At 38.2% G+C, this 72,089-nt stretch overlaps 1 pseudogene; it reads left to right on the forward strand.

Annotated features, from left to right (window-relative positions):
- The first annotated feature begins 17,284 nt into the window (after positions 1 to 17,284).
- On the forward strand, positions 17,285 to 34,385 carry LOC138986069 (AP-2 complex subunit mu pseudogene; annotated as a pseudogene).
- Positions 34,386 to 72,089: the final 37,704 nt, after the last annotated feature.

The following is a 72,089-nucleotide window of genomic DNA, read 5'->3' on the forward strand; positions in this document are numbered from 1 at the left end:
GCTACAGGACTGGAAAAGGTCAGTTTTCATTCCAGTCCCAAAGAAAGGCAATGCCAAAGAATGTTTTAACTACTGCACAATTGCACTTATCTTACATGCTAGCAAAGTAATGGCCAGGCTTCTACATTATGTGAACCGTGAACTTCCAGATGTTCAGCTTGGATTTAGAAATGGTACAGGAACCAGAGATCAAATTCCCAACACCCGTCGGATCATCAAAAAAGCAGCAGAGTTCCAGAAAAACATCTACTTCTGCTTTATTGACTATGAAAAAGCCTGTGACTGTGTGAATAACAACAAACTGTGGAACATTCTTAAAGAGATGTAGATACCAGACCACCTTATCTGCCTCCTGAGAAATCTGTATGAAGGTTAAGAAGCAACAGTTAGAACTGGACAGGGAAAAACAGACTGGTTTCAAATTAGGAAAGGAGTAGGTCAAGGCTGTATATTGTCACCCTGCTTACTTAACTTATATGCAGAGTACATTATTCAAAATGTTGGGCTGGATAAAGCACAAGCTGGAATCAAGACTGCCAGGAGAAATATTAGTAATCTCAGATACGCAGATGACACCACCCTTATGGCAAAAAGAGAAGAAGAACCAAAGAGCCTCTTGATGAAAGTGAGAGGATCTGTTTCACATGTGATAATATACATGTTTCAATGTTATTAGTTTCGATGCATGAGACAAGGTGCTCAGGGATGGTGCACTGGGGTGACCCTGAGGGATGGGATGGAGAGGGAGCTGGGAGGGGGGTTCAGGATGGAGAACACATGTACACCCATGGCTGATTCATATCAGTGTATGGCAAAACCCACTACAATATTGTAATTAGCCTCCAATTAAAATAAATAAATTTAAAAAAAGGAAGTGAAAGAGGAGAATGAAAAAGTCAGCTTAAAACTCAACATTCAGAAAACTAAGATCATGGCATCTGTTCCCATCATTTCATGGCAGAGATGGGGAAACAATGGAAACAGTGACAGACTTATTTTGGGGGCTCCAAAATCACTGCAGATGTTGACTGAAGCCATGAACATAAAAGACACTTGTTCCTTGGAAGAAAAGCTGTGACCATCTAGATAGCATCTTAAAAAGCAGTGACATTACTTTGCCAACAGAGGTCCGTCTAGTCAAAGCTATGGCTTTTCCAGTAGTCATGATGGATGTGAGAGCTGGATTATAAAAGCTGAGTGCCCAAGAATTGATGTTTTTGAACGGTGATGTTGGAGAGGACTCTTGAGAGTCCCTTGGACTGCATGGAGATACAACAAGTCCATCCTAAAGGAAATCAGTCTTGGGTGTTCATTGGAAGGACTGATGCTGAAGCTGAAACTCCAATACTTTGACCACCTGATGTGAAGAACTGATTCACTGGAAAAGACTCTGATGCTGGGAAAGACTGAAGGAGGGAGGAGAAGGGGATGACAGAGGATGAGATGGTTGAATGGCATCACCAACTTGATGGACATGAGTTTGAGCATGCTCCAAGAGTTAGTGATGGACAGGGAAGGCTGGCGTGCTGCAGTCCATGGGGTTGCAAAGAGTCAGACATGACTGGGAGACTGAACTGAACTGAAAGGTTATATTAGGGCAAAAATTACTATGACTATGGATAATTTAGCCAAGGCAATAATTAAAATGAGGCATAGCTGTCTTTTTCATCTCATTATGTTTAGTTCTTTCCATAAGATTATAGGGGATATCATGTTTAAATTTATTAGAATCCTCATGTATCATTATAATTTAAAGCCCAGTATTAAGTATATGAAGCTTTGTCATTGGTACTTTATAGCAAATGTTTACCTTAATTTAAAATCTATGTTGTGGAGGTACAAAAACCAGTCAATATCCTGATATATTTTTTATTATTTATATTTTTATTAGTAAATTGGAGATTTTCAGTTGAATCAATAGTCTTTGTTTTAATTATATATGTACCTGTGTGTTTGTCTTGTTGTTTCTTGCCCATGCATCCTGTTTTTTCCTCTTTATTTTTAAACTCCACATTTTCTCCCCCATTTGAACTTCTGGCAGCCTAAAACCTCTGTTTTTAGTTTCTATATCTATTCAGTAAGTCATGTATGGACCTTCTCTGTGGTTACAGGAAATGGGAGAGAAGTGGTAGGTTCCCTGCTTCATCGGCAGCCATCTATTGTTCCAAGCCTTCTTAGTTTACCTCCCAGGGATTAGGGTTTACGGATAGGGAGCTGTCACTGCCTCTCTTTAGGACAGTACAAAAGCCCCCTTGTCCAAACTATCACTCAATTCAAATGTTGGTAAGCAGTGGCTCAAGTAGGTTGGCTTGTTATTTTTTCATTACTTAAGACATTGGGTAACTTGGTAGGTGTATCTGGAATATGGGAATGAGATAATCATTCCTTTATTCAAGAGTCCCCTCTTGTTTTAACTATCTGGCTACTGTGGGTTTCCAAGAGTGAAACTCACAATATACTTGGGGATCTTGGGAGCATGAAGTTGCTTGGCAGTAGCAGCAAAGGATGTAGTAGCACACCTCTGGAGGTGCCATTTCTTCACTGTAAGGAAGTTCAATCAACACTTTCTTCTATAAGGGTCATCTGAAACACAGGACAAACCCAAATTCTGCTCGAAATAGTAATAATCATAAACAATGATGCTGAAGAAGTGACAACCCCCTGATATAAGCCCTGCCAAACACAGATCATGACCAGAAGCACACCAGAAAGCTGACTCCAGAGGGTACAGCTCAAGTGACTCATTGTTTCTTATGCTCTTAGGGAGGCCCACACCTGGGCTGGAATCTAGGCCTCCTTCTCCTAGACTTAAGGAAATATTTTGAATATTCGAACACCGAGGAAATTTGGGTAAAGAGAGACATGGGAGCCACTAACAGACACAGTAAGTTTTGTAAGATTTAAAATTTCTTTGACAGTGGGACACAGCACAGACACTGGGATAGATGAGAAGCAGAACTGTTTGTAACCTGGGTTTTCAAATGAGAGAAGGCTGCCAGCAGGGTCACATAGTGGTTGGACATGAAGGCAACAGAGCTGTAGGGAGGACCTTCTATATTGCAAGATGGGTAGGCCTTCCTGTGGATTAGCTTATTTGAATAATTTCCCAGGTTCTGGGACAAGAAAGTTGCCCCTAGTTATCTGATTACTGGCCCTGACCTATTATTGTGTGCTTAGTCACTCAGTTGTGTCCACCTCTTTGTCATCCCACTGGATGTAGCCCATGAGGCTCCTCTGTCCATGGAATTTCCCAGGCAAGAATACTGGAGTGGGTTACTATTTCCTCCTCCAGGGGATCTTCCCAACCCAGTGATTAAACCCACATCTGCACTGAAGTCAGAATCTTTACCACTTAGCCACCAGGATTTCAAGTATATAATAAAAAAAGAATGTGAAAGTTCAGTAATGGAAGTGGCTGGAATGTAGGTTTAGTTAGCTGCTCAAGACAGGGAGCTGACAGGTCTCCAGGTAAGACTTCAAAACTAGGTTAAGACAGCCTAAAAAAAAAAAAAAAAAAAAAGCCGTACTATAGGACTTATACAGGCCTATTGAATCAGAATCCACATTTTAATATCTCCAAAACATGACAACACACATTCAAGCTTGAGAAGCACTGCTTTAAGCAGTACTTTTTCAGGAACAGTTGAAACATTAAGTTAAGTCATTCGCTCAGTCGTGTCCGACTCTTTGCGACCCGTGGACTGTAGCCCACCAGGCTCCTCTGTCCATGGGATTCTCCAGGCAAGAATACTTAAGTGGGTTGCCATTTCCTTCTCCAGGGGATCTTCCGACCAAGGGATCGAAGAGGCTTTAACCTCTGAGCCACCAGGGAAGCCCTTCATTCAAGTTTGAGAAGCATTGCTTTAAGCAGTACCTTTTCAGGAACAGTTGAAGCATTGGAAATACTTAATTTGGAAAAGAAGAAATTTTGAGATAACTATTGGAGGTCAGTCATGCTATGCTATGTTAAGTCACTTCAGTCATGTCCGACTCTGTGCGACTCCATAGACGGCAACCCACCAGGCTCCCCCGTCCCTGGGATTCTCCAGGCAACAACACTGGAGTGGGCTGCCATTTCCTTCTCCAATGCATGAAAGTGAAAAGTGAAAGTGAAGTCGCTCAGTCGTGTCCGACTCTTAGCGGGTCATGGATTGCAGCCTAACAGGCTCCTCCGTCCATGGGATTTTCCAAGCAAGAGTACTGGAGGTGAGTCATAATACATTTTAAAAATCTAAATATAAGAGGGCTCTCATGATATAATTGGCCTCATAGGAAAGAATAAGAAATATTAATTAAAAGTTTAAGAATCTAGATTTTATTGAATAAGATCTTGGTCAGCCTACTGTATTATCAGGCGACCCTCTCAATGGAATTATATATCTTCATTCTGTTTAACAGGCATGGGCATATAACTTTTTCTGGCCAATGAAATGTGAAAGAAAAAAGACATTTGTTATCTCAAGTGGAAATTTTAAGACCTAGTGAAAATTTCATCATTTTTCATTTCCTTGTTTTTGAGATCACAGAAATGTAGGTCAAGATAGAGCTTCCAGCAGTCTATGCACCTCAGGCACTATATAATAAGTAGTGTCTCACTATCCTGCAATGGACATATAGTATAAACAAGAAATGTTTTTGCTTTAAGAATCTTTTTTTAATGTTCATTTGTTTCCTTCTTTTGGACCTCTGAAATCTGAAGGCTGTCTTTGCAACCAGTGTAGCGTAACTTAGGGTGACCTGGCTGTGACAATTAAGAACTTTCTGAAATAAGAAGCATGTAAAAAGACAATACACTGTCTTCTGAGGAATGGAAAAAAACTTTTCAATCAATTAAACATTGACTTAAACCCCAGCTCCATTGTTCCCAGATAATTGAATATACATGGTTTGGCACCTCATGGACGTTTGGTAAGTCCTTTCTTTCCACTAAAGCAGCAGTTTTCAAATAAGGCTGTGAAGCTCCCTGTTTCCATAGGGGTGCCTCAGGGATCATGATATACCTCTGAGAGGTTGTTAAATTTCCAGAGTTCCAGGTGTGCAGTCTCCTATTCAATCAGTGTGACCCTACTTGATTTTTTTTTTTTTACATATTATAGTGGCATTTAAATTTAGCTGACTAAAATCTCCAAAGGGTCATAGGGTATAAAAGCTAATGTACCTGAGAATTCCTTGTGAATAGAAATGTGCTAAATGTTTTAATTAACTATAGTTGAGCAAAGTTAGGGTGGCAAAATATGCTAGTTTTTACAGATCTGATGGCTTAATTAGTAATTGTTCCCTGTTTTATTCTCAAAATTTGCCAGTTTAGGTGATGAATTATGTGGTCACCCTAATAAAAACTTGAGTATAATGGTGTTATGAATAAAGGATGATGATGATGACAAATAGTTGACATTTGCATAAATGCTCACAATGTACTGAACAGATTTCTTTCCTTTTATTAAAAAAGTGTTTATTTTTATCTGATGAATAATGGGACTAGATATACCCTAAAATACATTTCAACTTTGAAATTCTACCATAAAATAAACAATAGAATAGAGTAATTCCATCTCTTTAGAGGATGGAGAAATTATCATTGCTAAAAATAAAATAAATAGAAACCATAAAAAATAGAAAATTTTCAACTGGACAGCATTTCATATTTGAAAGCATTATGTGGTTCTAAGAGATAAGCTATATCTTATGACCATGCAGGATTCCATGATGTTCAAAAATCTTTAGAGTTGCAGGGGAAAGTCAGCTGTATAACTTAAAAGCAACAGAAACAATATCCAACCAAGACCCAGAGCCATTGGGCACTGGTTATATATTTTAATCTGAGTTCAAATATAGTTTTTGAATCTAAAGGATGTGTTCAGAATCTCCACTTTCACTTTTTGTAATAGAGTCACTGACAAAAATAGAGTTCACATGTATCCTCAGTGTTATAGTCAAGGGTTCAGAAGCATCTTAGTCATAGTTCCAGTTCTTAAGGACTCAAAATTGAAAGGGCAGCTCCTAACATGTTGGTTTAGGAATGTAGCTTTTCAGGTTTTGTAGGTTTATGTGATTGTGGTGTGAATGATAAGCATTTTTCAGTTCATAAAGGAGACTTCCTTGGCAGTCCAGTGGTTAAGATGCCACCTTCCAATGCAGGGACTGCAAATTTGATCCCTAGTCAGGGAGCTAAGGTTCCACATGCTTTGTAGCCAAAAAATCAAAACATAAAAGAGAAGCTATATTATAACAAATTCAATAAAGACTTAACAAAAACAAAACTTTTAAAGGTTTAGAATCACTTATAAAAAATAAAATTGACTTTATATTATTTAATATTAAGAAATCTAAGCATAAATATTTGTATTTTAGCTCTTTAAGACAATATGTGTGTGCAAGCATGAGTGCTAAGTCACTTCAGTCCTATCTGACTTTTTGCAAATCTATGGACTGTATGTAGCCTGCCAGACTCTTGTTCATGGGATTCTCCAGGCAAGATGATTTCAATATGTAGCTCCAGCTTCAAATGTATAGTTGTAAATTTACATTTTAAGTTGAAATTCTCCTAAATTTAAAAACAGTATTGCACTGAATGCTTGGGGCTAGTGCACTGGGATGACCCAGAGGGATGGTATGGGGAGGGAGGAGGGAGGAGGGTTCAGGATGGGAAACACATGTATACCTGTGGCAGATTCATTTTGATATTTGGCAAAACTAATACAATTTGTAAAGTTTAAAAATAAAATAAAATTTAAAAAAACAACAGTATTGCAGTGTTTAAGATACCTGAGAATCACTCTATTCAATTTTTGGTGTGTGACAGTTTTAAAAATCACATACATGCTTGCAAAAGTTTATCAACAAAATAGCAGAGGAAGTTAAAAACTAAATCATGTAATTCAGAGTATCTGATTAGTGGATGGACTATTGTAGAATCAAGCATCATTTGAATACCTCACATTGTCATTTAAATTGTGTTGGCCAATATAACCCAAATTTAGAAAATTCATTTATAAGCATCTCTGTGGGGGAACAAACAATCAACATAAGTAGTCATTGCATATATAAATATGCATTTTCCTAAATAACCACATATCAATCCTGTTTCCTAATAACTTCCAGCCTTGCTTTTCAGGTATGAAAATAATGACAAGTGGCTGCAATGAAGTTTAAGTATTTAAATGTAATCATAAATTTGACAGAATACTAGCCTCTTATGAGCAATGGGATTTGGGACTAAATCTAATCTTCTCCGTGCAGAACATTATTTCTATATTTTATTAATGAAAATAGACAATTTTCAAGGATTTTCAAACCATAAATGCCACCCAGTATGAAAACTCTAAAGCTCAGACCTTGAGTTCTTAACTGATAATAAGCTTAATCATCAAATCAATATTTTGTGAACAGAAATTCTAGCAAGTTTTGTGTGCCTGAGGACTATATTTTATGGGTCAATGATGCTATATAGTAAGCAAAAATCATTGCAGCATGCCTGAGAAGGAAATAAAGTTATTGAAACAAAATATTCAGCTGTTTTTACAAAATATTGGACAGCACAAATTATTTTGTGTAACTACTGAGTTTTTTTCTTTTTTGAGCTTGCTGATTCCTATATAATGACTCTTCAGGGTACTGTAACTTGTAGTTGTATATGCTTTGTATTCCCTTGTATTTATTGATAAATAATTCCATATTTTAAGTCACTGTACATCAGTATTGCATGAGGTTAAACAAAGCTTTTAGAATAAAAAGAGATTTGGGATGGAGAAAATTGGAGCACATCCTTTTCTTTTTTTTTTATCCCCTTTTTTTCAAAGAGAGGAAAGAGGCTGAAAGAAGTAGCTCCATGTACAGTCATATAGCGGAGAAGGCAATGGCACCCCACTCCAGTACTCTTGCCTGGAAAATCCCATGGACGGAGGAGCCTGGTGGGCTGCTGTCCGTGGGGTCGCTAAGAGTCGGATAGGACTGAGCGACTTCACTTTCACTTTTCACTTTCATGCATTGGAGACGGAAATGCCAACCCACTCCAGTGTTCTTGCCTAGAGAATCCCAGGGACGGGGGAGCCTGGTGGGCTGCCGTCTGGGGTCGCACAGAGTCGGACACGACTGAAGTGACTTAGCAGCAGCAGCAGCACAGTCATATAGGCATTCACAGAGCGCTGGGACAGGAGTATTTACATATAACCTTTTCCATAACTTTTCATGACGTTTCTGTAATTCAACATAACCAGAGCCTCCCCACCTGCCAGTAAGCCCCGCAGCAATGTCATTTTGGTCATGACCAATGTTGCATGGCGATTTCCCTGATTCTAGAAAACACAGCAGGACAAACAGCAAGAAGATATTTTCTTTGCCTTTGTATGGGTGGAAGTAATGGGGTTAACAAAATGAAAGAATAATATATATATGTGTGTGTGTGTGTGTGTGTGTGTGTGTGTGAATATAAGGGAAATTCAGTCCAGACAAAATGCCACTTCCTCAGGGGAAAGATAAAAAAATTAAAGAATTGGTTGCATCTTTCCAAGTGTTATAGATAAACAATTACGTTAACCTGGTATCAGTGAAATACACTGGTGATTCTCCCATCTTTTCATTTTCAGGTTTCTTTCTTTTCTCATTATCCACACTACTCCAATTCTATGAATTCAGGGATCCAGGCTTCCCTAGTGAGTAAGAAAGACACATACATGCTATAACTCACCAAAAGTAGGATCTGTTTCAAGTCTCTCAGCAAATTGTCTGTCATTATCTCATTGAATCTGGGGCTCAGTTCACTTCTTTTCAAACTCAGCTAGTTAATCTAAGTGTGATAGACACAGCATGTGCCACCAAGAACCTCCTCAAGAAAGGACTGCCCTGCTATTGGAGTGTGGTGAGCAAAGAACTTCCAATAGTCAGTTCTATTATGATCTGTTTCAGCTGCAGAGAACAGCTTCATTAGAGGTTGAAACTCCCTGGGAAGTTCATACTAGAAACATAAGAAGGCTGGGGTATAAGTGCACAGTCATTTTAGCTCAAAATAAGACAACTATGACAGATAACAGTTGCTGTGTACCTCCTCTTGCAGGTTTACCATGTCTCTGTAGGACCTACATCAGACTTAAACTTCCTTCCTCTGCTCAACTCTGATTTTCAACTTTTCCTTTTCCCACAAATGGTGATTTCTAATAAATGCTTTGTACCCAGGACTTCATTGTAATGTATGCTAAGCATTCCAATGTTTAAAGTCACCATACTCCTATTAAAGTGTTGCTAGAAAATAACAGCTTAATGTACTATGCTCTGGGTGCATTGTGGCTGAAGAAAAGACCCTTTAAAACAAAGCCCTCACCTCCAAATGGTCAGTTTGTCATGCTAGAATTCTCTTAACTTGGTAGGGCAGAAGTTTTGCAGCTCTTCCAAGGGCAAGGATATCTTTTAGGATCATTTTAAGGGACCTCTTTAGGAGGTAACTCAATCTTTATCGACCATTTTACTGATGAAGATAGAACGTGGAAACATCAAATTCTTTATGAAAGATAAATAATTTCACTGTTGATAGTATTTATAATTATTTTAAAAGCAAACAATGTACTCAGATCAGATCAGATCAGATCAGTCGCTCAGTTGTGTCCGACTCTTTGCGACCCCATGAATCGCAGCACGCCAGGCCTCCCTGTCCATCACCAACTCCCAGAGTTCACTCAGACTCACGTCCTTCGAGTCAGTGATGCCATCCAGCCATCTCATCCTCTGTCGTCCCCTTCTCCTCCTGCCCCCAATACCTCCCAGCATCAGAGTCTTTTCCAATGAGTCAACTCTTCGCATGAGGTGGCCAAGGTACTGGAGTTTCAGCTTTAGCATCTTTGCTTCCAAAGAAATCCCAGGGCTGATCTCCTTCAGAATGGACTGGTTGGATCTCCTTGCAGTCCAAGGGACTCTCAAGAGTCTTCTCCAACACCACAGTTCAAAAGCATCAATTCTTCGGTGCTCAGCCTTCTTCACAGTCCAACTCTCATATCCATACATGACCACAGGAAAAACCATAGCCTTGACTAGACGAAACTTTGTTGGCAAAGTGATGTCTCTGCTTCTGAATATGCTATCTAGGTTGGTCATAACTTTCCTTCCAAGGATTAAGAGTCTTTTAATTTCATGGCTGCAATCACCATCTGCAGTGATTTTGGAGCCCCTGAAAATAAAGTCTGACACTGTTTCCACTGTTTCCCCATCTATTTCCCATGAAGTGATGGGACTGGATGCCATGATCTTCGTTTTCTGAATGTTGAGCTTTAAGCCCACTTTTTCACTCTCTACTTTCACTTTCATCAAGAGGCTTTTTTGTTCCTCTTCACTTTCTGCCATAAGGGTGGTGTCATCTGCATATCTGAGGTTATTGATATTTCTCCCGGCAATCTTGATTCCAGCTTGTTTCTTCCAGTCCAGCATTTCTCATGATGTACTCTGCATATAAGTTAAATAAACAGGGTGACAATATACTGCCTTGATGTACTCCTTTTCCTATTTGGAACCAGTCTGTTGTTCCATGTCCAGTTCTAACTGTTGCTTCCTGACCTGCATACAGATTTCTCAAGAGGCAGATCAGGTGGTCTGGTATTCCCATCTCTTTCAGAATTTTCCACAGTTGATTGTGATCCATACAGTCAAAGGCTTTGGCATAGTCAATAAAGCAGAAATAGATGTTTTTCTGGAACTCTCTTGCTTTTTCCATGATCCAGCGGATGTTGGCAATTTGGTCTCTGGTTCCTCTGCCTTTTCTAAAACCAGCTTGAACATCAGGAAGTTCACGGTTCACATGTTCCTGAAGCCTAGCTTGGAGAATTTTGAGCATTATTTTACTAGCTTGTGAGATGAGTGCAATGTATTAGATATTCCATTAAATTATGTACATTCACTATAACTAATCCACTTATGGGACAATCTCTATTTAACTTTATACATAAGAAAACTGAAACTCAGAAAAGATAACTGAGTGAATGAATGAATGGATAGATAGGCAAATAGATAAATAGCGAAACAAAGCAGTATCCCAAAATAAATCTGAACTCTGAAGCCTGTGTTTCTCTCTTCCTGGGAGGAAAAAAAAAGGATGAAATTTGGAAAGAGGAAATAATGCTGATGCTATCACTAATATACCCAGGAGTTGGGAGCAGAGATTCAATAAAAACAAAGATAAAGAAAATGGAGAAGCCTGAATTTCATCACTATTTTTTCCTTTTGGAATTGTCTGAACCAATGTCAAATACTTTGAAAAATTATTTTTGCATGGAGTTTGACATAAAATATTAAGAATGAAGTGTTTAAACTTGAATTCCCTATTTATAAACTAAAACTTTCAAGAATGTATTAAAGATGAATAGGTGTAACCTTCTAAGACCTTTGATAATAACTGACTGAAAATATGAATAGAAGGTCACCATTATTACCTATTTATTGAGTCTCTAGGAAATGCCATATGAAGCACAAAGACACATTACCTTGATTACTTTTATTATTTACATGCAGTCAAGGTTTTCAAGTATCTAATGATAAACTCCTAAAGGCAACCCACATCAGGATGGTTACCTTGGCAACTGAGTCTAACCAACCACAGAAATATTTTGGTATGACAGCCGCACTGTCAGTGATAAACAGAAACAGTTTGACAAAGGAGGAAAATTGGCATATTGAACCTAAACAGGGCAGGAACACATATAAGTTGGATACAAACAAATGCTGCAGTAGGATGTGTTCTAAAATTCTACTTGTGAGAGAAATCTTCACTGCTCAAAAAAGTACACTAGTTGCCAGAGGATGTTTAATATTCCATCGTGCACTGAGTGCTCAGAAGGTTGAAACTTCAGTTGGTCTGCCAGAATCTTTAACAAAATTATTTAGGTCACACTTCATAGGCACACAGATGATATTTTGAAATGGATTTCAGGGCACTAGAAAACTCTTGGTAAAGTGCTCCAATGAATGCCTTTGAAATAAATTGATGCAGAGATGGTGCTGAAAGGTCGAAGCTTAAGTCATTGATTTCCTCAGTTAAGTGAGTGTGGAGAACTAGACAAGTGAGAAGACTGCAGTCTTCCTCACACCTCTTCAAACATATCACAGGTACATTTCCAGCTCCCTTGATTTATGATACTGAGTTTAAGTTGATGGCCTTCTGGGAAAGTTCATTGTAATGTCATTTTTTATAGTCCAGACAAATCCCTACAGATTGGCTTTGGATACACAGAATAAGATAACAGTACACAGATAATATGCTGAACAGTCAAGCGAAAATTCTGTTATTATTTCAGTATGTACAGGCAGCTGGATTGCAAACACCACACTTACATTATCATATTTGCTCAAAAATAGCCCATTTTTTGAAACTGAATAAATATAGGCATAATACAACTAAAAAAATAATATATTGTGTGTTTCTTGTATTGAATCTCTGAGCCCTATTAGAAAGAGTGCTAATTTCAGTGTCACGTCCTCTGGTGTGATTTTCAAGACTGGATTAGGTATCCCATTTTTTGTCCACTTAAAGAACTTTATGAAAATAACTATTGAATTATTTTATAGTCTTTGTGCACTGGCTTGCCTCTTCTTTTTACTGAAAGCTCTTTGAGAACAGTAATCCTCTTTATATAAATGCATATCCCCAGGATGTTATCCAGCATCTGGCTCAGAGTATATGCATAGTAAATTTTTTTGACTGAATCAGTAAAACAGTAGAGACTACATGTGAATTACAATGATTGTAGCTAGTGGAACTCCTGTTGACTTCTAATCTCCTCTGATGCTACTGCCTCAGACAGAAACTTGGTATCTTGGGCTTTCTTGATCTACAAGAAAATAAAGTGGGAGTGAGAGAGGGAAAGTGATTTTTTTTTTCCTTTTGTTTAACTCACATTCACTCAGTATTGTAAATTATCTAGTGTTGTTTTGAAGCAATTGTACCTGTTGGAATTTTCCCTGCCCAGACATAAACCTCAGATCTAAGATCTTAAATTTCCAATTTATCACATGAACTGATAACTCCCTAGACTTCTTTTCTTTTCTTGACTGCTTTGAGAAGCAGCTGAATGAGCCCCACTCAGTCCTTGAATCTGTCTCTGACCTGTGTCAGTCTCTAGATCTGCTTAATACAAATTATTGATGCTAATGTGATGGCTAAGGATTCTGCTTTTTAATTTTTTGCATTTTCTTTATGCCAACAGATGATCAGAAATTATATGAGTGTCATGAAAAGTCAACCATATAAAAATGATATCATATTTGGCTTTCTGTGACAGGCTTTCACTCATCATATTGTCCTCCAGGATCATCCATGTTATCACTAATGAATAAGCTATAGTCAATGTGAGAGTACAGATATCTCTTTGAGATAGTGATTCCATTTCCCTTGGATATATACTCTCCTATTATCTGCCTGTTTGTACCCTCCCAAAATTCCTTTGTTGAAAACCTAACCCTTAAAGTTAATGATATTATTAGGCGGAGCCTTTGGGAGATGGTTAGGTCATGAGAAATGAGCCCTGTGAATGGAATTAGTGCCCTTATGAAAGATACCTCACAGAGATCTCTAGTCCATTTTATTTTATACAAGGATAAAATTCAATGTCTGCAACTCACAAGAAGGACCTCCATACTGCCACTCTGATCTTAGACTTCTAGCTTCCAGAATTGTGAGAAATAAATTGCTGTTTCTAAGCCATCCAGTCTGTGACATTTTGTTTCAAAACCCCAATAGACTGAGATATTCACAGATGTGAAATTTCTGGTTCGTAAGATTGTTCAATTTTTATTTTTTTAAGGAACCTCCATACTGTATTTTTATAATGGCTGTGTAATTGTGCATTTCCACCTACAGTGTTCAAGTTTTCCCATTTTCTGCATTCTCATCAACACTTGCTATCTTTCACCTTTTTGATAATAACCATCCTAACAGGTGTGAAAGTGTTAATCACTCAGTCATGTCTGATTCTTTGTGACCCCATGGACTGTAGCCCGTCAGGTTCCTCTGTTCATGGGATTCTCTGGGCAAGAATACTGGAGTGGGTGACCATTCCTTTCTCCAGGGAATATTCCCAACCCAGAGACTGAACCCAGATCTACTGCATTGCAGGTGGATTCTTCACCATCTGAGCTATCAGGGATGAGGTGATATTTTACATGGGTTTGGGTTTGTATTTCCCTGATGTTGAGTGATTCTGAATCCTTTTTAATATACCTGATGGTCATTTGTATATCTTCTATTAAGAAATGTCTACTCGGATCCTTAGCCCATTCATAGAAGCAGAGAGCAGAATAGTGGTTGACAGGCATTTGAGGGGTGGGAAAAATGAAGAAATATTGGTCACAGGGTACAGAGTTTCAGATACTCAGGATGAATAAGTCCCAGAGATCTAATGCAGATCCTCATGAATATAGATAATGATACTGCATTGTATACTTGAGATTTACAGAATAAAAGAGTAAATTTTTATTGCTCTTGAAAAAAAGTTAACTTTATCAAATGACGATGTGTTATCTTGACTACAATGATCATTTTATAGTAATACTATATCAAAACATATCAAACAGTACATAATGTATACACTTTTTTTTTATTAATACCTTAATAAAGTTGAGACTGTGGAAGAGTCTACTAATCATCTTATGATCCGTTTGAAAAATATATGTTTTTACAGACACACTACTCCTTCTTGATCAATTTTCTTTTGTTTCAGAGAATAATATTCATTTCAAAGGTACCATTTGATCTTTGTATTAACAGTACCATTGCATTCAAGATAAATATTCTATCCATTTTCAGATGAGCAAACTGAGCTTCCAGAAGTTGTAAGTGAACTAGTACTTTATAGAGCCTGGACAAAAAAAAAAAAAAGGTATTTACTTTCTCCTTGCAACTCCTACAGATGACATTCCATATCAGAGAGGAAAAAAAAAATACACCTTTTTAAATTCTGCTTGGGTCATAAGAAAATGCTGTATTATTCATGTTGTTCTTGAAGAGGAGGATGTTATGATGATTTGAGAAGATTTATATTTAGTAGAAAAAACATAGTAGATGCCTTATAGGAAAAAAAGCCTTTTGTGAATAATTTGTCAAGCTATTATGATATAAAAAATGTAGAAAAGACTTTCAAAAATGTTTATTAAAAATTTTGCAAATATAACTTTGTCCTTGCTGTATATGGCATGGTTTGTATGCATAAAAGGTCTCCCACTTGAAGACACCTCATAGTTTATTTTAGATCACTCTTCTATTGGAAGTTTATCTCTATATTTTTATCCATTATATCATTTCTTCCAGAAATCTGGGCAGTAATTTTTCTAGGAAAATAACTTTCAATTTGATGAGTTAGAAAGCCATGTTATAATAGGCTTCTTGATAGACAGGCATAATAAAAACTTATTTAAATTTATGTCATGAAGACAAAACAAATGTCATATTTAAAAAGAAAATACAAGATGACCTTTTGAAGCAAGGTTAACAATCTCATACCAAGATGCAGAAGTGATATAGCTAATGTTACTTCTCATTTGTCATGATGCACAACCATACAAATGATATTTGTATTTGAAAAGGTCAGGGTGGATGATGTGATTGCTTACTAACACATGATATAATTTAAATTAGGCATTTTACAATTACATTATTGAAAAATTTTAATGGCCATGGGGACAATTGATAGTTGCATCTGAAATTTTCCCATTCTAAACTTATCCTGGCCATGTGTTGTCTGTAACTGATAGTGGTAAAAATGTTAGCTCTCAGAATTTTTTTTTTTTTTTCTGAGACCATATTTTGGGCCTGCAGAAAAAAGTTGAACAGACCTTGCATAGCCCACGCTTTCATCATATATCTTAACTTTTAAAAAATCATGACACACTTATCTTCTGGTCAGTTAATTGTTAAAAATAAATGGATTTGCAGTGGGCAAAGTTTTTTTCTGTAAGGCACCAGCTTACTTACTGTACGTTGTGTGTGTTACTCATCTCTACAGTTGTATCATGAAAGCAGCCACAACAAGTAATACAAATAAATGTGTACAGCTGTATTACAATAAAACTTCCAATTTATAAAACTGAAAATGGATGGATGGGCTGTAGCTTGATTCTTGATAGAATAACAACATCTACAGTTCTGATAGATACAAATTATCGTGGCTCTTAATTTACAAGTTATTGAATAATCCGTTGTATTATTATGGGACTTTTCCTTGAAGGAAAGGCAGTTGCTCATTTCACCAGCTTCCTACTTAGCAAGTCTTTCCAGAAAAAAAAAAAATAGTATTTCCATGCAATATTAGGCTATCAGGTAATTTTATGGTTAAAATTTTCCTAGGTTAAAAAATGTAATAGGGAGATGGTTCAAAGATGCAGAGGAATAGGACAGGAAGATCACTTTTCTCTCCCACAAATTCATCAAAAGATCATTTGAATGCTTAGCAATTTCCACAAAACTACTTCTGAATGCTGGCAGAGGACACCAGGCACCCAGAAAGGCAGGCCATTCTCTTCAAAAGGAAGTAGGACAAAATATAAAAGACAAAAAGAGAGACAGAAGAGTTAGGGATGGAGACCTGTCCTAGGGAGGCAGTTGTGAAGGAGGAGAAGTTTCCAAACATTAGAAAACCTTCTCACAGGCAGGTCTGTGGGGAATTTTGGAATCTCAGAGGGCAACATAACTGGGAGAAAACAAAAAACAAAACAAAATAAAAAAAAAAAAAAGAAGAAGACACATCTAACCACAATTGCCAGTGAAGAACCACTAGTGAGCAGGAGCTGGACAGGGAGGCATGGGCTGCATCATCAATCCTTAGGGTAAGGACTGGGTCTGAATGCCCTGAGGACAATCAGGGAGCTAACATGAGACAGCAACCCAAACTGTGGGATTGCCAGAGAGAGAGAGAAAAAAAAGAACTTTCCTGTGAAAGGCTCTAACGTGCAGCCTGGCCCGCTCACAGAATAAAGGATTGAGCAAATACCACAGGAGAGAGAGCCAGCTGCGAACAGGGCCCTCCCACCAGCCAGAGGCAGAGAGGCAGGTATGCAATAATCAGAGCTGGAAGGCAAGGAGCAATCTCAGCCCCAGAGACTGACATCTTCCACCAAACTGTGAGCAGGCTCCCAGTTGCTAACCATGTCTTCCTGGGATCCTGGATGTTTGACATCTGCCAGGAAGGTCGCAGCCTGAGATCATCTCCCCAGAGGAGACACACGGTACACCTGACATGGTGCCCTTGTGATGCAGCTGGGAAACCAAGCGGCCTGGCCTGGGGAGGTGACTAAGATGACAAGCCCACCTGGGACAATGTGCTCACCAAGCATCTGGTTGCCCGAGCTGCTTGGACCTGGGAAAGGCAAAAATGTGCTCCCAACCGAGTCTGTGCCCTTGCAGAGTACCCAAGAACCTGACCCTGAGCAGCTTAGACCTGGGAAGTGCATGAAATGCAGGGCCTACTTTGGGCAGTGCCCCTGCAGAGCATCCTGGAGCCTGCACAGTGTAGACCTGGAAAGCACATGCCACTGTGAGCTGGGGAAAACCCAGTGTGGTCCACACACTGCGAGCACTCCCCACACACACCAGTGATATTTCTTTGCAGTGTGCTTCCTTACCCACAACACAACTGAACAGGTGAGCCTCAATAAGTGACCACCTTCGCCCTCTTGTGTCAGGATGGAAATTAGACATTGAAGAGAGTTGCAAACAGAGGAAGCCAAAATAAACAAAGAAGAGGTGAAGGTGCAGTGATAGGTGTAACAGATTAAACCCCTGTAATTAACTTTGACTAAGCATTGGAGGGGCCTATAGACCTGGAAAACAAGTACAAGCTGGAACAAGGAACTATCTGAAACTGAACTGACCCCACACTGCCCACAACAGCTCCAGAGAAATAGCTAGATACATTTTTACTATTATCACTTTTTAATTTTGTTTTAAATTTAAGTTCTTTATTACTCTTTTATTTTTCATTTTTATGACTTACTATTACCTGACAAAAGACCCAATTTTTAAATGAATTTCATATATATATATTTTATAATTTTTGTGATTGTTTTTGTTTTATATTTTTAATATTATATTTTTGAGAGTCTAACCTCTACTCTAGATTTTTAATATTTGCATTTTGGTATTGTTATCAATTTTGTAACTTCATGAATCTAATCTCAATATCTTTTTTTCACTTAGGGGTGTGATTACTGGCTTGATTGCTCTCTCCCCTTTTGACTCTCCCTTTTCTCCCCCAGGTCACCTATATCTCCTTCTTCCCCCTTCTCTTCCTTATGTAACTCTGTGAATCTCTCTGGGTGTTCCAGACTGTGGAAAAAACTTAGGGAATTGGTTAGCGGCTAGATTGCTCTCTCACCATTTGACCCCTCCTTTTCTCCTCTTGGTCACCTCTATCTATCCTCCCTCTTCTCTTTTCCATGTGACTGCGTGAAACTCTCTTGGTGTCCCTTACTGTGGAGAATTGTTTTACCATTAACCTAGATGTTTTATCATATGTGCTGTATGGATGGAGAAGTCTTGAGGCCACTGTAAGAATAAAAGCCAGAGGCAGGAGGCTTAATTCCAAAACTTGAGAATATCAGAGAACTCGTGATTCCAGAAACATTCATAGACAAGAGCTCACCCAAAAGCCTCCATACCTACACTGAAATCAAGCTCCACCCAAGAATCAACAAGTTTCAGAGCGATATATACCATGCTAATTCTCCATAAAAGCAGGAACATAGCCCTGAGCTTGAAAGACAGTCTGTCCAAAGCCGTGCCAAACCCATAGACACCTAAAACTCACTACTGGACACTTCATTGCACTTCAGAGAGAAGAGATCCAGCTCCATCCACCAGAACACAGATGCAAGCTCCCCTAACCAGGAAACCTTGACAAGCCAGTAGCCCAACCCTACTCAAAGGGAACAGGCTCCAAAAAAGAGGAACCACGAACTTCAAGCCTACAGAAAGGGCACCCAAACACAGTAATCTAAATGAAATGAAATGGAAGAGAATATTCAACAGGTAAAGGAACATGATAAATCTGCATCAAACCAAATAAAAGAGGAGGAGATAAGGAGTCTACCTGAAAAAGAATTCAGAATAATGATAGTAAAGATGACACAAAATCTTGAAAGCAAAATAGAGTTACAGATAAATAAACTAGAGACAAGGATTGAGAAGATGCAAGAAATGTTTACCAAGGACCTAGAAGAAATAAAGAAGAGTCAATCAATAATGAATAATGAAATAACTGAGACCAAAAGCATTCTGGAGGGAACCAACAGTAGAATAATTCAGGAAGAAGATAGGATTAATGAGGTGGAAGATAGAATGGTGGAAATAAATTAAACAGAGAGGAAAAAAGGAAAAAAGAATTAAAAGAAACTGGACAACCTCAGAGAACTCTGCAATAATGTTAAACACCCCAACATCCAAATCACAGGAGCCCAAGAAGAAAACAAAAAGAAAGGGCATGAGAAAATACTTGATGAGATAATAGTTGAAAACTTCCCTAAAATGGGGAAAGAAATAGCCACCCAAGTCCAAGAAACCCAGAGAGTCTCAAACAGGATAAATCCAATATGAAACACCCCAAGACACATATTAATCAAACTAATAAAGATCAAACAAAAAGAGCAAATATTAAAAGCAGCATGGGAAAAGCAACAAATAACTAACAAAGGGATCCCCATAAGGATAACAGCTGATCTTTCAATAGAAAGTCTTCAGGCCAGAAGGGAATGGCAGGACATATTTAAACTAATGAAAGAGAAAAGTCTACAACCTAGATTACTATGCCCAGCAAGGATCACATTCAAATATGAAGGAGAAATGAAAAGCTTTACAGAAAAGCAAAATCTGAGAGAATTCAGCACCACCAAACCAGTTCTTCAACAAATATCAAAGGATTATTTCTAGACAAGAAACACAGAAAACGTTTATAAACTCAAACCCAAAACAACAAAGAAAATGGCAATGGGATCATGAAATTAAAAGTGAAAGCGAAGTCGCTCAATCGTGTCTGACTCTTTGCGACCCCATGAACTGTAGCATACCAGGCTCCTCTGTCCATGGGATTTTCCAGGCAATAGTACTGGAGTGGATTGCCATTTCCTTCTCCAGGGGATCTTCCCAAACCAGGGATTGAACCTGGGTCTCCCGCATTGTAGACAGACACTTTACCATCTGAGCCACCAGGGAATAGGGATCATACTTTCAATAATTACCTTAAATGTAAATGGGTTGAATGCCCAACCAAAAGAGAAGGACTGGCTGAATGGATACATAAACAAGACCCCTATATATGCTGTCTATGAGAGACCCACCTCAAACCAAGGGACACATACAGATTGAAAGTGAAGGGCTGGAGAAAGATATTTCATGCCAATGGAGACCAAAAGAAAGCAGGAGTAGCAATGCTCATATAAGATAAAATAAACTTTGAAATAAAGGCTGTGAAAAGAGACAAAGAAGGACACTACATAATGATCAAAGGATCAATCCAAGAAGAAGTTATGACAAATATAAATATATATGCACCCAACATAGGGGCACCTCAACACGTAAGGCAAATGCTAACAAGAATGAAAGGGCAAATTAACAGTAACACAATAATAGTGGGAAACTTTAATACCCCACTCACACCTATGGATAGATCAACTAAACAGAAAATTAGCAAGGAAACACAAACTTTAAATGATACAATATGCCAGTTAGACCTAATTGATATCTATAGGACATTTCACCCCAAAACAATGAAATTCACCTTCTTCTGTAGTGCACATGAAACATTTTCCAGGATAGATCACATCCTGGGCCATAAATCTTGCCTTGGTAAATTAAAAAAAAAAAAAAAAAAGAAATCTTTTCAAGCTTCTTTTCTGATCACAATGCTGTAAGATTAGATGTCAACTACAAGAAAAATAAAAGAAAGAAAGAAAAACAAATATATGGAGGCTAAACAACATGCTCCTGTATAACCAACAAATCACAGAAGAAATCAAAACATACATAGAAACAAATGAACATGAAAACACGATAACCTAAAACCTATGGAATTCAGTAAAAGCAGTGATAAAGGGAAGGTTCATATCAATACAAACTTACCACCAGAAACAAGAGAAAAATAAAATAAATAACCTAACTTTACACTTAAGCAAGTAGAAAAAAGAACCCGAGGTTAGAAGGAAAGAAATCATAAAAGTTAGATCAGAAATAATTGAAAAATAAAAAAAAGGAGACTAAAACAAAAATCATCAAAACTAAAAGCTGTTTCTTTGAGAAGATAAATAAAATAGACAAACCATTAGCCAGATTAATCAAGAAAAAAAAGGAGCAGAATCAAATCAACAAATTAGAAATGCAAATGGAGAAATCACAACAGAGAACATATAAATAACAAGGATCATAAGTGACTACTATCAACAGCTATATACCAATAAAATGAACAACTTAGGAGAAATGGGTGAATTCTGCAAAAAGTATAATGTTCCAAAACTGATCCAGGAAGACATAGAAAATCTTTACAGACCCATCTCAAGCACAAAAATCAAAACTGTAATCAAAACTCTTCCAACAAACAAAAGCCCAGGACCAGATGGCTTCACAGGTGAATGTTACCAAAAATTTAGAAAGAGCTAAAATGTATCCTATGCAAACTGTTCCAGAAAATTGCAGAGGAAGGTAAACTCTCAAACTCATTCTATGAGGTGACCATCACTCTAATAGTGTGACAATCACTCAAAACCAGAAAAAGATGCCACAGAAAAAGAAAACTGCAGGCCAATATCACTGATTAACATAGATGAAAAAATCCTCAACAAAATTATAGCAAACAGAATCCAACAACATGTTAAAATGATCATACATTATGGCCAAATGGGCTTTATCCCAGGGATGCAAGGATTCTTCAATATTCGCAAATAAATCAATGTGATACACCACATTAACAAATTGAAAGATTAAAAAACCTATGATTATCTCAATACATGTAGAGAAAGCATTTGACAAAATTCAACACCCATTTACGATAAAAATTCTCAGAAAGCAGGCATAGAAAGAACATACCTCAACATAATGAAAGCCATATATAATAAACCCACAGCAAACATTATCCTTAATGGTGAAAGATTGAAAGCATTTCCGCTAAAGTCAGGAACAGGACAAGGGTATCCACTATCACCACTACAGTTCAACATGGTTTTGGAAGTTTTAGCCACAGCAATCAGAGAAGAAAAAGAAATAAATGTAGTCCAAATTGGAAAAGAAGTAAACACACACTGTTTGCTGATGACATGATCCTCTACATAGAAAACCCTAAATACACCACCAGAAAATTACTGCATTTAATCAATGAATACAGAAATCCCTTGTATTCCTATACACTAACAATGAGAAAACATAAAGAGAAATTAAGGAAACAATCCCATTCACCACTGCAATGAAAAGAATAAAATCAGTGAGTTCAGTCGCTCAGTTGTGTCCAAGTCTTTGCGACCCCATGGACTGAAGCATGCCAGGCCTCCCTGTCCATCACCAAATACCGGAGTTCACCCAAACTCATGTTCATCGAGTTGGTAATGCCATCCAGCCATCTCATCCTCTGTCGACCCCTTCTCCTCCTGCCTCCAATCCCTCCCATCATCAGAGTCTTTTCCAGTGAGTCAACTCTTTGCATGAGGTGGCCCAAGTATTGGAGTTTTAGCTTTAGCATCAGTCCTTCCAAAGAACACCCAGGACTGATTTCCTTGAGGATGGACTGGTTGGATCTCCCTGCAGTCCAAGGAACTCTCAAGAGTCTTCTCCAACACCACAGTTCAAAAGCATCAATTTTCGGTGATCAGCTTTCTTCACAGTCCAACTCTCATATCCATACATGACCACTGGAAAAACTATAGCCTTGACTAGATGGACCTTTGTTGACAAAGTAATGTCACTGCTTTTGAATATGCTATATAGGTTGAGTAACTTTCCTTCCAAGGAGTAAGCGTCTTTTAATTTCATGGCTGCAATCACCATCTGCAGTGATTTTGGCACCCCAAAAACAATGAATTCTGTCACTGTTTCCACTGTTTCCCCATCTATTTCCCATGAAGTAAAGGGACCAGATGCCATGATCTTAGTTTTCTGAATGTTGAGCTTTAAGCCAACTGTTTCAGTCTCCTCTTTCATTTTCATCAAGAGGCTCTTTAGTTCCTCTTCACTTTTTGCCATAAGGGTGGTGTCATCTGCATATCTGAGGTTACTGATATTTCTCCTGGTAATCTTGATTCCAGCTTGTGCTTCTTCCAGCCCAGCGTTTCTCATGATGTACTCTGCATATAAGTTAAATAACCAGGGTGACAATATACAGCCTTGACGTATTCCTTTTCCTATTTGGAACCAGTCTGTTGTTCCACGTCCAGTTCTAACTGCTGCTTCCTGACCTGCATATAGGTTTCTCAAGAGGCAGGTCAGGTGGTCTGGTATTTCCATCTCTTTCAGAATTTTCCACAGTTTATTGTGATACACACAGTCAAAAGCTTTGGCATACTCAATAAAACATATAGATGTTTTTCTGGAATTCTCTTGCTTTTTTCATGGTCCAGCAGATGTTGGCAATTTGATTTCTGGTTCCTCTGCCTTTTCTAAAACCAGCTTGAAATCTGGAAGTTCATGGTTCATGTATTGCTGAAGCCTGGCTTGGAGAATGCTGAGCATTACTTTACTAGCATGTGAGATGAGTGCAATTGTGTGGTAGTTTGAACGTTCTTTGGCATTGCCTTTCTTTGAGATTGGAATGAAAACTGACCTTTTCCAGTCCTGGTGCCACTGCTGAGTTTTCCAAATTTGCTGGCATATTGAGTGCAGCACTTTCACATCATCATCTTTTAACATTTGAAATAGCTCAACTGGAATTCCATCACTTCCACTAGCTTTGTTCGTAGTGATGGTTTCTAAGGCCCACTTGACTTCCAGGATGTCTGGCTCTAAGTGAGTGTGAGTGATCACACCATCGTGATTATCTTGGTCATGAAGATCTTCTTTGTACAGTTCTTCTGTGTATTCTTGCCACCTGTTCTTAATATCTTCTGCTTCTGTTAGGTCCATACCATTTCTGTCCTTTATCAAACCCATCTTTACATGAAATATTCCCTTGGTATCTCTAATTTTCTTTAAGAGATCTCTAGTCTCTCCCATTCTGTTGTTTTCCTCTATTTCTTTGCATTGATCGCTGAAGAAGGGTTTCTTATCTCTCATTGCTATTCTTTGGAACTCTGCATTCAGATGCTTATATCTTTCCTTTTCTCCTTTGCTTTTCACCTCTCTCTTTTCACAGCTATTTGTAAGGCCTCCCCAGACAGCCATTTTGCTTTTTTGCATTTCTTTTCCATGGGAATGGTCTTGATCCCTGTCTCCTGTACAATGTCACGAACCTCATTCCATAGTTCATCAGGCACTCTATCTATCAGATCTAGGCCCTTAAATCTATTTCTCACTTCCACTGTATAATCATAAGGGATTGGATTTAGGACACCTGAAGGTCTAGTGGTTTTCCCTACTTTCTTCAATTTAAGTCTGATTTTGGCAATAAGGATTTCATGATCTGAGCCACGTCAGCTCCTGGTCTTGTTTTTTTCTGACTGTATAGAGCTTCTCTATCTTTGGCTGCAAAGAATATAATCAATCTGATTTCAGTGTTGAACATCTGGTGATGTCCATGTGATTAGCCTTCTCTTGTGTTATTGGAAGAGGGTGTTTGCTATGACCAGTGCATTCTCTTGGCAAAACTCTATTAGCTTTTGTCCTGCTTCATTCTGTATTCCAAGGACAAATTTGCCTGTTACCCCAGATGTTTCATGACTTCCTACTTTTGCATTCCAGTCCCCTATAACGAAAAGGACATCTTTTTGGGGTGATAGTTCTAAAAGGTCTTGTAGGTCTTCATAGAACTGTTCGACTTCAGCTTCTTCAGCATTACTGATTGGGGCATAGACTTGGATTACTGTCATATTGAATGGTTTGCCTTGGGAATGAACAGAGATCATTCTGTTGTTTTTGAGATTGCATCCAAGTACTGCATTTTGGACTCTTTTGTTGACCATGATGGTTACTCCATTTCTTCTAAGGGATTCCTGCCCACAATCATAGACATAATGGTCATCAGAGTTAAATTCACCCATTCCAGTCCATTTTAGTTCTCTGATTCCTAGAAAGTCGATGTTCACTCTTGCCATCTCCTGTTTGACTACTTCTAATTTAGCTTGATTCATGGACCTAACATTCCAGGTTCCTATGCAATGTTGCTCTTTACAGCATTGGACCTTGCTTTTATCACCAGTCACATCCACAACTGGGTATTGTTTTTGCTTTGGCTCCACCCCTTCATTCTTTCTGCAATTATTTCTCCACAGATCTCCATAGCATACCGAGCATCTACTGACCTGGGGAGTTCCTCTTTCAGTATCCTATCATTTTGACTTTTTACACTGTTCATGGGGTTTTCAAGGCAAGAATACTGAAGTGGTTTACCATTCCCTTCTCCAGTGGACCACATTCTGTCAGACCTCTCCACTATAACCCGCCCATCTTGGGTGGCCCCACACGGCATGGCTTAGTTTCATTGAGTTAGACAAGGCTGTGGTCCTTGTGATTAGATTGACTAGTTTTCTGTGATTATGGTTTGTGTGTCTTCCCTCTGATGCCTCTTGCAACACTTGCCGTCTTACTTGGGTTTCTCTTACCTTGGACGTGGGGTATCTCTTCAGGGCTGCTCCAGCAAAGCGCAGCCACTGCTCCTTTCTTGGACGAGGGGTATCTCCTCATAGCCACCCCTTCTGACCTTGAACGTGGAGTAAGTACTCTCGGCCCTTCTGTGCCTGCGTAGCCACCACTCTTGGACATGGGGTGCTCCTCTCAAAAGAATAAAATACTTAGAAATAAATCTACCTAAAGAAACAAAAGACCTATATACAGAAAACTATAAAACAGTGATGAAAAAAATCAAAGATGATACAAGTAGATGGAGAAATATAGCATTTTCATGGATCAGAAGAATCAATATAGTGAAAATGAGCATACTACCTGAAGCAAACTATAGATTCAATGCAATCCCTATCAAGCTACCAATGGGATTTTTCACAGAACTAGAACAATTAATTTCACAATTTGTATGGAAATACAAAAAACCTAAAAAAGCCAAAACAATCTTGAGAGAGAAGAATGAAATGGGAGGAATCTACCTGCTTGAATTCAGATCATACTACAAAGCAAGTGATCAAAACAGTATGGTACTGGCACAAAGACAGAAATGTAGATCAATGAAACAAAGTAGAAAGCCCAGAGATAAATCCACACACCAATGGACACCTTATCTTTGACAAAGGAAGCAAAAATAAACAGTGGAGAAAAGACAGTCTCTTTAACAAGTGGCACTGGGAAAACTGGTCAACCACTTGTAAAAGAATGAAACTAGAACACTTTCTAACACTATTCAAAAAAATAAACTCAAAATGGATTAAAGATCTAAATGGAAGACCAGAAACTATAAAACTCCTAGAGGAAAACATAGGCAAAACCCTCTCTGACATACATCACAGCAGGATCCTCTATGATGCACCTCCCAGAGTAATGGAAATAAAAGCAAAATAAACAAATGGGACCTAATTAAACTTAAAAGCTTTAGCACAATGAAGGAAACTATAACCAAGGTGTAAAGACAGCTTTAAGAATGGGAGAGAATAATAGCAAATGAAGCAACTGACAAAGACTTAATCTCAAAAATATACAAGCAGCTCACACAGATAAATACCAGAAAAATAAACAATGCAATCAAAAAATGGGCCAAAGAATTAAACAGATATTTCTCCAAAGAAGACATACAGACAACTAGCAAATGTATGAAAAGATGCTCAACATCACTCATTATCAGAAAAATGGAAATCAAAACCACAATAAGGAATCATCTTATGCCAGTAAGAATGGCTGCTATCAAAAAGTCTACAAAAGTAAATGCTGGAAACGGTGTGGAGAAAAAGAATAGAGAACTCTAGAACATTTCAGGCAAAGATGGGCACAATAAAGGAAAGAATAGGTATGGACCTAACAGAAGCAGAAGATATTAAGAAGAGGTGGCAAGAATACACAGAAGAACTATACAAAAAAGATCTTCATGACCCAGATATTCATGATGGTGTGATCACTCACCTAGAGTCAGACATACTGGTTTGAGAAGTCAAGTGGGCCTTAGGAAGCATCACTAGGAACAAAGCTAGTGGAGGTTATGGAATTCCAGTTGAGCTATTTCAAATGTTAAAAGATGATGATGTGAAAGTGCTGCACTCAATATGCCAGCAAATCTGGAAAACTCAGCAGTGGCCACAGGACTGTAAAAGGTCAGTTTTCATTCCAATCTCAAAGAAAGGTGAGGCCAAAGAATGCTCAAACTACCACATACTTGCACTCATCTCACACGCTAGTAAAGTACTGCTCAAGATTCTCCAAGCCAGGCTTCAGCAATATGTGAACCATGAACTTCCAGATGTTCAAGCTGGTTTTAGCAAAGGCAGAGGAACCGGAGATCAAATTGCCAACATCTGCTGGATCATTGAAAAAGCAAGAGAGATCCAGAAAAACATCTATTTCTGCTTTATTGCCTAAGCCAAAGCCTTTGACTGTGTGGATCACAATAAGCTGTTGAAAATTCTGAAAGAGATGGGAATACCAGACCACCTGACCTGCCTCTTGAGAAACCTATATGCAGGTCAGGAAGCAGCAGTTAGAACTGGACATGGAACAACAGACTGGTTCCAAATAGGAAAAGGAATATGTCAAGGCTGTATATTGTCACCCTGCTCATTTAACTTATATGCAGAGTACATCATGAGAAACGCTGGGCTGGAAGAAGCACAAGCTGGAATCAAGATTACCAGAAGAAATATCAGTAACCTCAGATATGCAGATGACACCACCCTTATGGCAGAAAGTGAAGAGGAACTAAGGAGAGTGAAACAGTTGGCTTAAAGCTCAACATTCAGAAAACTAAGATCATGGCATCTGGTCCCTTCACTTCATGGGAAATAGAGGGGGAAACAATGGAAACAGTGTCAAACTTTATTTTTTTGAGTTCCAAAATCACTGCAGATGGTGATTGCAGTCATGAAATTAAAAGATGCTTACTCACTGGAAGAAAAGTTATGACCTACCTCAATAGCATATTCAAAAGCAGAGACATTACTTTGCCAACAAAGGTCTGTCTAGTCAAGGCTATGGTTTTTCCAGTGGTCATGTATGGATGTGAGAGTTGGACGCCGAAGTTGAGAAAGAAAGTTGAGTGCCAAAGAATTGTTGCTTTTGAACTGTGGTGTTGGAGAAGACTCTTGAGAGTCTCTTGGACTGCAAGGAGGTCCAACTAGTCTATCTTAAAGGAGATCAGTCCTGGGTGTTCATTGGAAGGACTGATACTGAAGCTGAAACTCCAGTACTTTGGCCACCTCATGTGAAGAGTTGACTCATTGGAAAAGACCCTGATGCTGGGAGAGATTGGGGGCAGGAGGAGAAGGGGACGACAGAGGATGAGATGGCTGGATGGCATCACCAACTCAATGGACATGAGTTTGGGTGAACTCCAGGAGTTGGTGATGTACAGGGAGGCCTGGCGTGCTGCGATTCATGAGGTCGCAAAGAGTCAGACACGACTGAGCGACTGAACTGAACTGAACTGATAACAATTATATGCTTTCCAATAGCTTGTGATTTTGGAATATTGTAGAAGCAATATTGTTTCTTTACTTCCACTGCAAGTAAGATTAAAAATGTCCCTATTCAATAATTCAGTTGAATTATTGAATGCAATACTTTTACCTGTTGTTTTAGCTATCATTAAATTTCCCACATATTCTAAACTTGAGTTTCTGAAAGATAAAGGAATTCACCTTGCTGATACTTCTTCAATGACTGTTGGCCTTAAAAGGGTCAAAAGCAGTCAAACCTCTGTCATGGTCCAAAGGTAGAGTTCCCCAAATGATAATTTAGACACTGCCTGGAGAGACCCAACAACTAGACTTAGGGGAGAAAAAAGAACAAGATTAGAAATTCAAAACCTATTGGCTTGATAAAAAGAGAAAGTTCTGACTTGGACCTAATAAAAAACCAAAAAATACTAATGAAGAATCTAAAATTCCCTCTACTCAAAACTGTATACACATTTAACCATTAGTTTTCTAATAAAATAATAGTCTTTATAAATCAATATTGATGGGAAAACATTTACAACGCTGAAAAATAGTGCCTATTTCCCTTGCCCCCTTGTCCTAAGTTCAACGCAGGGAAGACTATTTGTACTGCTCCTGGACATTTTAAACTGTCTAATGGACATTTTAAGGTTTGATAAATGGAATTTGGATAATTCCCTCCATCCAATGGACATCCTGCATATTTTCACAGTGGACAGAAGCCTTTCCTTACAGATAAGCTTTATTGCCTCTTGTGACTAAAATCCTTTCAGAAAAAAGAAATTATTTCTATCTGAAAAACTTTATTCAAATTTCATTGTGGTAAAGAAAACCATTTTACTGGTCAGGCATTTCAACAGATCTGTACTGTTTAGCTGGTTTTCAAGCTTTCACTGTGCTTACCACATTCAACCCTCTGATTCAATTAAACACACTAACTGCATGAAGACTCAACTGGCAAACTTGTTGCAGTGTGCCAAATACTTTAGCCAAAACCATAGGTATTTCTGAATCTCAGACCCCCTTTTGCAATTTATAAACTCTCAATCTTTGATGTAGTCACAGGTGCCCAATGCTTTTGCAATGTTGTGTCTCCTAAAAATAACAATTTTTGGTGGAACAATCTTTTCACTGTGAGCCTTTGGACACATAATACCTTAAATGTCATATCTTGTCAACTGGAGATCTTGTATATTTTACAAGAAACCTCTAGAAGAACTCTCTTCAATATTGTTGGAAGGATCCCTATCAGGTACTACTAACTAATCATTGTGCTGCCAAACTCCAAGGAATAGATTCTTGGATTCACATGACACTTTTAAAGAAGGTTTTAAACACTGAGTGGACCTGAATATTATCTGGTGACATAAAAGTAAAGACTTGCCAGAACTGAAGCAGATAACTTCTGATAAGACAGCTTTCCCAAGATACCCAGAACAGATCTGCTGGACCTCTTGTCAGACTTTTGATGATGGCATATTACTTCAGATGATCTCCAGTGACTAGCATCTTGGTAACATATTGACATAAAAAGTGCCTGAGGTTTTTTCTTCCTCCCTCTCTTTGTTGCTCAAATGTGACCTTAGTAGGTGTCCAATCGTTGCACTTACCTTCAAACATGAGACAGTACAATCAAGAAGGATTATTCCTGATATTAAGAAACAAAAGGCCTCTGAAACTAGAAAACCTGACTGCTTATTGGTGATAATTTTGGAGAAAGATCTTGATCACAAAGAGGAAATATAGAACATAAATAAACAGAAACCAAAACTTAATAGAGATGGGAAACCAGAATAGGGAGCTCTCATGTGCTTTAATGATTACAGAGCTCAACAAAAAGAAAAAAATACCCGTCTTTCCTGGTAAGGATTCAGTCAGTGCAAAGCCTTGGACTCTTCAATATAACTCCCAACTTCTTTTTATTCTCAATTAAAGAGTTCTCTTTCCCTTTCCTATGGGGACTTGCATGAGGCTTGCCATGGTTGTAGACACTTAGTTACAATTCTCTACTGTTATGAAGACTCTTGAGAGTCCCTTGGACTGCAAGGAGATCCAATCGGTCCATCTTAAAGGAAATCAGCCCTGAATAATCATTGGAAGGACTGATGTTGAAGCTGAAACTCCAATACTTTGGCCACATGATGCAAAGAACTGACTCAATTGAAAATACCCTGATGCTGGCAAAGGCTGAAGGCAGGAGGAGAAGGGGACAGGATGACAGAGGATGAAATGATTGTATAGCATCACCGACTCAATGGACATGAGTTTGAGTAGGCTCTGAGAGTTGGTGATGGACAGGGAGGCCTGGCGTGCTGCAGTCCATGGGGTCCCTAAGAGTCGGACACAACTGAGTGACTGAACTGACTGACTGATCTCAAAGATCTTCCCAGGTGGCACTAGTGGTAAATAACTCACCTGCCAATGCAGGAGACAAGCGACATGTGTTGGATCCCTGGGTTGTGAAGATCCCCTGGAGGAGTGCATGGGAACCCACTCCAGAATCCAATGGACAGAGGAGCCTGGAGGGCTTCAGTTCATGGGGTTGCAAAGAGTCAGACACAACTGCAGTGATAGCATGCACTGATCTCAAGAAGCCTAATCTTTTCTGAGGAAATATCTAACAGTCTATTTGTTTCAAGTCAACAATGAAGTTCATGTTTCTTACTTTGCTGTAAGTGATAAAGACCTTTGTCTCTGATCTGTGAGCTTTATGTCTTCTGCCAGCCCCCAGGAAACTGGCAGGCTAAATTGTTAACATGTAAGTAAGACAAACTCACCAAACTTTTTATCTCTTGACACTATTCACATTAGGTTCTCTTAGGAGTCCATGGAAAGGGTGCAATTAATTGCAGTAAGAGAGCTAGAGTTCATAGAACTAATCTGATTAGAGGCTGTGGGTGACCAACACAAGCTATCTGTTGTTAAATTAAAGCAACCCAGTTAATCACATACGTCACTCATTGGAAGAAATAGATGGCATTTTATGTGTTCAGCTTATAAATTTAAAAAAAAAAATTAAGAAAGACTAGGACAGACAGAGACTGAGTTTCATCTGAAGGCTTTCCTTAAGTATTTTAGTTTGTTGGAATGCATTTAAATTTTGAAGATAAATGGCATTTTATTTCTCTCAACTTTTTGATTATTCCCTGAAAAATGTGTCATTATGTGTTTTTTTTTTTTTCATTATGTGTTTTAAATTTTGGTTTCTGCTGGTTGTTTAAATGAAAATATTTACAAATAAAGTTTGCAACTTCTTTGCATTTTTGTAAGATATAATGTAAATTTAATAAAGTATTAGGACTAAGATTTACTAGTTTTGACAATTGGAGGCACCCATTTAACCACTACCTAAATAAAGATAAAGAATCATGTTGTATTATGTAGTAACCAACCATGAGCTACACGTAGCTACTTAGTCTTCAATTCAAATTAATTATAGTTAAATCAAATTGACAATTCATTTTCTTAATCACACTAACCACATTTCAACTTAATAGCTGTATGTCAACATTCAAGATATTGGACATATTGAACAGAACATATTTGGAACACTGCAGAAAATAATAACAATGTCCTCTCTATTTTTTAAACATTTAAAACATCTTTTAGCTATGCCATGTGGTTAGCAAGATCTTAGTTCCCGGACTAGGAATCAAATTCACACCCCCTGTTGAGGAAGGATGATGTCCTAAATACTGGACCACCAGTATTAGAAAGTGCCTTCTTTTATTTATAATAATCTTGAAATTCATTCACATTATTGTGTGCATTTGTAGTCTTTTCCCTTTTATTGCTGTATAGTATTCCATTTAATAGTTTTAGTACAATTTATTTAATGATTCTTCTATTCATTAATGTTATTGTTTACATTTTCAAGTATTATGAATAGGCTTCCAGAACATCTTGCACAGTTCTTGTTGTGGATATATGTTTGTTTCATATGTCCTGAAAAATACCCTGGGGTAGAACTGCTTAATCATGGGTTAGGCAAAAGTTTATCTTCATAAGAAACTGCCACGTGAAAAAAAAATGTATAATAATATTATTTAGTAATGACCTACTAGATCAGACTGACTAGAATTGGGGGCAAGACTGACAAAACAAAATATTGGCAAGGGCGTATAGTAGGTGGAAATCTCATATATTTCAGGTTTGAGGGTGAAATGGTACAGTTTATTTCTATAACGATATATTTTTGTGGTCTTAATATCCATTTACTCTTGACTGAAGATGTTGAGCATATTTTTATGTATTTAGTGGGCACTCTTACATCTTCTTTTATGAAGTGTCTGTAGAATTCTTTTGCACACTTTGGCTACCCACAGAACTCGGAGACAGGTGCACTGAAACCTTCATCACCCAGCAGGGGATCAAAAGCCAGCATCAGACAAAAGAAGAGCAGTCTCAGATCACCAGCCAGGTGACCGGGAAGATTGGCTGGCGGCGGAAGGGCATCAAGTATCGCCGGAATGAGCTCTTCCTGGATGTGCTGGAGAGTGTGAACCTCCTCATGTCCCCGCAAGGGCAGGTCCTGAGCGCCCATGTGTCAGGCCGGGTAGTGATGAAGAGCTATCTGAGTGGCATGCCTGAGTGCAAGTTTGGAATGAATGACAAGATCGTCATTGAGAAGCAAGGCAAAGGCACAGCTGATGAAACAAGCAAGAGCGGGAAGCAATCAATTGCTATTGATGACTGCACCTTCCACCAGTGTGTGCGACTCAGCAAGTTTGATTCTGAACGCAGCATCAGCTTTATCCCACCAGATGGAGAATTTGAACTCATGAGGTATTGCACCACCAAGGACATCATCCTTCCTTTTCGCGTGATCCCACTAGTTCGGGAAGTGGGACGCACCAAGCTGGAGGTCAAGGTGGTCATTAAGTCCAACTTCAAACCCTCACTACTGGCTCAGAAGATTGAGGTGCGGATCCCAATCCCACTGAACACTAGTGGGGTGCAGGTAATCTGCATGAGGGGGAAGGCCAAGTATAAGGCCAGTGAGAACGCCATCGTGTGGAAGATCAAGCGCATGGCAGGCATGAAGGAATCGCAAATCAGCGCTGAAATTGAGCTGCTGCCCACCAACGACAAGAAGAAATGGGCTCGACCCCCCATTTCAATGAACTTTGAGGTGCCATTCGCACCTTCTGGTCTCAAGGTGCGCTACTTGAAGGTGTTTGAACCGAAGCTGAACTACAGCGACCACGATGTCATCAAATGGGTGCGCTACATTGGCCGCAGCGGCATTTATGAGACCCGCTGCTAGCTGCCTGGTGGCCGCTAGCCCACCTCCCCACCCGCCCTCTTCCACAGGTCTGGGTGCCCTTGGCCACCACACATCAGTGTCTCCTCCCTCCTGCTTTGCTGCCTGCCCTTTGCTCTAGCCCCCGAGTCTAGGTCTGGACCAACCACATTGCAAGTGGGACTGGTGGAGCAGTCCCTGGGCTCCCTGAACGGGGTGGTTTCAGAGGCGCCTGCTCCACCATCCATCTGCCTGTCCTAGCCCACTGCCAGGCTCTTGAGTTCTGTGACCAAAGCCAAGTGGGCTCCTTCTCCTCCCCTCTCCTATGGCCACATCTCTGGAGTGGGAGGGTTGGCTGCCCCTCACCTCGGAGTTCCCCCAAAGGCCAGTAACGGATCCCCAGCCCTCGATTCCTACTCTGCTTTGGGATAGTGTGAGCTTCATTTTGTACACGTGTGACTTCGTCCAGTTATAAACCTAATAAACTCTGTAGAACGGGAAAAAAAAAAAAAAAAAAGAATTCTTTTGCACACTCAGGACAATCAGTTATTTACCTTTTAATTATTAATTTGTATGAGTACTTTATATATTCTAAATAGGCTTTCTTCAGATATTTCATACATTTTTTTCCAGGATTTGGATTTTAATTCACATAAATGATTTTGACTAATTTTCAAGTTAGCTATAGGAAAGTGTGGAGCCCAAACTTAGAAAGTCATTTTTTGTTTTTTGCTTTAAAAAAAAAAAAAAAAAGTCAAAATGCATTAGAAGGAATACTAACCCAACAAAAGAGGTATCAAAAGAGGTATCGGAGCCAAGAAAAGTCAACTGGGGCTCCTTTGTATCAGAAGCTTAAAAACCATAGAGGAGAACATGAAGGCAAAATCACTTCAAAGACTGTATTTATTAAAAGTTTTGATTTCTTAAATGTTTCTTTAATGTTTCTAAAATTTTCTTAGAAACAAAACCATACTTCATACAATGGAAAGGTAAGATTCAATAGCCATTGTAATTTTTGCATTAAAAATTAACTTTTCATTTTTCATATTTAAAATTATGTAATGAGCACCATATTTAAGATGCCTGGATTTTAGCATATAAAACAGAGCTAATAGGTAATTGGATATGTACTCCTAGTACAATTATGCTTTTTAAAAGCTTTATGTCTTTGGTTCCAATGATTTATGTATAGAACATTTAATTAACAAAGTTACCAATGTATTTTTAAATAAAAGTTTTTGGTTTATTTTCTGAGTACCCTGTAAAGGCAGGATTTCAAATTTACAAACAGTATTGAGTGACAGTCGCTTAGTCGTGTCCGACTCTTTGCAACCTCATGGACTGTCCATGGAATTCTCTAGGCCAGAATACTGGAGTGAGTAGCCTCTCCCTTCTCCAGGGGATCTTCACAACCCAGGGATGGAACCCAGGTCTCCCACATTGCAGGCAGATTCTTTACCAGCTGAGCCACAAAGGAAGCCCAAGAATACTGGAGTGGATAGCCTATCCCTTCTCCAGCGGATCATCCCGACCCAGGAATCGAACCTGGGTCTCCTCCACTGCAGGTGGATTCTTTACCAACTGAGCTATCAGGGAAACCCGGATTGCTTGCTTAAAAAAAAAAATAAATAAAAGAAGAAGAAGAAGAAAACATCAGTCTCACTAAAGCAGAAATGTCAAATACGATCTACCTTTGGGACTGAATTTTACTCTGTTGCAATGAGGCCCTCTGATGCATATTTTGATTTCAGTTTTGAAACTATGAAGAGGAAAGTTACATTTACAAAAAAATGCTAGACTTCTGGTTTGGGGTTATACAATAGATCTCAGGAATATCAAGAGCTTTATAACTATTCTCTCTGGAAATTTCAAAGCCTAATTGCATCAGGAATGAGTTTCCTTTCTCTAGAGGTATTCAAGCAGAAACTGCAATGCCACAACTCCTGAACCTTTTGGAAGACACCAATCAGTAAGGAAGCCAGTTAACTTAGATGCCCTCTTAGGTCACTTGAAAACTTTAGTGTCTATAATTCTATCAATTTTCCCCTATTTCAACATCTCAACAACATTTTATCAGAGTTACAGGTGGTCTAACATGATTTCTTTGTCTATGTTATTTTTGGAACAAGATGGGGATTTATTATATATACATCCACATTAAAATGAAGAGGAGACATGAGTAATTAGTTAGTTTCTCTATTTACTGTGAATTATCTAACTGTCTGAGGCTAAAATACTTCTTTGAAAGTGACTGCATGTTTTTCAAGAGTATAGTTTTCAAGTTAAATTAAGCAACTAACTGAGTTGAGAGCAATTAAACATTTAAAGAAAGCCTTTAGATCCTTATACTTTTTCACAGCACTTGTACCCCTAATATGCTCAGTTAATGAATTAATTACAAGACCTTTGAGTTTTGAAATTTCCAAAGATTTCTAAGTTTTCTCAGGAACTATTTCTCAGAAAGAAAAGGCTTCTGAGAAGGCAAATGGGGAGGTCTGACTGAGTTGAAGCTCAGGATAAAAGCATCCAAAAGAAACAGAAAAGGAGAGACAAGTTTAACTGGTTTTTAATAGGGTTGCTGAGGTAGATTTAAGCTTGAAATCTTATGAAGCCTTCTGTTTTCCCAGTTACCAGTTAGTACAAGATATTTTATAGGTAACTCATCTACAACCATGCACACCTTTTAAATTAATAAAGTACATTCATTTTTTAGAATAGCAAAGTAAGAGAAACTGCAAAGACAAACAACTAGTTTCTACATAAAATTATTTTTAAAACTGTTTTTGTGCATAAATTCAAGAAAATTATCTGGGAATATATTGTTAATATGTGCATAACATATCACTGAACTAGGCAGGTTTTTTTTATTCTTGTTTCATTATATTTTAGAAAAAAAAAATGTCAATCTTGCTAATCCTGTTTTAATGGCTACATAAAATGCTTACTGTCTTTATATTTTTGAGATGTACATTATTTTTCATTGTGTTTACAGCACTTCCTATACATATTGTCTCTCTTCATAAAGATGGTAAACAGCAAAAAGTCATGAACTATGCCTTCCAACTCCTATTTATTTCTCCCAAATTTCCACAATATTGTTTTTATGCCAATTCCAAATATCTGGTTTACTAATACAACAATAATTCTATTTTCTTCTTCCAAGAATTACCTTCATTTAATACAAAGTATACCTCTAAATATGCATATGAATATTATATATATATATTTGATTTATCAATGGTAGGTAAATAGTGTGATTTTCCCTTATAGCCAAAGAAAAATACAGAAAAGTTAATCCCTTATTAAAGTGAAAACCTCTCCAAAGCAAGAGTCATTTGCATTCACCTCTTCACAGAGCTAACCATAGTATGCTCAACTATTATTTACTAAATTTAATAAGTCATTCTGCATAACTCTACACTAATCAAGTGACGTTAAGAAACATGCAATAAACTCTAGTGTTTTTTGTTTTAATGTCAAAAATGCGTGGTTCATAAACCTTTCAAATTTAACCATTCATGGTATTTCCTTGATTCTTTAATTCTATAAGTATCAGATATCAGTTTTCAATAACATCCTGGTAAACAAGGGGGAACATGGATGTGTTATGAAATGGGATCTCCAGTATCTGTTTTTGAAACCATGCATGAATTTAACAGCCCTTCTTGATTTTTCATGTTGCTCATCAAAAGCTATCATGGTTAGATGTTATTTTATATATATATATATATATAGTTTTGACTAATTACTTCTAAATATCCAAGGATTTTGAAACTTCTTTTAATTTTGTGGGTTTTATAATGCTGCTGTTGTTCAGTCGCTAAGTCATGTCTGACTATTTGCCACCCCACGGACTGAAACATGCCAGGCTTCACTGCTCTTTACTACCTCCCAGAGTTTCTTCAAATTCATGTCCATTGAATCAGTGACGGTATCCAACCATCTCTTCCTCCGCCGCCCTGCCTTTCTTCTGTTGCTCTCAGTCTTTCCCAGCATTAGGGTCTTTTCCATTGAGTAGATTCTTTGCATCAGGAGGCCAACGTATTGGAGCTCCAGCTTCAGCATCAGTTCTTCCAATGAAAATTCAGGGTTGATTTCCTTTAGGATTGACTAGTTTGATCGCTTTGCTTTCCAAGGGACTCTCAAGAGTCTTCTCCAACACTGCAGTTCAAAACATCAATTCTTCGGTGCTCGATCTTCTTCATGGTCCAACTCTCACGTCCATATATGTCTACTGGAAAACCCATAGCTTTGACTATATGGATATTTGTCAGCAAAGTGATATCTCCACTTTTTAATATGCTGTCTAGCTTGGTCATAGCTTTTCTTCCAAGGGGCAAGCATCTTTTATTTTCATGGCTGTCACCATCTGCAGTGATTTTGGGGCCCAAGAAAATAAAATCTGCCACTGTTTCAATTTTATCCTCATTTATTTGCCATGAAGTGATGGGACCAGATGCCATGATCTTAGTTTTTTTGAATGTTGAGTTTTAAGCCAGCTTTTTCACTCTCTTCTTTCACCTTCATTAAGAAGCTCTTTAATTCCTCTTCACTTTCTGCTATTAGGGTGGTTTCATCTATGTATCTGAGGTTGTCAATATTTCTCCCTGCAATCTTGATTCCAGCTTGTGATTCATCCAGCCCAGTATTTTGCATGATATACTCTGTATAGAAGCTAAATAAGCAGGGTAACAATATACAGCCTTGATATACTCCTTTCCCAGTTTGGAACCAGTCCATCATTTCCTGTCTGGTTCTAACTGTTGCTTCTTGACCTGCACACAGGTTTCTCAGGAAGCGAGTAAGGTGGTCAGGTAATCCCATCTCTGTAAGAATTTTCCACAGTTTATTGTGATCCATACAGTCAAAGGCTTTAGCATAGTCAATGAAACAAAAGTAGATGCTTTTCTGGAATTCCCTTGCTTTCTCTATGATCCAATGGACATTGGCAGTATGAAATCTGGTTCCTCTACCTTTTCTAAGTCCCGCTTGCATATCTGGAAGTTCTCAGTTCATGTACTGTTGAAGCTAGCTTGAAAGATTTTGAGCATTACCTAATGACCTAATGAGCATGAAATGAGTGCAATTATATGGTAGTTTGAACATTCTTTGGCATTGCCCTTCTTTGGTATTGTAATGAAAACTATAAAGTATGTGCTAATTAAAAAAATAATTTGTACCCTCTATTTCATTTAGTTAATTTGTTATAAAACTAAAATATAATGTTTCTCTAATTTTGCAATAGAAGAGTCTCTCCATTAACATTATAATGTATAATATTTCCTTCCACCATTTAAATACATAAGTTTTAAGGTAAAATTATGATCATACTCTATCTAAGGATTTGAGCTTTGTTTTACCCACATGATATTACAAAGTCAGTTTTTCATATCATACTTACTTTTTTTCCAAAGTGTATTTTTATTCATTTGTAATTTCATCAAATTACATATGACCATTTATTTAGGATCCTGGTCTGTTTTTATCACTCCACAACAGTGGATTTCTCACCAGATACATCTTTTTGAGTATCATTGCTTATTTCCTTTGAGTAATTCCTAGAAGTGGAATTATTAGACTAAAATTATGAGTAATTTTAAGGCACATTATTGACACTATCAAATTATCTCCAAAAATATCTTAGTAGTAGAAACTTTCTTTCATATAAGTATTTGGTCATATCAGTGCAGTTGTAGTAAGCAATTCCATATGTTAATACTAACACTGATTGTGCACTGTATTCCAGATGTCCTTGACGTGTTTAATAGAGCATACATACAAATGTGGATTTGTGAAAGCATACATCCACATATACCCTGGAGAAGGGAATGGCAACCCACTTCAATATTCTTGCCTGAAAGTCCCATGAACGGAGGTGCCTGGTGAGCTCCAGTACATAGGGTTACAAAAAGCTGGACATGACTGAGAAACTGAGTGTGCATACACATACACAAATATGTTCACAGGAGTTTGAAAAAGGAGGTTTTTCACATATAAACAAAATACGCCAAGAATTCTTATGGTATGAGGTATTACATTTATAAATTAAAGATGATATTATTGATAGAAAATTCTCTGAATAGAATATTATTTCATAATTTATTTTACCTGCAAATAAAATACCCACATCCTTACAGACTCATGATTGGGTTCATGAAAAAAGAGGACATAATAAAAGGTAGATACTAAAATCGATTAATTTCCCTAAATTGAAAAAAAATATACATTTCTTTGCATAGCAACTCCTTCAATAGCAGATATCTCTAAAAAGACACTGTCCTGTCTGTTAATCAGGTGATAAGCAATGAAAATGCCTGAATTATTTTAAGAGTTTGAAATTCAGATTCTAGCTTTTTGAATTTAATATTAACACAAAATGTAAATTCAGAATTTAAATAAGCACTGGTAAACATTTTTGAGTGTTTTCATATACTCATTTCTTATGTGGTGATAACATTACATTATTTACTTCATTTAGTCTTTAGAGGACAGATATATGGTTACGGTATATCTGTTGATTGAATCTCAGGGCTGACACTACTTTGTTTATTCATATATGTTAAATAGGCAGAATGAAATAATATTAGTAAGGTTAACCACAATTTAGATCTCTGGCCTCTGGAAAATAATCACACTGCAGTGCTGCTGCCTTTTGGATTATTCTACAATAACCAAATTATGAAGAAAGGGAGTAGCCCAATTAATTAAGAAATGCTATGGTTGCATGCTTCTTTACTCCAAAAATAGGAAAACAAATTCCTATTTGTTTCATGGGTATGATAAGAGAGTGATTCTAGCTTAGTAAAATAAAGGGTGGAAATTAGGGAATTTGCAATTCCCAAATATCATGTGAAGAGCATTTCTTCCTATGCTTATTTACATCTATGTGTTTTCTGTGGTACAGGGCCTGTTTAGATCTCTTTCTCATTTTTAGAATCAGGTTGTCTGATTTGTTACTGTTGAGTTTTAAGTGTTCTTTGCATATTTTAGGTTGAAGTCCTTTATCAGATATGTGTTTTGCAAATATTTTCTCCCTACCCAAGACTTGTCCTTTCATTCTCTTAACACTATCTTCTGTACACAAGTTTTTAATTTTAATGGAGCTCACTCTGCCAGTATTCTAGTTCAGAGTGTTTTTGGTATTGCATTAAACTCTTCACCAAACTCAGGATTTTCTCCTGAGTTATGTTCTATACGTTTTATAATCTTGCATTTTACATTTAGGTCTATAATCCATTGTGGGTTAATTCTTGTGGAAAGTATCTAGATTCTTTTTTTTTAATTGAATATTCATTTGTTCTTGTATTATTTGTTGAAAAGACTATCCTTTCTCTACAGGATAATGTTTGTTCTGATAAAACCTTAAGTGAATTAAAATCTGGCAAAATAGTTTTCTTTGAAAGCAGGCTTTTGTTAATAAGAACAGAATGATCTGAGTACATTTCAAAATGGCCATTTTTTTCTCCCTGTGCTAGAAAAATGAGGGGATTTTTCTCCAACCTTCACCTGAGAACCTGGTTGGATTCTTGAGGGTAAAACTCATGAAATTATAGGGCCTAAGACTAGGCCCCTGGAATATCTAACTCAAGTTTGTCCATTCTGAGCCTCTAGCAATTCATCAATCACAACTTAAATATTTCTACTAGCACCATCCTCAGAGGTGAACTTCTGCACCTGGGCTTCTGCTCCTAGTGGGCTGTGTTTCTCAGTATGCATCTGTCTCTGCATTTTCCAGGGTGGCAGTTTACTCTGTGACCTCAATTCTCTGATGAATATGAGTTGTTCTTTTACAAATTGTTCATTTTTTTTCTTTTGTAAAAGCGGGAATGATGACTTCCAAATTCTTTACACACCAGACAGAAAACTAGCAGTCTCACTTTTTATCACAGACTTGACAATAATTTCCAGGTAACCTTATGTGTACTAATATAAATATATATATATATAACATTGGACAAGATTAATATTTTCAACAAAGTACTGTTCTATGATTTGTTAATAGATAATCAAATAGAGCACTATTTTCAAGTAAAACAAAATTGGCACACATTCACTGAGTTCTCTCAAAAGGCAGCTGATAAGTAGCATCTTTCTTCCCCTTTATGACTTCATCTGAGAAACAAAATAAAGGAGTAGCATATGAAAGCAAAAATTTAAGTTGAAGAATGTTCAGGTGATGGAACATTTATCTGTATTGGACAAGAAGACTTGCTCTAACAGTATCCCCAAATCGGTCAAGATATTTACACTTGGCCAAGCCATGCAGGTCCTGGTGCAGCAATTTTCTCAGTGATGGAGAACTTTCTAGAGAAACAATATCAACCCACTTTCCCTACGAGCAGATTATACTCAGGAGGAAGAAAAGAAGGGAAGAGTCATGCATATCAAGTTCTTGCTCCACTTCAGTTCAGTTCAGTTGCTCAGTCGTGTCCGACTCTTTGCGACCCCATGAAGCGCAGCACGCCAGGCCTCCCTGTCCATCACCAACTCCAAGAGTTCACCCAAACCCATGTCCATTAAGTCGGTGATGCCATCCAACTATCTCATCCTCTGTCATCCCCTTCTCCTGTGCTCAATCTTTACCAGCATCAGGGTCTTTTCAAATGAGTCAGCGCTTTGCATCAGGTGGCCAAGTATTGAAGTTTCAGCTTCAACATCAGTCTTTCCAATGAACACCCAGGACTGATCTCCTTTAGGATGGACTGGTTGCATCTCCTTGCAGTCCAAGTGACTCTCAAGAGTCACAGTCCAAAAGCATCAATTCTTTGTTGCTCAGCTTTCTTTATGGTCCAATTCTCACATCCGTACATGACCACTGGAAAAACCATAGCCTTGACTAAATGAACCTTTGTTGACAAAGTAATGTCTCTGTTTTTTAATATGCTGTCTAGATTGGTCATAACTTTTCTTCCAAGGAGCAAGAGTCTTTTAATTTCATGGCTGCAATCACCATCTGCAGTGATTTTTGAAGCCCAGAAAAATAAAGTCAGCCACTGTTTCCATTGTTTTCCCATCTATTTCCCATGAAGTGATGGAACCAGATGCCATGATTTTAGTTTTCTGAATGTTGAGCTTTAAGCTAACTTTTTCACTCCTCTTTAACTTTCATCAAGAGGCTCTTTAGTTCTTCTTCACTTTCTGCCACAAGGGTGGTGTCATCTGCATATCTGAGGTTATTCACATTTCTCCCAGCAATCTTGATTCCAGCTTGTGCTTCATCCAGCCCAGCTGGATGATGTACTCTGCATATAAATTTTATAAGCAGGGTGACAATATACAGCTTTGATGTACTCCTTTTCCTATTTGGAACCAGTCTGTTGTTCCATGTCCAGTTCTAACTTTTGCTTCCTGACCTGCATATAGGTTTCTCAAGAGGCAGGTCAGGTGGTCTGGTATTCCCATCTCTTGAAGAATTTCCCACAGTTCATTGTGATCCACACAGTCAAAGGCTTTGTCATAATCAATAAAGCAGAAATACTTGCTCCCCTTACTACTAATCAAGTTTCACTTCACAACACTGGGACAGTATGAGTGATAGTGCAGATAGAGTTTGGGCTTCCCTGTTAGCTCAGCTGGTAAAGGATCGACCTGCAGTGAAGCAGACTCCAGTTTGATTCCTGGATCAGGAAGATCCCCTGGAGAAGGGGCAGGCTACCTACCCATTCCAATATTCATGGGATTCCTTGGTGGCTCATATGGTAAAGAACCTGCCTGCAATGCCACCTGCAATGTGGGAAACCTGGGTTCGATCCTTGGGTTGGGAAGATCCCCTGGAGGAGGGCATAGCAACCCACTCCAGCGTTCTTACCTAGAGAATCCCCATGGAGGGAGGAGCCTGGAGGGCTACAGTCCATGGGGTCACAAAGAGTCGGACACGAATGAGCAACTAAACACAGCATAGATAGAGGCTAGGAGTGCATTTAAGAAAATTGTATCCACCTGGGAACTACTGAAGTGGGGGAAATTCATTCTACTCTAACAACAGAGTTTAATAAGTTTCAATATCATGGAGCCTTCATTAGGCCAATGCCCACAGAGATTTTCCAAAATGGTCAGGATCAGACTGATGTATTAACTCAGACCTGCGTACCATCTAAATAGATTTCTCAAACTGGCAGTCTACAACCAAGTGCAGACTTTGTTTTTCTGCTCAACATAGAGTATTGGTTTTCCTTTCTTAATTTCTGCCAACGTTTTTAATGAGAGATTTCATCTGTTATAGATAACGTCCTCCTCATAAATCTGTAAATAGCAACATTGGGCCTTATTTCCAAATGGCAATGATTGCTTGCACCTGAGTCACAGTCTTTACTAATAGATAATGTGAATATTCTTCATTTTTCCAGTATTCACCATTTACTCAATGTGACCATAATGCTCTTCCACAGGATTTGTCTAATTCATGTATCTCTCTTCTGTGGGCATCTGGGTTTGTGATCACTGCTTTAAAGAAAACCAAACTTAGTCTTATTTTTGCACTCCTATCTCAACTGGAACATCTAGAACTGGTCAAAGATTACAGACCCAGTAAAACCTGAGCTTCCTCTGTTCCTGTCCACAAATCTTCTTTCCCCCAATTCCATGTACTTGGCTCATTTCTTTTACAACTTATCTCTTTTTCTCATTTTTACTCTGAGGTTGGCTTTGAAAACTCAGTTATGCCTATGGTCCATATCACCAGGCACCTTGATCTTGTGTGTTTAAATCTCTGGGTCAGCTTAGTTGGAGCCCTTAGAATCAAGATATCCACACATGAAGGCTGATATGCCTCCATTTTCTAGGCAGACCTATGGATGTCTTCCCTTTTCCCTGTCTAGCTTGATAGGAGCTCAGCCTATACTTACTCATGGGCTTCCCAGGTGGCATTAGTGGTAAAGAACCTGCTTGCCAGTGCAGTAGATGTAAGAGATGCAGGTTCAATCCCGGGGTCGGGAATATCCCCTAGAGTAGGAAATGGCAACCTGCTCCAGTATTCTTGACTGGAAAATTACATGGACAGATAAACCTGGAATGCTACTGTGCATGAGGCCACAGAGTCAGACATGACTGAGTCTGCACTTCTGATTCCAAGTCAGAGGCAGAAGCAGCAGAACAGTGGGGTTATAAGTCAAAAAAAGCTAATCATACCACCGAAGTGGAGGAACCAGAACAGATGGAATGCCAGAGAAATAAAGCATAAGGAAGAATAAGGAAAGTCGGGTGCTTACTTGTAATCAAAAAGTTTTTAATTAGCATAAATTTATTCTGACAGAGGTGAAGCTATGCATTTAAATCAGAGCTTTTCCTTTTCATTATAGTTGATGATCCCCCAAAAGAGACAAGAGCAGATTTATCTATGCACAGCATAAATTATCTTAAAATGAAAAATGTAATTGTTTTTGGAACAACAAACTTTTTTTCTCTTTGCAAAGATAGTGATCAATTCATTTACACAGTTTTAATAATGCTTACTTTTACATTAACACTTAAATGAAATGCCTTTGGTTACTGAACTTCCTTTTAAATGTCTATCAGGGGACATCTTTGTGAGTTTTCTCTAAAGTCAATTTTTTTTTTTTTTTAATAAAGTAGCTGTGAGTCACAAGTAGCTATTGCTGGAAGTATATACTCAGTAATTCCTGACCTTCCTTTTTTTGGCCACATCATGTGGCATTTGGGATCTCAGTTCCCCAATCAGGGATCAAATCCATGCCCCCTGCTGGAAGCCCAGAGTCTTAACCACTGGACTGCCAGGGAAGTCCCTACAACTCAGTAGTTCCTAATGTTTCTTTATGGTCTGTCTCTTCTTAAACATAACATTTCTCAACACACAAAAGAATTTGTCTTAACAACGCAGTAATAAAAAGTGCTTTCTTTACCACAGAAAGAAAGGCAAGGGTGAAGTGGAGTTTCAAAGGGCATTGCTAGTCCTATTGATAGCTTATGGTGAATGATGTCAGATTCGTGATCTCCAAAGAAGAAGCGTTAGCTTTGGGACCAGGGACCAGGCTTGACCAACAAGAGCTTTTGTGTAGCAGTTTTATTAAAGTGAAAAAGAGAAAGCTTCTGACATAGTCTTCAGAAGGGAGATGGAGAGTGCCCCCTTCAGTAGTCTTGTCAAGGCCTTATATATTTTTACCACACCCGCTACCACAATGTACATTTTTTAATTAATTTTTTTTTATTAAAGGATAATTGCTTTACAGACTTTTGTTGTTTTCTATCAAACCTCAACATGAATCAGGCTTATGTATACATATATCCACTCCATTTTGAACCTCCCTCCCATCTCCCTCTCTATCCCACCCCTCTAGGTTGATACAGAGCCCCTGTTTCAGTTTCCTGAGCCACACAGCAAATTCCCATTGTCTATCTATTTTACGTATGGTAATGTAAGTTTCCATGTTACTCTTTCCATATATCTCATCCTCTCCTCCCCTCTCTGAATGTCCATAAGTCTATTCTCTTTGTTTGCTTCTCCATTGCTGCCCTGTAAATAAATTCTCCCATACTATTTTTCTAAATTCTGTACATATGTGTTAGAGTATGATATTTATCTTTCTCTTTCAGACTTACTTCACTCTGTATAATAAGTGGTAGGTTCATCCACCTCATTAAAACGGACTCAAATGTGTTCCTTTTTATGTCTGAGTAATATTCCATTGTGTATATGCACCACAGCTTCTTTATCCATTCATCTGTCGATGGACATCTAGGTTGCTTCCATGTTCTACCTATTGTAAATAGTGCTGTAATGAACAATTGGACACGTGTGTCTTTTTCAATTTTGGTTTTCTCAGAGTATATGCCTAGGAGTGGGATTGCTGGGTCATATGGTGGCTTTATTACTAGTTTTTTAAGGAATCTCCATACCGTCTTCCATAGTGTCTGTATCAATTTACATTCCCATCAACACTGCAAGAGTGTTCCCTTTTCTCCACACCCTTTCTAGCATTTATTGTTTGTAGACTTTTTGATGATGGCCATTGTGACTGGTGTGAGGTGATATTTCATTGTAGTTTTGATTTGCATTTCTCTAATAATGAGCAATGTTGAGCATCTTTTCATGTGTTTGTTAGCTATCTGTATGTCTTCTTTGGAGAAATGTCTGTTTAGAGCTTTTCCCCACTTTTTGACTGGGTTATTTGTTTTTCTGGTAATGAGTTGTATGAGCTGCTTGTATATTTTGGAAATTAATCCTCTATCAGTTGTTTCATTTGCTATTATTTTCTCCCATTCTGAGGGTTTATTTTTCACCTTGCATATAATTTCCTTTGCTCTGCAAAAGCTTTTAAGTTTAATCAGGTCCCCTTTGTTTACTTTAGTTTTTATTTTGTTACTTTAGGAGGTGGGTCATAGAAGATCTTGCTTTAATTTATGTCATTGAGTGTTCTGCTTATGTTTTCCTCCCATACTGTCTTGATAACTGTAGCTTTGTTGTTTAATCTGAAGTCAGGAAGGTTGATTCCTCCAGCTTCATTCTTTCTCAAGAATGTTTTGGCTATTCAGGGTCTTTTCTGTTTCCATATGAATTGTGGAAATTTTTGTTCTAGTTCTATAAAAAATGTCATTGGAAATTTGGTAGGGATCATATTGAATCTGTAGATTGCATTTGGTAGTACAGTCACTTTCATAATATTGATTCTTCCTACCCAGGAACATGGAGTATGTCTCCATCTATTTGTGTCATTTTATATTTCTTTCATTAATGTCTTATAATTTTCTGTGTAAAGTTCTTTTGTCTCCTTAGGTAAAGGTGTTCCTAGATATTTTTTTTGTTGTTGCAATGGTGAAGGGGATTGATTCCTTAATTTCTCTTTCTGATTTTTCATTGCTCGTTTATAGAAATCCAAGTGATTTCTGTATATTGATTTTGTATCTTGCAACTTTGCTAAATTCACTGATTATCTCTAGTGGTTTTCTGATACTATCTTTAGTGATTTCTATGTACAGTATCATGTCATCTGGAAACAGTGAGAGCTTTACTTCTTTTCCTGTCTGGATTCCTTTTATTTCTGTTTCTTCTCTGATTGCTGTAGCTAGGTTTCCAGAACTATGTTGAATAATGGCAGTGAAATAAGACACCCTTGTCTTTTTCCTGATCTTAGGGGAAATGATTTCAGTTTTTCACCATTGAGAACAATGTTTGCTATAGGCTTATCATATATGGCCTTTACTATGTTGAGGTAGGTTCCTTATATGCCCATTTTTTGAATAGTTTTAATCATAAATGGGTGCTCAATTTTGTCAAAGGCATTTTTCCTGCATCTATTGAGAGGATCATATAATTTTTATGTTTCAATTTGTTAATATGGTGTATTACATTGATTGGTTTGCATATACTGAAGAATTTTTGTATCCCTGCAATAAACCCCAACTTGGTCATGGTGTGTGAGCTTTTTGATGTGTTGCTGAATTCTGTTTGCAAAAATTTTGTTGAGCATTTTTGCATCTATGTCCATCAGTGATATTGGCCTCTAGTTTTCTTTTGTTGTGTTGTCTTTGTCTGGTTTTGGCATCAGGGTGATGGTGGCCTTATAGAATCTGTTTTGAAGTGTTCCTTGCTCTGCAATTTTTTGAAAGGGTTTTAGAAAGATAGACATTAATTAGCTGTTCTCTAAATATTTGATAGAATTCTCCTGTGAAGCCATCTGATTGTGGACTTTTGATTTCTGGGAGATTTTTGATCACAGCTTCAATTTCGGTGCCTGTAATTGGGTTGTTCATAATTTCTATTTCTTCCTGGTTCAGTTTTGGAAGATTGAACTTTTCTAAGAGTCTGTCCATTTCTTCCAGATTAACCATTTTATTGCCATATAGTTGTTCATAATAGTCTCTTATAATCATTTGTATTTTTGCATTGTCTGTTGTAACCTCTCACTTTTCAATTCTAATTTTGTTGATTTGATTCATCTCTGTTTTTTCTTGATGCATCTGGCTAAAGTTTTGTCAATTTTATTTATTTTCTTAAAAAAAACAGCTTTTAGTTTTATTAACCTTTACTATTGCTTTTTAATTTCTTTTTCATTTATTTCTTCTTGGATCTTTATTATTTCTTTCCTTCTACTAATTTTGGGTGTTTCTTTGTTCTTTTTTTCCTGTTGTTTTAGATGTAAATTTAAGTTGTCTATTTGATGTAATTTTTGTTTCTTGAAGTTAGATTGTATTGCTATAAACTTCCGTCTTAGAACTGCTTTTGCTGCATCCCATAGGTTTTGAGTTATCATGTTTACATTGTCATTTGCTTCTAGAATTATTTTTTAATTTCTCTTTTGACATCTTCAGTAACCTGTTAATTATTTAGAAATGTGTAGTTTAATGTCCATGTGTTTCTGTTTATTACAGTTGTTTTTTTCTTGTAATTGACATCTAGTCTCATAGCATTGTGATCAGAGAAGATGCTTGATATGATTTCAATTTTATTAAATTTACTGAGGTTGGATTTGTGACCCAAGATGTGGTCTATCTTGGAGAATATTCCATGTGCACTTGAGAAGGTGTATTCTTCTACATTTGGATGGAATGTCTTGAAGATATCAATGAGATCCTTCTCATCTAATGTATCATTTAAGACTTGCATTTCCTTATTAATTTTCTGTTTTGATAATCTGTCTATTGGTATGAGTGGTATGAGTAGTAATGAGTATGAGTGGTATGAGTATGTCATTGGTATGAGTAGTAATAATCCTACTATTATGGTGTTACTGTCAGTTTGAGTCTTATGGGTCTCATTTTTGTATCCATTTAACCAGTCTGTGTCTTTTGGTTGGAGCTTTTAATCCATTTACATTTAAAATAATTATTGATATATATGTTTTTATTGCCATATTTTTTAAACATTTGAGGTTGATTTTGTAGATTTTTTTTTTTTTCTGTTCTATTTCTTTACTATATAAGTCCCTTTAACATTTGTTGTAAAGCTGGTTTGGTGATACTGAATTCTCTTAACTTTTGCTTGTTTGAAAAGCTTTTTATTTCTCCATCAATTTTGAATGAGATCCTTGCTGGGTTTAGTAATCTTGGTTGTAGATTTTTCTTTTTCAATACTTTAAATATATCCTGCCATTCGCCTGTGGTTTGCAGAGTTTCTCCTGAAAGATCAGCTGTTAAGCATATAGGGTTTCCCTTGTATGTTACTTGTTTCTATTCCCTTGCTGCTTTTAATAATCTTTCTTTGGGTGTAGTCTTTGTTAGTTTAAGTAGTATGTGTCTTGGCGTGTTTCTCCTTGGGTTTATTCTGTATGAGACTCTTTGTGCCTCTTTGACTTGATTGACTATTTCCTTTTCAATGTTGGGGAAATTTTCAACAATAATCCTTCAAAAATTTTCTCATACCCTTTCTTTTTCTTTTCTTCTTCTGTGACTCCTATAATTTTAATGTTGGTGTGTTTGATATTGTCCTAGGGGTCTCTGAGACTATCCTCAGTTCTTTTGATTCTTTTCCTTTTATTCTGCTCTTCAGAAGTTATTTCCACCATTTTATCTTCCACCTCAATGATCCATTCTTCTGCTTCAAGTATTCTGCTATTGATCCCTTCTAGAGTATTTTTAATTTCAGTAATTGTGTTGTTTGTCTCTGTATGTTTATTCTTTAATTCTTCTAAGTCTTTGTTAATTGACTCTTGCATTTTCTCCATCTTGTTTTCAAGGTTTTTGATCATCTTTACTATCATTGTTCTGAATTTTTTTTCAAGTAGTTTGCCTATTTCCTCCTAATTTATTTGGACTTTTGTGTTTCTAGTTTGTTCCTTCATTTGTACAGTATTTCTCTGCCTTTTCATTATTTATTTATTTTTTTAACTTATTGTGTTTGAGATCTCCTTTTCCAAGCCTTCAAGATTAAATTCTTTCTTCCTTTTGGTTTCTGTCCTCCTACATTTAGTCTAGTGGTTTGTGTAAGCTTTGTATAGGGTGAGATTTGTGCTGAGGTTTTTGTTGTTGTTGTTTTCATTTCTTTGTTTTTCTTCTTCTGGGCAAGTCTGAGTGAGGTGATAATCCTGTCAGCTGATGATTGGGTTTGTATTTTGTTTTGTTTGTTGTTTAGATGAGGTGTCCTGCACAGGTGACCTGCAGGTGTGGGTGATGCCAGGTCTTGTATTCAACTGGTTTCCTTTGTGTGAATTCTCACTATCTGATACTCCGTAAGGTTAATTCCCTGGTAGTCTAGGGTCTTGGAGTCTGTGGTCCTACTCCAAAGGTTCAGGGCTTGATCTCTGGTCAGGAACAAATATTTCACAAGTGGTTTGTTATGACATTAAGTGAGATTAAAACAAATATCCAAAAATGAGAAACCAAAGATGAAGCCCAGACAAATGGCAGTTACAAAATCAGGCAAATAATAATTAAAATAATGGAATATACACATATACATATATACCCATAAGCAAAGTCAAAAGAGTCCAACAAAAATAAAGTACAGGAGATTGACCTGGAGAACAAAGGAAATCAAAAATTTACCAGTAAGGAACGAAACTAACTAAAGCGCAAACTTGAAAACAAAACTAAAGCAAGGTGCCAAGTGGGGAATAAAGCAATGAAAACAAAACTAACAAATATGTTGAGAGTAAAGGAAGGAAAGAAAAGAAACAAAGAATAGATATGCAAAGTTAAATAGAGGTAGCTGAAGAAGATTTTTATACATTAAAGATTAAGTGCAAGGGGAAAAGAACAGTAGGAAAGACAAGCAAAGAAATAAATGTAGAAAAATATAATAGGTTTAAAAAATTAAAATTATAGAAAAGACAAAAAAAAAAGGAAGAAAGAAAGAAAAAGAAAACAAAAAGGAAAAACTCCACAGACCTTCAAAAGCTCAACATAAAGCCAGAGGTTTAGAAAAATAAAAAGCGTGACTGAATATACACATATACATATACACCCATAAGCAAAAGCAAAATCATCTAACAAAAATAAAGTACAGTATACTGACCCGGCAAACAAAGGAAACAAAAAATTATTTCTAGCAGTTAAGAACAAAACTAACTAAAGTAACAACTGGAAAATAGAACTAAAACAAGATGCCAATTGGGGAATAAAGTAATGAAAATAAAACTAATAATAATGTTGAGAGGAAAGAAAAGGTAGACAAAATAGATATACAAAGTTAAATAGAGGTAGATAAAGATTTATATACATTAAATATTAACTGCAAGGGGAAAAGAACAGTAGGAAAAGCAAACAAAGAAATAAATGTAGAAAAAATAATAGGTTTAAAAAATTAAAAAGTAAAACTAAAAAAAAAAGAAAAGAAAAACAAACAAAACAGGAAAACTCCACAGAACTGCAAAAACCCAACACAAAGGTAGAGGTTCATAACAACAATAAAAAATGTGACTGAAGGAAAAAAAAAAGCTCAAAAGCTTAATTAGATTTCATAGTGTGAATAAAATTGACAACTACACCAGTTCAATTCAGTTCAGTCACTCAGTTGTGCCCAACTCTTTGTGACCCCATGGACTGCAGCACTCCAGGCCTCCCTGTTCATCACCAACTACCAGAGTTTAGTCAAACTCATGTCTATAGAGTACCTGATGCCATCCAACCATATCATATTCTGTCACCCCCTTTTCCTCCCTCTTTCAATCTTTGCCAGCATCAGGGTCTTTTCAAATGAGTCAGTTCTTTGCATCAAGTAACCAAAGATTGGAGTTTCATCTTCAATATCAGTCCTTCCAATGAATATTCAGGACTGATTTCCTTTAAGATGGACTGGTTGGATCTCCTTGCAGTCCAAGGGACTCTCAAGAGTCTCCTCCAACACCTGAGCTCGAAAGCATTAATTCTTTGGTGCTCAGCTTTCTTTATAGTCCAACGCTTACATCCATACATGACTGCTGGAAAAACCATAGCTTTGACAAATAGCTTTGTTGGCAAAGTAATGTCTCTGCTTTTCTATAAGCTGTCTAATTTGGTCATAACTAAAGTGGGGGGGGGAGAAAAAATTCCAGAAGAATCTATAGTACAAATCAAAACATAAGAGTAATAGATGTTTTTCTTGAGTCACTTCTGTCAGAGTCCTTTCCTTCCCTGGGAGTCACAGTCCTCCCCTCCCTAGGATACCCTCCAACCCTGTGTGGATCTCTGGACTTGCTGTGGGGGCAGCTCAGATTTGAATCTGATCCTGCTCCTGTGTGTTCTTGCCTCCAATATCCACAGCTATCAGAACTAGTGTATTTTCTTTTGTGGGAGCTCTCAGTGTCCTTTTATGTATTCCATAGACACAGAGTCTGCCTAATTGATCATGTGGACTTAATATACAGTTTGTACAGTTGGTGGAAAGGTTTTGGGTCTTCTTCCTTAGCCACACTGCTCCTGGGGTTAAATTGTGGTTTTATTTCCACCTCTGCATGTGGGTTGTCCACTGGGGTTTGCTCTTAAGGTTGCCCTAGAGGATTTGCGTTTGCCCCTGTGAGGGCCAGGTGCAGCTGCTTGGATTGTAGGGGTTCTGGAAGCACCAGGTACTCAGGGGTGTTGCCTGCTAGGGCAACAGGAAATATAATGCTGTAGAAGGATATGGCAACTGTAGCCAATACACTCCAGTATTCTTGACTAGAGAGCCCCCATGACAGAGAAGCCTGGCAGCCACAGTCTACAGGGTTGCAAAGATTTGGACACAACCAAAGTGACCCTGCATGCACGCACACAAGACTCTTTTAGCCTGAGGCAATTCTGCCCCAGTGAGGATTGAACATGAAGGTGGCACAGCTCTTTGGCTTGGGTGGACTCTGGTGACACCAAGGATGCAGGAACACGGACTGCCTCCACTGCAGGAGTTATGGCCCTATCAGTCATTTTTTGAGCCTCTTGTAGCTGGCAATCAGAAAGCCTCTTTGGCCAGTCTTTCTCCGTAGCTCCACCAATTCAGGAACTTAAAGGGACTCCCTTTCCTGGGTTCCTTCTCTGTTGTTTGGCATGTCAGGCACATAGAGGGGCCCTGTGGCTGGGGTCCTATTCTATAGACCCGTGCATTAAGCCCTTAAAGGGGCATCCTGGGTGGGGTCCTACTCTGTAGAAAAGTGCATCAGGCTTTTGACTGGCCAGCCTTTCTATTGTTCAGCTGCCAATGTTGGCATGTGGGGAGAAAGAGGTCATGGTGATGTCTCCACCCTCTATGCATGACTCAGCAGTATCACATTACTTCCATGGCTGCCTGGCTTTCCTCCACAGGCATTTCCCACCACAATCTCCCTCACATCCCCTTGATCCGTCTCTCTGCAGTCAACAATGGCCCTTGCCGTGGGATTGCTCCACAATCCTTAAACTCCAGCTTCCAGCTGCTGCGCCCTCCAGGGGACCTGTGTCCCTCTCTGGGGTATGTATGGCTGCAGCAAGGACTGTCTGATTCTCATTCCTTTTATGCTGCCACAGATCAGTTGTTTCACTCTTAGCCTGAATTATGTCTCCTCTGACTCAGACAATTGCCTCAGTGTGGGGATCGGACCCTTGCTTTTGTTCCCCCACCCACCAAGGGCAGGTCCAGTCCTACTAACACTTCTGTTTTCCCCCTAGTTCCTTCATCCTACTGAGTTTTGTGTGGTTCTCTATATTTTTTTTTCCCCTGGTCAGGTACTCCCGTCCTCTCTCAGTTGGTGTTTTGCATGCACTTCTGTGTCTGAAGGTGTATTCCTGATGTATCCATGAATAGAGATGTATTTCACATCCATCTACTTCTCTCCCATCTTGTTCTCTCACCAACATACATCTTAAATTAACAAGATTAGAAGTAATAGTAGAAAGGTCTTACCAGATCCACTCTCACGTAAGACAACAGGATTAGTCAGAAGGTTCTGGTTAAGGAGAAACAGGTCCTCAAGAAAGACACATTGTTGTTATATAATCGTTATGGAGTTTAAGATGAGTTGTTTTGTTTTGTAATAATTAGCTCTGGGCTTAAAGAAAATAATATCTTACGTGACTAAGACTAAAGGACATAGAAAAAAAAGTTTATCCTTTTCTCCTCCTTGAGAACCCCAGACTCCTATCTCCTCTGTCAGAAGCCCAGACCCCTTTCTTCTTGGGAACCCCAGACATCATATCAACCTACCTAAGAATTGACTCTCTCACTATCTGACAGAGAAATCCCTATGAGAACATTTTTCTCAAAGGCATGACACTGGGTAAGGCCAGAGGATAGAGGTATCAGTGAACACTGACTCAGGTGGAGAGGTGAGCAGAGCATGGCAGGATCATATCACTGAGAACTCTGCCTAGGAAGCTGCTATGTCCCCAAAGGAAGGCTCTTGTCATGTTATGGACCCAGGAGCTGTAGGACGTTGAGGGGGTCAAGGACTAGGAGTGGAAAAGTACTGAAAATTGAGTCAGAATAAAATGTTTTCAAGCTTCCCTCGTTCTTCTTATAAGAAGGTCTTGGCAGAGATGTCTTAACAGGCTTTTAGCCAAGACCTACTATAAAGAGGTCTCCCATAAATGGCCTCCAAAAGGAGCACTAGGCTGGGGATGTAGATATGCATGAAGTGCTGAATCCTTGATGGCAACTCTATCCAGAGACTGCATGTGCTAGCTATGTACTGAGTCTGCTGTGGAGCAGGCAGCTTTCCCCTGTGAGGTTTGCCACATTCACTGTTTTCACACAAACTATTTTCTTTTTCACCTCTATGTATTTGTTCATACTATTCCAAATTCTCAAAGAAAATCTTTATCTTCTCCTTCAGATGACCTTTTGTCTGTTCTTTTGGCTCATATTTATCTTATCAATATTTAAGTCTCTCAAGGAACATTTGCTTAAAATGAACTTAAGTCCAAGAAAGGGGGTCTTGTACCATTGGTCCAATGTGTTAGAGCCATGGGTGTGGTCATCCTGTGAACAGAACCCATGTCTTCTACACTTAGAGAATGTCCAGTGTACCCAGAAATCAAGCATTCCTTGTCCAAATGTCGTGACCTAATGGTATGTACAAATCAAGGCATGGTCAGGGATGGCCAATGGATACTTTTTTGGGAATAGTGAAGGGATGGAGGTTGAACAATACAGACCAACAATACAGTCCATACACCCTTGCTATGGTAGGTAGAGCCTGGGATCGTAAATGGAAAGGGACTTTAGAATTTGAGCCCATATCCTTTTATCCCAGTACCACCAAGTTCTCCAAGGAAATTCAATGGAGCTAAAAGAATTTCAGTTCACACTTGGCTTTCTAAACAGTTATGAACTATAAAGTGAAGTAATCCGGAAAGAAAAAAAAATACTGTATATTAATGCATATATGTGGAATCTGAAAAACAAAACAAAAACTGGTATAGATGATCTTATTTACAAATTAGAAATAGAGACACAGACATAGAGAACCAAGGCATAGATACCCAGGGTGGAGGGGAAGGAGCCTGGGAGGAATTGGGAGACTGGAATTGACACGAGCACACTATTGATCCTATGTATAAAATGGATAACTAATGAGAACCTACTGTACAGCACAGGGAACTCTACCTTCTGCTCTGTGGTGACCTAAATGAGAAGGGAATCTAGAAAAGAGGAGATACATGCATATGTATAGCTGATCCACTTGGCTGTATATAGAAACTCATATAATATTGTAAAGCAATTATACACCAATAAAAATTAGAAAAATAAAAAAAACTGATATGAAAGTCCATGTTTTTAGTAGTGAGAATTTGAAACATACCTAGTATAAAATTTGTAAGCTTGATTTCTAACTTTTAAAAATTTAGGCAACTGCCGTGTAAGTCTATATTTGTCATCTTTCCTGAACCTTGCAAGTATTGGGAATGCACGTGCATTTGTTTTACCATATATTTTATCTGCAGTCTCTAAATTTAACTGCCCTCCCCGCTTAGTGATTTTATAATACTTGTTGTGTTCTTCAGTGTCACATTTTTTCATGTGCTATCTTAGTTACTGATCTTCATGGATTTTTCCCTTTCTGGGCTACGAGTTACCTAAGGAAAAGTGTTCTTTTCACTGCTACTCTCTCCTTTGCCTACATTCATGGCACCACATTAAAAATTATGAACAATACTGAAATTTAAACTCAGAGAATTTCTTCAGTCTTTACCTTTTTGAATTTCCTCATCCAAAAAGTTCCTCATTTTCTAGTGCTCTTGACTATACACATTACTTTGCCTTTCTTATTCTATTCTGTTTAACAGTCCATAAATTTATTCCTAAATATCTACTTTGTTACTGATGTAAAAATATAACAGTGTGTCCCTTTTTGAAATTACTCCCAAACTCTACAACTGCAACAAATCTCTGTCAGACTAAACTCTTCAAGATAAGTCAGCAATAAATCTTTACCCAATAGTCCTATAGAGGGAGATTATACAAGGTGTACAAGAATAATACTAATAATGGTTATGCAATAACACAACAAATAAGATTTAGCATTATATACTGCACTGCAAGAAGAGGTGGCAAGAATACACAGAAGAACCATTCAAAAAATATCTTGATAACCATACCAGATAAACATGATGGTGTGATCACTCACCTAGAACCAGACATCCTGGAATGCGAAGTCACGTGGGCCTTAGGAAGCATCATTATGAACAAAGCTACAGGAGGTGATGGAATTTCAGTTGAACTATTTCAAATCCTAAAAGATGATTCTGTGAAAGCACTTTCAATATGCCAGCAATGTTGGAAAACTCAGCAGTGGCCACAGGACTAGAAGAGGTCAATTTTCATTTCAATTTCAAAGAAAGAGATGCCAAAGAATGTTCAAACTACCGCACAATTCCACTTATCTCACACGTTAACAAAGTAATGCTCAAAATTCTCCAAGCCAGGCTTCAATAGTCTGTGAACTGTGAACTTCTTGATGTTCAGCTTGATTTAGAAAAGTCAGAGGAACCAGAGATCAAATTGCCACCATCCACTGGATCATTGAAAAAGCAAAAAAGTTCCAGTAAAACATCTACTTCTGCTTTATTGACTATGTCAAAGCCTTTAATTGTGTGGATCACAACAAACTGTGGAAAATTCTTCAAGAGATGAGAATACCAGACCAGCTGACCTGCCTCCTGAGAAATATGTATGCAGGTCAAGAAGCAATAATTAAAACTGGACATGGAACAACAGACTGGTTCAAAAGGAGTACATCAAGGCTATATATTGTCACCCTGGTTGTTTAACTCATATGCAGAGTATATCATGAGAAATGCTAGACTGGATGAAGCACAAGCTGGAATCAAGATTGCCAGGAGAATTATCAATAACTTTAGATATGCAGATGACACCACCCTTATGGCAGAAAGTGAGAAAGAACTAAAGAGCCTCTTGATGAAAGTGAAGGAGGAGAGTGAAAGAGTTGGCTTAAAACTCAACATTCAGAAAACGAACATCATGGCATCTGGTCCCATCATTTCATGGCAAATAGAAGGGGGAACAGTAGAAACAGTGACAGACTTTATTTTGGGGGGCTCCAAAGTCACTGCAGATGTTGACTACAACCATGAAATTGAAAGATGCTTACTCCTTGGAAGAAAAGTTATGAGCAACCTAGACAGCATATTAAAAAGCAGAGACATTACTTTGCCAACAAAGGTCTGTCTAGTCAGAGCTATGGTTTTTCCAGTAGACATGAATGAATGTGAGAGTTGGACTATAAAGAAAGCTGAGGGCTGAAGAATTTATGCTAAAGCAGAGACATTACTTTGCCAACAAAGGTTCATCTAGTCAAGGCTATGGTTTTTCCTGTGGTCATGTATGGATGTGAGAGTTGGACTGTGAAGAAGGCTGAGCACCGAAGAATTGATGCTTTTGAACTGTGGTGTTGGAGAAGACTCTTGAGAGTCCCTTGGACTGCAAGGAGATCCAACCAGTCCATTCTGAAGGAGATCAGCCCTGGGATTTCTTTGGAAGAAATGATGCTAAAGCTGAAACTCCAGTACTTTGGCCACCTCATGCAAAGAGTTGTCTCATTGGAAAAGACTCTGATGCTGGGAGGGATTGGGGGCAAGAGGAGAAGGGGACGACAGAGGATGAGATGGCTGGATGGCATCACTGACTTGATGGACATGAGTCTGAGTGAACTCCGGGAATTGGTGATGGACAGGGAGGCCTGGCGTGCTGCAATTCATGGTGTCGCAAAGAGTTGGACACGACTGAGCAACTGATCTGATCTGATCTGATTGGAGAAGACTCTTGAGAGTCCCTTGGACAGCAAGGAGATCCAACCAGTCCATCCTAAGAGTAATCAACTCTGAATATTCATTGGAAGGACTGATGCTGAAGGTAAAACTGAAATACTTTGGCCACCTGATATGAAGAACTGACTAATTTGAAAAGACCCTGATGCTGGGAAAGATTGAAGGCAGGAGGAGAAGGGGATGATAGAGGATGAGATGGTTGGATGGTATCACGGACTCAATGGACATGAGTTTGAGTAAGCTACAGCAGTTGGTGATGGATAGGGAGGCCTGGCCTGCTGCAGTCCATGGGGTCACAAAGAGTCGGACACAACCGTGTGACTGAACTGACTGCACACTGCATAGTTTATATTCACTATATGACTACTGTTCACAGTTACCCTGCAAAGTAGAAATTATTATTTCCCTAGTGAAGTTGAGGGTATTGATATAAAGAGGTATATTAACTTGCCTAAATTTACATTGCTTATGAATAACATATCTAGAATTCATACCCAGGTATATATTTCTTAAACCCAGATCATTTTTGTAGTCAACATCTACCAAATGCTTAATACATAATTTTGGTCAATAAGTGTCTATTAAATTCATGAATAAACAAATTGATGTGAGATGGATAGATGGATGGGTGGGTGGGTTGGTGAACAGTTGGTGAATTCTAGATTTATACCGAGAAATAATTATAAAATAAAGATTATCTCTAGATTTATACCTAGAAATAATTATAAAATAAAGATCATGTATAGGGGATTAAAGTTTGACCAGTTAATAAGTGTCTTTAAGGCAAATGTAGGTCAAAGTTTACCAAACAACAACATAAACATTTAAATTTTTTCATTAATTCATATTAGTGAGTTAATACTCTCCCTCAGGGAAATCGGACTTTCCTGGTGGCTCAGATAGTAAAGCATCTGTCTACAATGCGGGAGACCCGGGTTCAATCCCTGGGTTGGGAAGGTCCCCGGAGAAGGAAATGGCAATCCACTCCAGTACTCTTGCCTGGAAAATCCCATGGACAGAGGAGCCTGGTAGGCTACAGTTCATGGGGTCGCCAAGAGTCGGACATGACTGAGCAACTTCACTTCACCTCAGGGAAATCATTCAAAATAGAGGTTATCATAGTAGAGGCTTCTAGTCTGCACAACACCAGCCTAAGGCATTTCTTTAAGACACAGACCCCTTGGCCCTACCTCTAAGGATTCTGCTGAGGTGGGGCTGAGGGGTGTGTATTATAACAATCACAACTGATGATTCCAATGTAAAAATCCATGAACTACAGTTTTGAAATCTGTTACTGTAAGAAAATAACCAAGACATTTTTTTCCTCTTTCTCTTCAGAAAGAAGAAGAAAAGAATAATTTAATTCTACATAGAGACTTTATCTGTCTAGAATGATCCATTACAGTGCGTTGGCCCATGTCTCAAGCTCAGTTTCAGGAGTCTCTCGGGTGCCCTAAGCCACTCAAGTGGGGCTGTTCATGGCCCACAGATCTGTGTCACCGCAGGTCGGTGCTCTCTGGCTGCTCTCCACAGTAGTCCTCACTAGGCAGCAGCAAATAGGACTCCCGAGGGGCTCTCTGATTGCCGGCCTCAGGCTTTTCTAACTTGATCTCCCTTCTTTCTTTCTCTTTCTTCTACCTTTTCTTCAACTTTAGTATCTTTTCTTTAGTATGGGAGTTGAAAAATGATATCTACAAGTTTTTATTTGATTCTATCTTTGGGATTCCCAGTAGCTTTTTAAATTAGTAGATAAATACAGTCTTTATTTTCTGGTTCAGGAGATTACTAGCTTTATAATCTAGGAAAGGGGGAAATAGTCAAAGCACAAGTGAAATGGAAATCCCTTAAATACATCTTCAAGATAGTTAAACAAAAACCCTTGGAGTCCATAGACAATAACTTGATAATTAGTATCATGCTTTGGATTGCCTAAAACAATCTGGTGATGTGAATAGAAAGAGCAGATTACTTTTTAAGCTTCTGAAAACAGTAAGAAATAATGATTCACTGCCTATCAGTGACATGACTAAAGTTTTCTCCAGAATATGAATATTTGGAGATTAAAGTAAGGTAGATTGAATAGTGAATTGATGCTTCAAATGGGAAATAACTATCAAAAGTTCTGCCATGTAACTGGTAAATTTTTTGAAAATTTCTTCCTTCCACAATCCTCCTGAATGATCTTGCTTAGATCCCATGAAAAAAAGGATGCTGTGAACTTTTGTTTAAACATGACCTATTAAACACTTGTTTACTCATATTGCCTTCTAAACTCCCTTAAATTCATGATGAAAATGTTAAGAAGAACAACAAAAGCAGTGTTATTGAAGCTGAGAAGGAAATGGAAAGGAGTTAGCTGACTTAGAAAAATAAAAGTATAAAAGTGAAAGTTGCTCAGTCCTGTCTGTTTCTTTGCAACCCCATGGACTATTCATCCCATGTAATTTTCCAGGCCAGAATACTGGGATGGGTAGACATTCCCTTTTCCAGGGGATATTCCCAACCCAGGGACTGAACCCAAGTCCCCCAGGTTACAGCAGATTCTTTACCAGCTGAGCCACCAGGAGAAAAAAAAAAATCTGAAGCCAAAGCTGAGAGTGAAGAAAAACTCTGTCACAGGACGCCTTACCAGAGCAATCCAGAAGGGTTAACAATAATCCACACCAAATAGCTCTGAAAGTGCCAATGGAATTGAAAACACTTAGCCTAACAGAACTCTTGCCTGGAAAATCCCATGGGCGGAGGAGCCTGGTAGGCTGCAGTCCATGGGGTCGCTAAGAGTCAGACACGACTGAGCGGCTTCACTTTCACTTTTCACTTTCATGCATTGGAGAAGGAAATGGCAACCCACTCCAGTGTTCTTGCCTGGAGAATCCCGGGACGGGGGAGCCTGGTGGGCTGCCGTCTCTGGGGTCGCACGGAGTTGGACACGACTGAAGCGACTTAGCAGCAGCAGCAGCCTAACAGATCCCTTTCTATCAATCCACACAGCAAAGAAACAACCTATCCTCATCCCAGCAGAAGACTGGCAGCTTACTGAAATATTGAACCCAAGAAACTGAATCCAGGGACAACAGGTATTGCTAGCAACTGGCAGTGACACTGAAACACAAGATTTACTAAAGGACTATGTTCCAATCCATGAGACTAAAGGTCCTTTCTTGATATTGCTCTCAGGATGTTGGCAAGTTTACCCCTCTTAAGCATGAGACTGGAGAATTCTCAGAGGAATTTACCATCTCAAGGGCAAAAGACTGTCAGTTTTGAAAATCAGACATTGTCCAAAAGTTTTATGACAGATCTTTCAAATTGCAGTACCACCTGTCACTGGGAAATGCTTTACATATATTGAGAGGTTCCAATCAGCTTTTCAGTGCTTCATTCTTAATATATTAGATAATCAAGAATTGCCAGATAATTGAGAAAAGCTGGCATCAAATGCAGAGACCCAAATGAACAAAAAAGGGGAATTAGAAATAATCAGAACCAATTCAGAATAAGAAAAGAAAAACCTTCAATAATAAACATAATTGTAAGAAACATCCAGTGATGCATGAAATAGCCTAAAAGGAAAATTTAGATATCTTAAAAGTGAAAATCTGAACGATGGAAAACAGTTATTATACCTAAAACATAAAATGTGAAGTTAAGAGATGATATCAATAACTGAATACAGTCCAGGCTTAGTAGAAAGTAACTGCATTTGAATAAAAATCTGCTAAATAGTACAAGTATATTATATAAGAATATGGACAAATAGGAGAACTAAATTACCACTAAACTAGACCTAAATTAGCTGCGGGTGGTTATTCCCATGCAACAGGAATCAAACACTGGCAGGGGGATTTTGGGGGGAGAAGGAACCTTTATTTCTTAAAAAATAAACTATATAAAACAATTTAGTTTATTTTTTAAGAAAGAAATATTCCTTCTCCCCCTAAAATCCCCCTTCCAGTACTTGATTCCTGCTCCATAGAAATAACCACCTGCAGCTAATTTAGAAGCAGAAACAGACTAACAGACATAGAGAACAGACTTATAGTTACCAAGGGAGAGAGGGACTGTGAGAGGAATGGACTAGGAATTTAGGGTTGGCAGGTGCAAACTATTACATGTAGAATGGATAAACAACAAAGTTCTACTATATAGCACAGGAACTGTATGCAATATCCTGAGACAAACCATAATAATATATATATATAAAATAAACTATATAAAACAATTTAATTTTTAAAACTACTTCCGTGTATTATTTGATAATAATGTTACATTATAAAAATATCTTTACTATCCAGAAAATTTTAAATCCTCATAATGTGTCTTAATTTTCAGATAAATGAAAAAATGCATAGCATCTTCATATGTTATTGTAACTCCTCATCTTACTGCAGTCTTGGATATACAGATTCTGATCAGGATACTGTAGATGGCAAAATTGTATATGGGAAGAATAATCCTGAGCATCATGGAGCTTTAAAACTACTGAGTTATGTATTTCAAATGCTATATAATAACGGTGTGTATGCAGTCTAAGATACAATGTCTTAAGAGTCTGCTCTCTGTAATACAAACATGACTGCAGTACATAATGAATATATGTTATTCTTTATTTTATGCTAAAGACTTGTAGATTCAACATAAAAGAAAATCTATCATTTAATAAAACGAAGATTCTAAATAAATCACATATCAAGAAAGAAACAAGCAAAATTTAGTATAGCAGCACTGCTATTGTGACTGGCCCTTGGAGTCCTTTGGTACACTATTAAGACATTCATTATATGCAGATTTCCAGGAAAAGTACAAACAAATCAGAACAAATTTGCATTCCCCCTTAGGACAGAACAAGCTCTGAGGAACCTATTTTGCCTGTTTGTGTTCCTGTGCACTCTAGATTTAGGACTGAGGAATGAAAAAACTGATTTAAAGGTGGTTTTCTGTGCTTCACGAGGTTTGCTGATAAATTCCTGTAATAAATTTATTTCTTTGGTTAATAAAAATGTGTCCATAGCTTTTCAAAATATAGGGTCTTTTTTCTCTCAATATTTTATTGCCTACTTTCATCACAAGCAAATAGCCAAGATTAACAATTTGGAATTATGGCGAAGAAGAAAAAAAAATCATAAAAATAGCTCGTTTAACAGAGTAAGCCTTTCATGAATAATTTTTAAATGAATATTGACAATCCTTATAGAACTTTATGTTGTAAAATGCATAATAATATATTATCTCACTTGATTGTCTGGCAGGCAAGGCAGTCATTTCACTGAAAAATAAATATAGTTTCAGGAAAGTTCTGGAAATTGCTCCATGAACAGGATGCAGGATGAGTCTCAGATTTGCAACTTCTCATTCTGAGTCGAGTATTGTTGCCCTGAATTCTCCATCTCTTCATGAGGACAGATATTAAAGAACTATTTTACCTCAGTAAGAGTGAGGGGGTCTAATTTTTACATCGACGATTCTGAACAAATGCCTACCTGCTTTCAAAAGTTAGTTTAATTATTTGGGTCTCACAAAGTAAATGACCAGACCAAATCATATGGGACCACTCTGGATGCACAGAAAGTTGAACTGTGAAAATCCCTGTGAGCTCTTTATCCTTCAGCTGATGGCTGAGACATAATAATAAAGGTAGTAACAATGACAGGGATGAAGATCATGGTTTTGGTAGCTAACACTAACTCCCAATACAACAGGCGCTAATTGCTATACGTATCTTTTTTTCATTTTTATTTGAAGTATTGTTGACATATGTAAATTCTAGTACAACATAGTGATATGACACTTACACATACTATGAAATGATCACCATGATAAAATGATCACCACAATCTGTCACTATACAAAATTACTGGAATACTATTGATTATATTTACTATGTTGTACATTATATCCTGTGATTTACTTGCTATAACTGGAATTTTGTACCTTTTAATTCCCTTCACCAGTTTCTCCCACCCTCACCCTCCTCCTCTCTGGTGATCACCATTTTTCTGAATCTATGAGTCTGTTTCTGTTTTGTTATGTTTAGTCAGTTGTTTGTTTTCTTAGATTGTGTATACAAGTGAAATCATGTAATATTTGTCTTTTTCTGTCTGCCTTATTTCACTATTTTAGAATTATATCCTCTAGGATCATCCATGTCATTGAAAATAGAAAGATTTCATTCTTTTTCATAGCTGAATGATATCCTATTATATTAAGTCATATGTATATTGTGTAGATATATGTACCACATCTTCTTGATTCATTCATCTATTGATGGACAGATTTCTTCCATATCTTGACTATTATAAATAATGTAACAAACATATGGGTGTATATATATATATATATATATATACATATATATATATGTATATATAGAGAGAGATTTTCAAATTAGTTTTTGTATTCTTTTGATGAATAACCAGAAATTCCTGGATCATATGGTAGTTCTGGGCTTCCCAGCTGGCACTGGTGATAAAGAACTTGTCTGTCAATGCAGGAGACATAAGAGATATTAGTTGAATCCATGGGTCAGGAAGATTCCCTGGAGGAGGGCATGGCAACCCATTCCAGTATTCTTGCCTGGAGAATCCCATGACAGAGAAGCCTGGTGGGCTACAGTGCATGGGGTTGCAAAGAGTCGGATGACTGAAATGACTTAGCACACAGGCATACATGGTAGATCTGTTTTTTGTTGTTGTTGTTATTGTTGTTTTTTGAGGACCTTCCATACTGTTTTTCATAATGGCTGTACCAATCTATATTCCCACCAAAAATAGTGCTGTACATAACGTAATCCTCATTACAACCTTATGAAATTGGCACTAAAATTACACTTATTCTATAGCTAAGAAAAATGAAGGCTAGATGTTAAGTCACTAAAGACAAGCAGCTAAAGATGGATAATCCCTGCAGTCAGACTATAAAAAAAAGAAAAATCTATGCCTAAAGTCTCTAGCTGTAGCTTTGTAACACTTTCTCTTTTGCAACCTCAGGTGCCCATGTAAATTGAATTAGGTTCCTGACTTAGAAATAACTATCCCTTCTAAAGTTTATATTGCATCTCTAGAAACTCTTTTTCATTAATCTCACAGTTCCTGTGGTACTCAGTAAAATCCTGAACAAAGAATACGAAATTAAGCAATATTTTTCATATCCAACTGGATGCTTCATTAAATGATACCATGTATCCAAGTGAAAACTGAATTATTTAGTGAGCAAGACCTGAGGCAGGCACTAGCTAGCCAGGAAGCAATTAATTCTGAGTTCTGAGCTCTACTCAAGATACCAGATTAAGTCAGAAAGATGCATGCCTCAATCTCAAATGTTATCAGACAAGAGACAACAGGGTGGGCAAGGACCATCCCCTCAGGCCAGCTTTGGAAACTAGCTTTGCCAACCACAACCAATCAGAATGTTAGCATCCACTCTAAATGTGAAAATACTCTTCTTGTCCTCCACATATGCAGATGCCATCCTGGAGAAAAGCCAGGAAGGCTTTAGGAAGGTGAACCTTTGTAAGATTAGGAAGTTTTCCTATTTGTGACTGGGTATTGCATAAAATAAACATATTTAGTTGCCAGTTTTGAACATGATAGTACTGAAGACTGAATCTCCACTCTTTTTAATCATCTTGTAAAAACTAGAGACAAAGATTTGATTAGTCCAAAACAAAACAAATCTCTTACATTTTCACTGAAGAAAGAAGGTGTAGTTTCAATAAATCTGTCTAAATACTAACAAACCTCATGGGGCCAGTTGACGATGGCTGGTATTGAACTATGCCTCTGACATCTTCGGGAACTAGCACTCTCCTTGTCTGTGCTTTTGTTCTTGCTCACCTGCACTAGTCTGTGTGTATCTCCCTTCCCCATTTACCTTTCTACTTCTGGTATCATCTGAAGCTTTGGTCTGTTTATAACTTCAGCCTCACGCCTATTCTTCCTCCCCTTCCTCTTTTCTGTCTCTCCTCTCTCTTTGCATCTTTCCAAGATAGTTAATTTGAAGGTAGTCATAGAAATTACTGCGTGGCTGCTGCACGGCACTGGAACAGTGGTTGTGTGGTTCAGGACTGGTGACTGTGAGGAGATACGCCACATCCAAGGGCTGAGAAGCCCCAGCAAGATGGAAGACACTGGAGGGGCAGCTTTGCGACTTTGAGGAGATACCCCAAGGGCAAAGGAAAAGTCACTCAAAGACAGTAGGAGGTGCAAAATCCCATTTAGAATCAAACCCGATACCTACCAGAGATGCTCAGAGGGCTCAAACATACATTTGTGCACACCAGGACCCAGAGCCCCACAGAGACTGAGACAAAACTGTGTTTGAGTGTCTCCTGAAGAGGTACGGGTCAGCAGTGGACTGCTGCAGGGGCAGGGGCTCTGGGTGCAGTAGACTTGGGTATGGCATAAGCCCTCTAGGAGGAGGTCACCATTAACCTCACCAGAGAACCGCCAGAAATTACACAGGACTGGGGAAACAGACTCTTGGAGGCCACAAACGGAACCTTGTGTGTACCAGGACCCAAGAGAAAGGAGCAGTGACCCCACAAGAGACTGACTCAGACTTGTCTGTGAGTGTCCAGTAGTCTCTGGTGGAGGCATGAGTCGGCACTGGCCTGCTGCAGGGTTGGGGGCAATGAGTGTAGCAGTGAATGCCTGGGACCTTTTGAAGGAGGTCCCCATTATCTTTATTATCTCCACCATAGTTTGGCCTTAAATCAAATAGCAGGGAGGGAACACAACCCCACCCTCCAACAGAAAATTGGATTAAAGATTTTCTGAGTGTGGCTCCGCCCATCAGAACAAGACCCAGTTTCCCCCTTAGTCAGTCTCTCCCATCAGGAAACTTCAATAAATCTCTTATCCTTCTCCATCAGAAGGCAGCCATACTGAAAACAACAATCACTGAAAACTAACCAATCTGATTACATGGACCACAGCCTTGTTTAACTCAATGAAACTGTGAGCCATGATGTGTAGAGCCACACAAGATGGATGGGTCATGGTGGAGATTTCAGACAAAATGTGGTCCACTGGAGAAGGGAATGACAAACCACTTCAATATTCTTGCCTTGAGAACCCCATGAAAAAGCAAAAAGATAAGACACTGAAAGATGAACTCCCCAGGTCGGTAGGTGCCCAATATGCTACTGGAGATCAGTGGAGAAATGACTCCAGAAAGAATGAAGACATGGAGCCAAAGCAAAACCGACATCCAGCTGTGGATGTGACTGGTGATGGAAGTAAAGTCCAAAGCTACAAAGAACAATATTGCATAGGAACCTGGAACGTTAGGTCCATGAATCAAGGCAAATTGGAAATGGTCAAACAGGAGATGGCAAGAGTGAACATCGACATTTCAGGAATCAGCAAAATAAAATGGACTAGGATGGGTGAATTTAACTCAGATGACCATTATAATTACTACTCTGGGCAAGAATCCCTTAGAAGAAATGGAATAGCCATCATAGGCAACAAAAGAGTTCAAAATGCAGTATATGGAGGCAATCTCAAAAAGGACAGAATGATTTCTGTTTGTTTCCAAGGCAAACCATTCAATATCACAGTAATCCAAGTCTATGACCCAACCAGTAATGATGAAGAAGCTGAAGTTGAATGGCTATATGAAGACTTATAAGACCTTCTAGAACTAACATCCCAAAAAGATGTCCTTTTCATTATAGAGGACTGGAATTCCAGTAAGAGGCAAAGTTGGCCGTGGAATAGAGAACGAAGCAGGGCAAAGACTAATAGAGTTTTGCCAAGAAAATGCACTGGTCATAGCAAACACCCTTTCCCAACAACACAGAACACTATACACATGGACATCACCAGATGGTCAGTACTGAAATCAGATTGATTATATTCTTTGCAGCCAAAGAAGGAAAAGCTCTATACAGTCAGAAAAAACAAGACCAGGAGCTGACTGTGGCTCAGAACCTGAACTCCTTTTTGCCAAATTCAGACTTAAATTGAAGAAAGTAGGAAAAACCACTAGACCATTCAGGTAAGACCTAAATCAAATCCCTTACAAGTATACAGTGAAAGTGACAAATAGATTCAAGGGATTAGATCTGACAGACACTGCCTGAAGAACTATGGACATGTCCATGACATTGTACAGGAGGCAGTGATCAAAACTATCCCCAAGAAAAAGAAATGCAAAAAAGGCAAAATGGTTGTCTGAGAAGGCTGTACAAATAACTATGAAAAGAAGAGAAGCAGAAGACAAAGGGGAAAAAGAAGGATATACCCATTTGAATACAGAGTTCCAAAGAATAGTAGGAGATATAAAAAAGCCTTCCTCAATAAGCAATGCAGAAAAATAGAGGAAAACAATAGAATGGTAAAGACTAGATAACTCTTCAAGAAAATAGAGATACCAAGGGAACTTTTCATGTAATGATGGGCACAATAAAGGATAGAAATGGTATGGACCTAAGGGAAGCAGAAGATATTAAGAAGAGGTGGCAAGAATACACAGAAGAACTATACAAAAAACATCTTTATGACCCATGTATTCACAATGGTGTGATCACTCACCTAGAGCCAGACATCCTGGAATGTGAAGTTAAGTGGGCCTTAGGAAGCATCACTATGAACAAATCTAGTGAACGTGATGGTACTCCAGTTGAGCTATTTCAAATCCTAAAGATGATGCTGTGAAACTGCTGAGCTCAATGTGCCAGCAAATTTGGAAAACTCAGTAGTGGCCACAGGACTGGAAAAGTCAGTGCATTTCCAGCTGCACTCATCTCACACGCTAGCAAAGTAATGCTCAAAATTCTCCAAGCTAGGCTTCAACACTACATGAACTGTGAACTTCCAGATGTTCAAGCTGGATTTAGAAAAGGCAGAGGAACCAGAGATCAAATTGCCAACATCTGTTAGCTCATTGAAAAAGCAAGACAGTTCCAGAAAAACATCTATTTCTGCTTTATTGACTACACCAAAGACTTTGACTGTGTGGATCACAATAAACTGTGGAAAATTCTGAAAGAGATGGGAACACCAGAACACCTTATGTGCCTCCTGAGAAATATGTATGCAGGTCAAGAAGCAACAGTTAGAACCAGACATGAAATAAAAGATTGGTTCCAAATTGGGAAAGGAGTACATCAAGGCGGTATATTGTCACCCTGGTTATTTAACTTATATACAGAGTACATTATAAAAAATTCTGGATCGGATGTACCATAAGCTGGAATAAAGATTTTTGGGGAGAAATATCAGTAAACTCAGACACGCAGATGACACCACACTTATGGTAGAAAGTGAAGAAGAACTAAAGAGCCTCTTGATAAAAGTGAAAGAGGAGAGTAAAAAGTTGGCTTAAAGCTCATCATTCAGAAAACTAATGTCGTGGCATCTGGTCCCATCACTTCATGGCAAATAGATGGTGAATAATTGGAAACAGTGACAGACCTTATTTGGGGGGCTCCAGTATCACTGCAGATGGTGATGACAGTCATGAAATTAAAGGATGCTTGTTCCTTTGAAGAAAAGTTATGACCAACCTGGACAGCATATTAAAAAGCAGAAACATTATTTTGCCAACAACAGTTCATTTAGTCAAGGCTGTGGTTTTTCCAATAGTCAGGATGGATATGAGAGTTGGACTATAAAGAAAGCTGAGTGCTGAAGAATTGATGATTTTAAACTGTGGTGTTGGAGAAGAAGACTCTTGAGAGTCCCTTGTACAGCAAGGAAATCCAACCAGTCCATCCTAAAGGAGATCAGTCCTAAATATTTATTGGAAAGACTGATGTTGAAGCTGAAACTCCAATACTTTGGCCACTTAATGCGATGAACTGACTCATTTGAAAAGACCCTGATGCTGGGAAAGATTGAAGGCAGGAGGAGAAGGGGATGGCAGAGGATGAGATGGTTGGATGGCATCACAGACTCAATGGACATGAGTTTGAGTAAACTCTGGGAGTTGGTGATGGACAGGGAAGCCTGGTGTGCTGCAGTCCATGGGGTTGAAAAGAGTCAGACATGAGTGAGTGACTGAACTGAACTGAACTGAACTGATAGAAATTACAATATAAAGAAGAGTCTGAAGAGACTGCTTTTATTGCAAAAAGAAATAAGTAAAGACTGAGAAGTGTGTGGTAAAGGTAAATGACAGAAGAACAAAAAAAATTATGCAATGCAGTATCAGAGGAATACAAGACAAAGTTCCTGGACTTGAGGTGTCAGAGAGGCCAAGGCAGATGTGTAAGAGGTTCCACTAGACTTCCCTGTGCTCCAACAAGAAGATTTAATAAATAGAGTGAAAGGTGGAGATTTCTTCTTTGGGTAAAGAGCCAATAGTGTGTATTAAAGGTTGTTCAGTATATTTGTCCAGAAGTTCCAGGTTATTCTTCAGTTTGGAGCACTCCTAGACAAGAGAGTCTATTCCAAGTAGCAGCCTCTGTTGCAATTACCCCACTTTCCTAAATGTGTGTGCATGTGCACTGTCAGGGGGTCTGGTTCTCTTTATCCCACAGGTTTTTTTCCAGAGTAAGTCTTTTTTACCTGGATGTCTTTTTCTGCCAGTTATAGTAGCATCCGGGGAACTCTCAGCTCTATATTCCCCAATTCTGAAACAGCTTTCCCAAAGGAAAAGTAAACTTTCTCTTATCTTCATGACAGGAGATAATGTTGTTTTACAACTTGGAACAAGGCAAGTACCTCTTTTTAAAGCCCCTACCCTCCCACAGAAAGAGGAACACAGGGGTGCAATCTTCCTCAATGAATATGTTTCAAAGAGATGGCTCCCAGGCTTCTTGAGAAACTCAGTCCTGGATCATAAAACTGGCAAGAGCCTGGAAGAAGATTTATATGCATTTCAAAGGAGTCGAGAAAGGGTTTACAATGACAGGTTTAAAGTAAATGTTCTAAGAAAAGGGATGTCAGGGACTGGAGTCAAGAAGAAATCTGTTTGAAGTTTAGCCAACTTGCAGGGAGTGTTAGGGTCATCTTGGTCAGGCCACAGACACAGTTATCGCTGTGGACACTTAAACTCCTCAGGAGCTCCAAGGGGACCAGAAAGCAGCCATTCATGTGGCCTGAATTACTACTTCTAA

This window comes from Bos mutus, chromosome 28 (genome assembly GCF_027580195.1).
Source record: "Bos mutus isolate GX-2022 chromosome 28, NWIPB_WYAK_1.1, whole genome shotgun sequence".
In the NCBI taxonomy this organism is placed as follows: Eukaryota; Metazoa; Chordata; class Mammalia; order Artiodactyla; family Bovidae; genus Bos; species Bos mutus.